Below are 72,089 nucleotides of genomic sequence, written 5' to 3'. Positions count from 1 at the left end.
AACCTGAAATCTCTGAACCTGTACTTGAAGAGGTTCAAGTTCAAAATGGAATCACTCAGGGCGGTCATCGCCAGCCTGGAGGGGGGGGATTGGATGGTGTCCTTGGACATAAAGGATGCTTACCTTCATGTTCCGATATGCCCCCCGCATCAGGCGTTCCTGAGATTTGCAGTGCAGGACTGTCACTACCAATTTCAGACGTTGCCGTTTGGGCTTTCCACGGCCCCGAGAATTTTCACCAAGGTAATGGCGGAAATGATGGTGCTCCTGCGCAGGCAGGGGGTCACAATTATCCCATACTTGGACGATCTCCTCATAAAGGCGTGATCTCGGGAGAGGTTGCTGGACAGCGTGGCTCTGTCCATGAAGACGTTGCAGATACACGGCTGGATTCTCAATATACCGAAGTCCCAGCTAGTCCCTACAACGCGTCTGACCTTTTTGGGGCTGATTCTAGACACAGACCAGAAAAAGGTTTTTCTTCCGATCGAAAAGGTTCAGGAACTCATAGCCATGGTCAGGAACCTATTAAAACCAAAAAAGGTTTCAGTGCATCATTGCACGCGGGTCCTGGGGAAGATGGTGGCTTCCTACGAGGCCATCCCTTTCGGCAGGTTCCATGCGAGGACTTTTCAATGGGACCTCTTGGACAAGTGGTCCGGGTCCCATTTACAAATGCATCAAAGGATCACCCTGTCTGCCAGGACCAGGGTATCTCTCCTGTGGTGGCTGCACTGTGCTCACCTACTAGAGGGTCGCAGGTTCGGCATTCAGGACTGGGTCCTGGTGACCACGGACGCAAGCCTCCGAGGCTGGGGAGCAGTGACACTGGGAAGAAATTTCCAAGGTCTCTGGTCAAGCCTAGAGTCTTGTCTCCACATCAACGTCCTGGAGTTGAGGGCCATATACAACGCCCTGCGTCAAGCGGAGGAATTGCTTCGGAGAAAACCGGTTCTGATTCAGTCAGACAATGTCATGGCAGTGGCTCATATAAACCGCCAAGGCGGAACAAGGAGCAGAATGGCCATGGCAGAAGCGACCAGGATTCTACGCTGGGCGGAAGGCCATGTAAGCGCGCTGTCAGCGGTGTTCATCCCGGGGTTGGACAACTGGGAGGCGGACTTCCTCAGCAGGCACGACCTGCATCCGGGAGAGTGGGGACTTCATCAAGAAGTCTTCGCACAGATCACGGATCGTTGGGGACTGCCTCAAATCGACATGATGGCATCCCGTCTCAACAAAAAGCTAAAGCGGTATTGCGCCAGGTCAAGGGACCCTCAGGCGGTAGCGGTAGACGCTCTGGTGACACCTTGGGTGTTCAGATCGGTCTATGTGTTTCCTCCTCTTCCTCTCATACCCAAGGTGTTGAGAATAATACGAAGAAGCAGGTTCAGAACAATACTCATTGTTCCGGATTGGCCACGGAGGACTTGGTATCCGGAGCTGCAAGAGTTGCTCGCAGGGGATCCGTGGCCTCTTCCTCTAAGGCAGGACCTGCTGCGGCAGGGGCCTGTCTGTTCCAAGACTTACCGCGGCTGCGTTTGACAGCATGGCGGTTGAACGCCGGATCCTAGCGGAAAAAGGGATTCCGGAGGAAGTCATTCCTACCCTGGTCAGGGCTAGGAAAGACGTGACGTTAAAACATTATCCCCGTATATGGCGGAAATATGTTTCTTGGTGTGAGGCCAGAGCTGCACCTACGGAGGAGTTCCATTTGGGCCGTCTGCTCCACTTCCTTCAAACAGGAGTGACTTTGGGCCTAAAATTAGGGTCCATAAAGGTCCAGATTTCGGCCTTATCCATTTTCTTTCAAAGAGAATTGGCCTCTATTCCTGAAGTACAGACCTTTGTGAAGGGAGTGCTGCATATTTAGCCTCCCTTTGTGCCTCCGGTGGCGCCTTGGGATCTTAACGTGGTGTTACGTTTCCTCAAGTCACCTTGGTTTGAACCACGCAAAACTGTGGAGTTGAAATAACTCACGTGGAAAGTGGTCATGTTGTTGGCGTTAGCTTCGGCAAGACGTGTTTCCGAATTGGCGGCTTTATCACATAAAAGCCCATACTTGGTTTTTCACGTGGATAGGGCAGAGTTGAGGACTCGCCCTCACTTTCTGCCAAAAGTGGTCTCATCTTTTCATGTGAACCAACCTTTTGTCGTGCCTGTGGCTACACAGGACTTGGAGGATTCCGAGTCCCTGGATGTAGTCAGGGCTTTGAAGATTTATGTGACCAGAACGGCTAGAATCAGGAAGACTGAAGCTTTGTTCGTTCTGTATACGGCCAACAAGGTTGGCGCTCCTGCTTCAAAGCAGACTATTGCTCGCTGGATCTGTAACATGATTCAGCAGGCGCATTCTACGGCAGGATTGCCGTTACCTAAATCGGTTAAGGCCCACTCCACTAGGAAAGTGGGCTCTTCTTGGGCGGCTGCCCGAGGGGTCTCGGCATTACAGTTGTGCCGAGCAGCTACTTGGTCGGGGACAAACACCTTTGCAAAGTTCTATAAGTTTGACACCCTGGTTGAGGAGGACCTCCTGTTTGCTCAATCGGTGCTGCAGAGTCATCCGCACTCTCCCGCCCGTTTGGGAGCTTTGGTATAATCCCCATGGTCCTTACGGAGTCCCAGCATCCTCAAGGACGTTAGAGAAAATAAGATTTTACTTACCGGTAAATCTATTTCTCGTAGTCCGTAGAGGATGCTGGGCGCCCGTCCCAAGTGCGGACTTCTTCTGCAAGACTTGTATATAGTTATTGCTTACATAAGGGTTATGTTATAGTTTTTCGGTGGAACCGTGGCTATGTTGTTGTTCATACTGTTAACTGGGTAAGTTTATCACAAGTTATACGGTGTGGCTTGTATGAATCTCGTCCTTAGATTTACAAAAATCCTTCCTCGTACTGTCCATCTCCTCTGGGCACAGTTTCCCTAACTGAGGTCTGGAGGAGGGGCATAGAGGGAGGAGCCAGTGCACACCCAGAGTCCAAAGCTTTCTTAAAGTGCCCTATCTCCTGCGGAGCCCGTCTATTCCCCATGGTCCTTACGGAGTCCCAGCATCCTCTACGGACTACGAGAAATAGATTTACTGGTAAGTAAAATCTTATTTTTTGTGTTTGTGGGAATTTTTTAAAAGGTATTAGAAGAGACCCACAAATATGGGAGCCAGTTGCACAAGTAAGAGACGTTTAGACAGGGTTCAGGCAGAATCGTGGCCAAAAGGCTCCGCAAGGTTAATCATGTGTGAAAAATATGGTTCACACACAGAAGGTTTATGCAATGAGTGGATATGTATGACTAACAATGATAGGGAACCATTCCCTAGGGTGGGCAGCTCTGAACCAGAGGTACTGCAGAATGTAAGCAGTAGAATATGTCTTCTTAAATCCAGAAAACAAAGGATTAGACATAATGATTGTTTAAAATTATGGCTACAGGAGGGGGATATGCAAAGAGAACAAATTCGCAAAACAGATTCAAGACCTAGCACACCAGTGTCGACACAGGTCGAAGGGGAAGAGATGGCTACAGTCAATGGTATATCCGTAAATGATAGTAGTATGCAAAAACAATGTATTAACCCTAATTTTTGCAAGATGTATCCTGTTTTGAAGTCTTTTCAAGGTTATAGGTCACAAGAAGATGAAGGATCCAGCCAAATTCCAGCTCTCCTCCAAGCAGTCATTTTGCAGGAAACTCAGGTGGGACCTGTCCAACCAGGTAGAGCAGTAACAGTATTCCCCAATGAAAGAACTGGTGAGGTCACAGCTACCGGTAAGTATGAGACAGTTCATTGCACAGAAACAACAACACCACACAGTAAACAGATTAGGAACGGAACGGTAGCATTACACCCTGTCTTGGAAATAGTAACTCCCAATGGGGGAACCGATAGTCAGGAAGTAGTCCTCACCAGGAATAATGCAATGTATTGCCCGTGGCCCAGAGATGAGCTGCGATCAATAATTTCAGAATTCCCCGACCCTCGGAAGCATTTAGCCAGATGTCAGAAATTTATCAGAGATCTGGGTAATGCGTATGAACCGACAAAAACACACTGGCGGATAGTTTTGAAAGCGTGCCTACCCCCTAATATTGACACCCAAAAATTTACCACTGATTGTAGGCTAGAGTCAGATAGTCCTATGACTGACAGAAACAATCAGGAAAATATAGAACGAATTAATAGGCAACTAGAATTGTGTTTCCCCACTGAGTGGAGAAGAATTTTCTCCATAAAACAGAGGGAAAATGAAATGACATCTGAATTTCTCTATCGTCCTAGTGGATGCTGGGGTTCCTGAAAGGACCATGGGGAATAGCGGCTCCGCAGGAGACAGGGCACAAAAGTTAAGCTTTAGGATCAGGTGGTGTGCACTGGCTCCTCCCCCATGACCCTCCTCCAAGCCTCAGTTAGGTTTTTGTGCCCGGCCGAGAAGGGTGCAATCTAGGTGGCTCTCCTAAAGAGCTGCTTAGAAAAGTTTAGTTTTAGGTTTTTTATTTTACAGTGAGTCCTGCTGGCAACAGGATCACTGCATCGAGGGACTTAGGGGAGAAGAAGTGAACTCACCTGCGTGCAGGATGGATTGGCTTCTTAGGCTACTGGACATTAGCTCCAGAGGGACGATCACAGGTACAGCCTGGATGGGTCACCGGAGCCGCGCCGCCGGCCCCCTTGCAGATGCCGAAAAGAGAAGAGGTCCAGAAATCGGCGGCAGAAGACTCTTCAGTCTTCTTAAGGTAGCGCACAGCACTGCAGCTGTGCGCCATTGCTCTCAGCACACTTCACACGGCAGTCACTGAGGGTGCAGGGCGCTGGGGGGGGCGCCCTGGGCAGCAATGGAAACCTGTTATTTGGCAAAAAATACCTCACATATAGCCTCCGGGGGCTATATGGAGATATTTAACCCCTGCCAGAATCCGTTGAAGAGCGGGAGACGAGCCCGCCGAAAAGGGGGCGGGGCCTATCTCCTCAGCACACAGCGCCATTTTCCCTCACAGAAAGGCTGGAGGGAAGGCTCCCAGGCTCTCCCCTGCACTGCACTACAGAAACAGGGTTAAAACAGAGAGGGGGGGCACTATTTTGGCGTTAGACATATATATAAAGATGCTATAAGGGAAAACACTTATATAAGGTTGTCCCTATATAATTATAGCGTTTTTGGTGTGTGCTGGCAAACTCTCCCTCTGTCTCTCCAAAGGGCTAGTGGGTCCTGTCCTCTATCAGAGCATTCCCTGTGTGTGTGCTGTGTGTCGGTACGTGTGTGTCGACATGTATGAGGACGATGTTGGTGAGGAGGCGGAGCAATTGCCTGTAATGGTGATGTCACTCTCTAGGGAGTCGACACCGGAATGGATGGCTTATTTAGGGAATTACGTGATAATGTCAACACGCTGCAAGGTCGGTTGACGACATGAGACGGCCGACAAACAATTAGTACCGGTCCAGACGTCTCAAAAACACCGTCAGGGGTTTAAAACGCCCGTTTACCTTAGTCGGTCGACACGGACACTGAATCCAGTGTCGACGGTGAATAAACAAACGTATTCCTCATTAGGGCCACACGTTAAGGGCAATGAAGGAGGTGTTACATATTTCTGATACTACAAGTACCACAAAGATGGGTATTATGTGGCAGTGAAAAAACTACCGTAGTTTTTCCTGAATCAGATAAAATAAAATGAAGTGTGTGATGAGGCGTGGGTTTACCCCGATAGCAAATATTGGCGTTATACCTTTTCCCGCCAGAAGTTAGGGCGCGTTGGGAAACACCCCTTAGGGTGGATAAGGCGCTCACACGCTTATCATACGGCCGCCCTCAAGGAGCCAGCTGATATGAAGCTGGAGTAATATCCTAAAAAGTATATACACACATACGGTGGTGATACTGCGACCAGCGATCGCCTCAGCCTGGAAATGCAGTGCTGGGTTGGCTTGGTCGGATTCCCTGACTGAAAATATTTTAGTGATATAGAGCATTTAATAGGATGCAGTCTATATATATATATATATATGCGAGATGCACAGAGGGATATTTGCACTCTGGCATCAAGATAAGTGCGTTGTCCATATCTGCCAGAAGATGTTATGGACACGACAGTGGTCAGGTGATACAGATCCCATACGGCACATGAAAGTATGGTCGTATAAAGGAAAGTAGGTACTTGGGGTCGGTCCATCGGACCTGGGGGCCACGGCAACAGCTGGGAAATCCAACCTTTTTACCCCAAGTCACATCTCAGCAGAAAAAGACACTGTCTTTTCAGCCTCAATCCTTCCGTTCCCATAAGGGCATGCGGGCAAAAGGCCAGTCATATCTGCCCAGACATAGAGGAAAGGGAAGTAGACTGCAGAAGGCAGCCCCTTTCCAGGAACAGAAGCCCTCCACCGAGTCTGCCAAGTCCTCAGCAGGACGCTGGGGCCGTGCAAGCTGACTCAGGTGAGGTGGGGGGTCATCTCAAGAGTCTCAGCGTGCAGTGGGATCACTCGCAAGTTGATCCCTAGATCGTACAAAGTATTATCCCAGGGGTACAGTTTGGAGATTCGAGACATCTTTTCCTCGCAGGTTCCTGAAGTCTGCTTTACCAAAGGCTCCCTCCGACAGGGAGGCAGTATTGGGGAAAAAATTCACAAGCTGTATTTCCAGCAGGTGATAATCAAAGTACCCCTCCTACAATCAAGGAAAAGGGTATTAGTCTTCCACACTATATTGTGGTACTGAAGCCAGACGGCTTGGTGAGACATATTCTAAATCTGAAATTTTTGAACACTTACATACAAAGGTTCAAATCAAGATGGAGTCACTCAGACAGTGATAGCGAACCGAAAAAAAAGGGGACTATATGGTGTCCTTGGACATCAAGGATTACCTCCATGTCCAAATTTGCCCTTCTCAACAAGGGTACCTATGGTTCGTGGTACAGAACTGTCAATATCAGTTTCTGACGCTGCCGTTGAATTATCCACGGCACCCCGGGCCTTTACCAAGGTAATGGCCGAAAAGATGATTCTCTTCAAAGAAAAGGGCATCTTAATTATCCCTTACTTGGACGATATCCTGAAAAGGGAAAGGTCCAGAGAACAGTTGGAGGTCGGAATAGCACTATCTAAAGTAGTTCTATGACAGCACGAGTGGATTCTAAATATTCCAAAAATCGCAGCGTTTTTCCGACGATACGTCTGCTGTTCCTAGGAATGATTCTGGGCATAGTCCAGAAAAAGGTGTTTCTCCTGGAGGAGAAAGCCAGGGAGCTATCCGAACTAGTCAGAAACCTCCTAAAACCAGGCCAAGTATCAGTGCATCAATGCACAGGAGTCCTGGGAAAAATGGTGGCTTCTTACGAAGCAATTCCATTCGGCAGATCTCACGCAAAAAATTTTCAGGGGGATTTGCTGGACGAATGGTCCGGATCGCATCTTCAGATGCATCAGCAGATAATCCTGTCTCCAAGGACAAGGGTGTCTCTTCTGTGGGGGCTGCAGAGTGCTCATCTTCTAGAGGACAGCACATTCAGCATTCAGGACTGTGTTCTGGTGACCACGGATGCCAGCCTGAGAGGCTGGGAAGCAGTCACACAGGGAAGAAATTTCCAAGGAATGTGCTCAAGTCTGGAGATTTTTCTCCACATGAATATACTGGAGCTAAGAGCAATTTCCAATGCTCTGAGCCTAGGAAGACCTCTGCTTCAAAGTCAGTCGGTGCTGATCTGGTCGGACATCATCATGGCAGTCGCCCACGTAAACAGACGGGGCGGCACAAGAAGCAGGAGGGCAATGACAGCAAGAACTTTTCGCTGAGCAAAAAATCATGTGATAACACTGTCAGCAGTGTTCATTCCGGGAGTGGAAAACTGAATTTCCTCAGCAGGAATGAATTCCACTCGGAAAAGTGGGAACTTCATCTGGAAGTTTCCACATGATTGTAAACCGTGGGAAAGACCAAAGGTGGTCATAAGATGGCGTCCCACCTGAAGCGCCAGGTCAAGAGACCCTCAGGCAATAGCTGGGTCGCTCTGGTAACACCGTGGGTGTACCAGTCGGGTATGTGTTCCCTCCTCTGCCTCTCATACCCAGGGTATTGAGAATTATAGGAAGGAGAGGAGTAAGAATTATACTCGTGGCTCCGGTTTGGCCAAGAAGGACTTGGTAACCGGAACTTCAAGAGATAAGAAGGGTCTTGATTCAGCAAGAATCATGTCTGTTCCAAGACTTACCGCAGCTGCGTTGACGCAGGGGCGGGTGAACGCCGGATCCTAAGGGAAAAAGGCATTCCGGAAGAGGTCATCCCTACCCTGGTCAGAGCCAGGAAGGAGGTGACCGCACAACATTATCACAGTTTAGGTGAAAATATGTTCCATGGTGTGAGGCCAGGAAGGCTCCACGGAAGAATTTCAACTAGGTTAATTCCTATATTTCCTGCAAACAGGAGTGTCTATGGGCCTCAAATTGGGGTCCATTAAGGTTCAAATTTCGGCCTGTCGATTTTCTTCCAGAAAGAATTGGCTTCAGTTCCTGAAGTCCAGAAGTTTGTCAAGGGAGTACTGCATGTACAACCCCTTTTGATGTCTCCAGTGGCACTGGGGGATCTCAACGTAGTTTTGGGGATTCCAAAAATCACATTGGTTTAAACCACTCAAATCTGTGGATTTGATATATCTCACATGGAAAGTGAACATGCGGTTGGTCCTGGCCTCGGCCAGGCGAGTGTCAAAATTGGCGGCTTTGTCTCACAAAGCCATATCTGATTGTCCATTCGGACAGAGCAAAGCTGCGGACTCGTCCCCAGTTTATCCCTAGGGTGGTGTCAGCGTTTTACCTGAACCAGCTTATTGTGGTACCTGCGGCTACTAGGGACTTGGAGGACTCCAGGTAGCTGGATGTTGTCAGGGCCCTGAAAATATAGTTTTCCAGGTCGGCTGGAGTCAGGAAATCTGACTTGCTGTTTTATCCTGTATGCACCCAACAAGCTGGGTGCCCCTGCTTCTAAGCAGACTATTGCTCGTTGGATTTGTAGTACAATTCAGCTTGCACATTCTGTGGCAGGCTTGCCACAGCCAAAAATATGTAAATGCCCATTCCACAAGGAAGGTGGGCTCATCTTGGGTGGCTGCCCGAGGGGTCTCGGCTTTACAACTTTGCCGAGCGGCTACGTGGTCGGGGGAGAACACGTTTGTAAAATCCTACAAATTTGATACCCTGGCTAAGGAGGACCTGGAGTTCTCTCATTCGGTGCTGCAGAGTCATCCGCACTCTCCCGCCCATTTGGGAGCTTTGGTATAATCCCCATGGTCCTTTCAGGAACCCCAGCATCCACTAGGACGATAGAGAAAATAAGAATTTACTTACCGATAATTCTATTTCTCGGAGTCCGTAGTGGATGCTGGGCGCCCATCCCAAGTGCGGATTATCTGCAATACTTGTACATAGTTATTGTTAACTAAATCGGGTTATTGTTGTAGTGAGCCATCTTTCAGAGGCTCCTCTGTTCTCATACTGTTAACTGGGTTCAGATCACAGGTTGTACAGTGTGATTGGTGTGGCTGGTATGAGTCTTACCCGGGATTCAAAATCCTTCCTTATTATGTACGCTCGTCCGGGCACAGTATCCTAACTGAGGCTTGGAGGAGGGTCATAGGGGGAGGAGCCAGTGCACACCACCTGATCCTAAAGCTTAACTTTTGTGCCCTGTCTCCTGCGGAGCCGCTATTCCCCATGGTCCTTTCAGGAACCCCAGCATCCACTACGGACTTCGAGAAATAGAATTATCGGTAAGTAAATTCTTATTATTTCCATCGGGCCCTGCAAATAATGGATAGATACATGGGGGTATCAGATACAGGGAACACTACAAATTACAGGAAGGTAGCTGTCTCTGTGCTAATGGACGGACTCAATAAGACAGTGAGGGACAGAGTACAAACATCTTTGCCTAGTTGGAAAAAGGTCACAGTAGCTTGTCTTAGAGAATGTGCGATTGAACACCATAAGAATATTGCTAGGCATAGAGAACTGCAGGAGGAGAGGCTGAGGATTGAAAGAATACAGGCCCTTACACCAAAGTTTCATCAACCTAAACCCCAAAACACGGATAGTAAGAAAGGACCTAGGATATGCTACACTTGTAGGAAGGAAGGGCATTTTGCCAGGGATTGTAGGAGTAGTAGAACACATAGCCAATATAGACCCCTAGACAGAAAAAAACAAGCCACGTTATTAAACACATAGACGGGATCAAGGGACATATAGTAAGGAATCAAGATACAGTATAGAAAAACACAGATTCGGTTAATGGGAAGAACAAAATAAATGCAACTTTACCCTTTAGACAGAACTTACTGGGGTTAGGAGGAGGCCTCTTAACTTCTGCTTCTCTCTCTAGCAGAAGTGACCTCTAAATAACTTAACAGGAGTTTTGTTAGAGATGGTAAACATATTGAGCGCTCCCAACCAGGAAGCACAAAATATGTTAGATACCCACGAAGACTAATGTTGCATTTTCACTGTTTTAGATGCATGTCCATCACAGGTAGAGGAAATTATCTCAAAGATACCGGGTTCCCTATGAACTTAGAATGGACAAGACACTGGATTGATGGCTGGGATAGTCCCAGTAGAGATATAACACACACAGATTTTTTTTTAAGGGGAACAGACCGATTAGGTAATCATTCCCCGTAGTGCCCAATCCAGATGTCAAACTTTGTAAAATCTTCTTTGCCTTTACAAACTTACCTGTTACTAAACCCTGTGATTTGTCTTCAAAGTTTCCGCTTCATTTCTTACGTTCACTGACAGGATTACAGTTCAAACGTCACATGCCTACTCGGTCTTTTCAGAGTTCTGCCCAAACCCAGTATATCTCACCAGCATAGGGACACCAGTATCAGTGTGCCTGGCCATGCACAAAGGGTGGAGAATGGGAATACTGGTGAAGGGAGACTGTGCATAGATACCGATATACCGATATAAATCTGACAAATTTTCTTTTTATTATTTCCCCTCTCTTTTCACTTTCCAAAGATGGTTCACTTCACACAACAGTTAAACACATTGAAATGCAAGATTTATGTTCCCTACAGAAAGGTCGCTGACCCGGAAAGAACCCGTGACAAAGAGCAGAGTGTAGAGAACATCGTATCACTGGAGTGTCTGTTCCGGGAAGGTTGAGAGGCAGTACTGTTGAGACGGCACCTGAGCACGGAGAACAACAAGACCAGAGGCGGTTGTCGCACCAGTTTTTTTTATTTTCTCCATCCCCCACTACCCTCCTTCTCTCCTTCTCTTTCTCCCTCTTCTTGTTTCCCTTCTCTTCCCTTAACAAGATGGACTTACCCCAAGAGACTGCGTTCCGGGTTTTCCTGTTAATCCTGATGTTGACCAGGACAGTCTGTTTCGTTGAGGGTCCCAGAGAGGTCGAGAAAGGATCTGGAATGGGTTCTGATGGCGGGGATGGATTTGTAGAATCTCAAGAGCAACACATCACTCGAGCAAAGGCGAGTATGAGAAAGCGATCTGGTAGTCAGGGAGCTCAGAGGCACTGTGAAGGGTTATTGTCTGAGGAAAATTGCATTTGTAGGAATTGTGAGAACATAGTCGAGGATGGGTGCATCCAAAGATGTCAGTCCAGCCTTAATATTGACATGGACCGTCATCCATTGAGTGATTACCACTCAATAGTGGGTAAGGTCTTAAACCAGACAGAATGCTGGGTGTGCTAACAAGTCAGAGCAAGTCAGGATTAGTACCGTACCCTTTAGCAATAGATGAGGTACTCGAATTACGGGGTGGGAGACCGGTGGACAAGAAATTCAATATTTCTAGGCCCCCTAGCTTGAAGCTCCACCAGTATCATGTAGATAGATCCTTATTATGTTTCAATATTTCCAATTACCGAAAACCGGGAAATTGGGAGGTGACATGGAATAACCAGACAATGGCCTTTTCGCACAGAGCTGATAGGATACCCATAGACTCTGAACTTGTACGCCAAATAGCCAACAGTGGAAGGTATTTTCGGTATAGGTATACTCGAGGAAGCAAGACCATGTGGGTTGGAGAAGTATCACCAGGGTACCGTGCTCATATCATCCAGCCTGATACTTGTACTGAGCAGATGGGAGAACTAGGGATGGGGTTTTTCACTTGGAAAGTTGGTAATATGGTAACGTCATATTCTGTCCCCTATGTTCTCCCCGATGATGCCTATTTCATATGTGGGAGGAAGGCGTATAAGTGGCTTGCCCCGAACTCAGAGGGATTGTGTTATGTTGGAAGAGTGTTGCCAGAGGTCATGACCATAACCCATGATAAGATGAAAGATGTTCACCGCAGTGCTCAGGCTCCTTATACTCATACTCACTATGAACACATCGTCAAGAGACACCTCATAGAGAGGACAGAGCACGTAGCCTCTGATTTGATCCACGAATCCACCGGGATTCAGTTCCTTCTCGCATTAGATATCACCCGTACTGCCAGAGGAATTATAAATTATAGGTATATCCATGCGCTAGCAAACTTGATAGATAATATCACTGAGATGTATGACGACACCTTCAGGTATACGGGAAGGGAGTTACAAGCTTACAAGACGGAACTGATCCAGCACAGGATGGTCCTTAATTATATCACAGCCGTGACGGGTGGGTACTGTGTCACTTTGGCAACTCAGTATGGTGTGAAGTGCTGTACGTATATTACAAACAGCACTGACGACCCCACAGAGATTATCGATCAAAAGATGGATGATATATTGCAGTTGAAGTGGGAGTTCCGGAGGAGACACAACCTTACACTGACCGCTGTGGGTAATGAGCTGACCGGCTGGGTCTCATGGTTGAACCCACGAAATTGGTTCTCAGGATTAGGAGAGTGGGCTCAAAATGTTATTATGAGTGTAGGAAAGTTTCTCCTTTGTATCCTGGGAGTCAGGGGCGGATCCAGAAAAAAAATGACATGGGGGGCATTTGATAGGGGAAGGGGGGAATGTCTGTGGTACCAGTTGTATTTGCACGCACCTTCGGCACGCGTGCTCACAGAAAAGGGGGGTGGTATCACTACAAGGGGCATGGCCTCACAAGATATGCCATCCCCATGAACCACACCCCTCATAATAGTCACACTGGGAGGTACACACAAAAGACAAGGCCATTCCACTTACCTGTTTGCTATGCTGTGGGTCTTTTGTCTCCTAGTCGATGACCGATCCTTCTGGATGACTGTTCCAAGTGATGGCGGCCTGGCTCCTCTCCACAGCCTGTGCATTATAGTCAGTTGTAAAAATAAAACGGAGATGTCCAGCTCACAGCACTCCCCCTTCAATAATCACAACACCCCCTCCCCCTACCAGTCCCTTCAATGTCCTCACCACAGCACTCTCATGGCCCCGGCAATGTCTTCAGTACAATACTCCCCCAACCACGGCGCATTCAGTGTCCACTCCACAGCACAGCACTCTCCCAAACCGCGGCACCTTCCAAGGTCAAACACAGGTTTTTTAAGGGTTTTATATATATATATTACAGTTTGAGCGGCCCAGCAACACTTAATTAACTTGTATACTTAGATACTTGCCGCGGTGCCTTCCCTGAGTGAACACACTCCAAACAAGATTGCCTGGAAGGGCATCACTCACCAGACTCTCATACCCTCATAACATAGTTCTTATCCAGATTAAATGACTTTTCCAAATACAGTATATATTTCTACTGTCAAAAACAATGCAAAAACTGCTGGCTCTCTCCAATAATCCATTCTGCTTCGGTACTCGAACACAGTAGCGTAACTAGGCATTTTAGCGCTGTGTGCAAGACACAGCATCGGCGCCCCCCCCCCCCCCCCCCCTTACATATATAAAACAGGGCCAGTGCGCCAAAAATATAGGGGCATGGCTTCATGGGGAAGGGGCATGGCCACAAAATAGTCTCCATTCAAATTACGCCGCACAGTAGCACCACTTACACACATTACGCCAGGTAGAGACCCTTTTACACAGTACAGCAGGTAGAGTCCCTATCACACATTATGGCATGCAATGGTCCCCTTTTTACACATTACGGCAGGCAGAGTCCCCCTTTTTTACACATTACAGCAGGAAAGTCCCACTTTTTTACACATTACAGCAGAAGAGTCCCCTTTTTTACACATTAAGCAGGAGAGTCCCGCTTTTTTACACATTACAGCTGGAGAGTCCCCGTTTTTTTACACATAACGGCAGGCACAGTCCCCCTTTCTTACACATTACAGCAGGAGAGTCCCCCTTTTTTACACATTACAGCAGGAGAGTCCCCCTTTTTTACACATTACAGCAGGAGAGTCCCCCTTTCTACACATTAGGCAGCAGAGACCCTTTTTTATGCAGTGACCCCACTGACTGGAATGCAGCAGCTGCAGTTGTCCTTTACACGGAGGGGCTAGGCTGCTCTCCACTGACTGCACTGGGTTAGTGTCCCACATGCGGGGAGGGGGGAGGGGGGGGTATTTTGCAGATCATGCAGAGTGCATATTTAATAACATGCTGGCCAGGTCACCACTCGCTGTCTTTCCCAGGCAGCCTAGTTACGGCCCTGGGGAAAACAGCGAGTGGTGACCTGGCCAGCATGTTATTAAATATGCACTCTGCATGATCTGCAAACCCCCCCCCCCCCCTGCATGTGGGACACTAACCCAGTGCAGTCAGTGGAGAGCAGCCTAGCCCCTCCGTGTAAAAAAAAAAAAAAAACCTGTCATCTGTGCCAGCAGGGGGGTTTTACGTGCATGCACGTATGTAGCCAGCCCGCTCCTCACTTGCCGGCTCCTGTCTTTGCTCCTCCGCTCATGTACTCCCAATCCCCGCTGGTCTCCTCACCTGTCCCCACTCCTGGCCACCGTCCACCGAATCCTCCTGTCCGCTACTCCGTCTTCAGGTTCCTCCGCTGCCCGCATGAGAGAGGCCTGTGCGAGTCAGCTGGGGCTGGCCGAGTCCCTGGAGTCACTGTATAGGGGGCGGAGCATCTGATCCGGGGACTGGGAGAAGATAAAGCTGCCAGCGGCGACCTAGCTGCGGTATATGTATAGTGGGTGCGCTCATCAGCTGGAGCTGAGCGCACACTACATACAGGGCAGCGATGCAGTGGTGGTCTCCGGGGACAGCTCGTGAGTGGCTAGAGAGAGAGCGGCCGTTCGGGTGCTGGGTGGTGCTGCCTGATGGTGCGCTCACAGTGCAGTTGCGCTGTGGGCAATGCACCACAGGCACACAGGTAGTTACAGCCCTGCTCGAACATATAACATGTATATCCAAGAACGACGCTCGGAGACAAATATTAGTCAAATATACTTTGTCTCCAAGTGCCATTCCTGGATGGGATATATATATATATATATATATATATATATAAATATATATACAGACCACCCATATGTATCTTACACATGTATACATTTTTATAATGTGTTGAATAAGTAGAGGTGTATTCCCAACGTGGCAACCCCCCACCCCCAAACACACACACACACAAACAGCAAACTACCCCCTCCCATGCACTCTGTAGGACTGCCCTTTCCTCCACACACACTCAGTCTGAAAACTGACTCCCCCACAACTCAGACACACACTAACTCAAGCCTGTCACTTTAACCACACAGACACACAATAACTGCAGTCTGTCACTTCCCCCACACAGACACACAGTAACTGCAGACTGTCACTTCCCCCACAGACACACAATAACTGCAGACTGTCACTTCCCCCACAGACACACAATAACTGCAGACTGTCACTTCCCCCACAGAACACAGTAACTGCAGACTGTCACTTCCCCCACAGACACACAATAACTGCAGACTGTCACTTCCCCCACAGAACACAATAACTGCAGACTGTCACTTCCCCCACACAGACACACAATGACTACAGACTGTCACATTTTTCACTCAGACACACACTTCCTGCCCAACCACAGGGTTCACACTCACTCTCTCACTAGACTGACCTTTAATTAGAGCTGATGACTCACTGCTCGACACAGCACCGACTGTGGCATTGAGAGACTCCTCCAGACTGCCACTGTAGTGTACATACAGTACAAGTAGAAGTAGGGGCAGAGGAGACAGGACGCTCCGCTTTACAGTAGCAGGAGAGGAGCTGGCTGCTGCAGTAGGATGTGCGCAACAGCTCCCCCTCAGTCACCTTCTGTCATTACACTGCATAGAGAGCTCTTAATCAGAGCTCTCTGAAGTTCTGCTGTTTAGTGCCGCCCGCCGGCTCTAATATTCCTGACGGAGACAGCAGCGGAGTGCTGCTGCTGCTCATGTTTGGAGAAAAAAAAGTGCTAGAAATGACAGGGGGGACACAGGCCTGTGTGCCCCTCCCCTGGATCCGCCACTGCTGGGAGTCGTCATAATTATTGGTTTGATATTTAGGTGTGTTAGAATTCTGACGCGGCGCAAGCACGGCACAAATTTGATGAGTTTAAGGAGCGAGGGCATTGTTATAGCAGCAGATTTAATTTACGACCCATCCATAGAGACAGTGTTATGATAAGGATTGCAAATGAATTCCATGGCCTGTTTCTTTCACCCGTTTTTCCTTTGTCTCCCCCTCTGCCCAGATACACCCATCCAGAAAAGACATCAGCCCCACCCAAGAATGTTTATGAAAATGTTATGTGAACGTATTTTAGATATGTGTCTTATCTTCATCTCTACAACCTTCAGTTAATGACACACATAGTCGACAGGTGATATCCACATATACTAGCACTCACATATGTTCCCCCTCCATGTATCATCAACTAAATGTGCACCCCATTTGTTGGAACAAGAAGCCGAAAGGAGCTCGGTAGTGTTTGTCGGCCCACTTACAGACCCTTAATACGGAATAAGAAGGATTTCATGTATACTTCGCAATACCTCGAAGCTTATCTAAAACATATACGGCACCAGAGCCGGCCCTAACCAATATGATGCCCTAGGCAAGATTTTGGCTGGTTCCCCATAGCACCACCGCTGACCCCGCTTCTCTTTCCCAGCACCATCACCCCTCATCCATAGCAGTCCTTATTTTGGGGTTTGTACCCCCTATATTTTAAATAGGAACAGTTCGCACATTTGGCGCACAGCCCAAAAAGGGGTGTGTTTTTGCTGGCAAGGGGCATGGCCACACAATAGTAACCCCAATTTCAATTATGCCACACAGTAGTGTAACTTTATTCACATTTGATCATGCGCTAGTGTCCATAATTCATATTACATCCCACAGTAGTATTACTTTACCTTATAAACATTACTACTCACAGTAGAGCCCCTTACTCACATTACATCACACTGAATTGCTCCTTATTCACATTAGACCACACCCTATTGCCCTTTATTCACATTAGATGACACAGTGGTGCCCTTTCTATACGCAATGCCACATAGTAGAGCACCTTATACACATAATGCCAAACAGTAATGCCCCTTACACATATGAGACACATTATTAATGTCCTTATAAGCATAATGCGCCTAACACATTATGTCAACCTTTATTAATACCCTTTTACACGTAATGTCCCTTACACATATGGCGCACATTATTAATGCCCTTATACACATAATGACACACATAGTGCCCCCTACACATTTGCTGCACATTATTAGTGCCCCTATACACATAATGACACACATACAGTAGTACCCTGTTACACATATGCTGCACATTATTAATGCCCTTATACACATAATGACACACATAGTGCCCCTTACACATATGGTGCACATTATAAATGCATTTTTACATGACACACATAATGCTCCTTACACATATTCCGAACACTACTGCACAACTAACCTACTCACATGCACACAACACTCACACTACCACTAACACTGTGACCTCTGCCTCTGCTTGAATACAGCTGTGTCCTCATAAATCTTGCCTCAATTCTATTGTCGGGCACATTTTTTTAAATAAAAATGCATCTTATTTGCATCGCTATGTGGCTAGGATGCACAATCAGCTTCTGCTGATTAAATTGATATGCAGCATGCCTATATACTGTGTGAGACTGTGGCTGTATCTGCATATGAAATGCTACACACAGTATATAGGCATGCCACATATCATTTTAATCAGCAGAAGCTGCTGATGCCCCAAGGCATATCAAATGCCCTACGCAATTGCCTAGTTTGCCTATGCCTATGGCCGGCTCTGTACGGCACGATGATACATGCCCCTCAGACATAGATTCATACATACACGCTTTTTTACTATCCCACTAGGTCATACATTTCCCACCTACAACTCTCCTCCGACCATCCAATCGTCTGTAGATATTGTATTGATATTTTTCTGTTTAGTGATTAGATAGTGGCAGTTATTGGTGACTGCCAAAGGGTGGACTGTCAAAGTCGAAAAATATTTAAGAACACACAGCACGTATAAACTGCACACACATGCCCACTGCGCGTGCACTTGTTCTGCAGTGCGTACACATGTACGCACTTTGCGTATGGTCGCTCCCGCGGTCCTGCGCATTGGCGCGTGGTATGGGTATTTACGACAGAGTTTGTGTACGCATGGAGGGCCATCAGAACACATTACATATTTAATCCAAATAGTGCACAATGTACACATAGTCTCCTTGCACCACATCAGAAAGTTATAGCTGTTTAAATGGTTGCAGAACAAAGGGATTCACCTTTACAGGATAAGAGGGGACAGACTAAGGTTATAAGGTGGTATTTGGTATCCAACTGTAGGGTATTTTAAGGGAAACATTCCGGTGTTGGTCTGCGGAAGATCGCATGTTCCTGCGGATAGTTATGTACAGAAGCAGAATATAGATATAAACTGTATATACTGTATATTATGTATGCGGCGGGAATCCAGAGGAGACCACCCACAAGAGCAGTTGAGAAAGACATCGCCTACCTTTTCAAATCAACCTATGACCTCTCCTGTACTGTAAAGGTGCATCCCTGTGTCCAATGGACAAAGGGATTACAGTATCCATTGTATTGCTTTTGGAAGACTTGTATAAATAAAGCCTGCTGCAGAGCGGCCAGTCACAAGACTCACAACGTTATCTATTTGATTACGGAGGACTGGACCAGGAAGCGCACGCGAATATTCTCACGTATGTACATTGACTGTAGCCATTATTCTGTTGTATATATTGTCTGTATTGTAGTGTATAATTTGTATTGTAAACCCCCTTTCAGAAATAATCCACTGTGGTGTCGGAACCCAGCGGTTAATCACAATTGGTGTCGTGTGCTCATTGCCCTGCTAAGGTTTAAAGTGTATTATTATTGTTATTATTGCATTGCATTGCTGTAGAAGGTTTTAAGTGTATCTCTGGGTGTGTACGCGCTGAGAGTACTTTGTACCATCAGCGCAGCGTGTGTACGCAAAGTCCGTACACTGTATGGGACTCGGTCCGCAAATAGCGTAAAAGGTGCGTAGAGTGTGAACTAAGTATAGCGGCCGCAGCGGCTAAAGGTTTAAAGTGTTTTGATGGTGTGTTTAAGGTATAGCTTTTATTCCTGTAAAGATAATCGACATTATCAATTTATTAACCCATGGAGGTCTGGATTTGGAGTCCCACTCAAAATTAAAGTGGAAAAACACTCTACAGGCTCATCCAACTTTGATATAATGTCCTTAAAACAAGTCAAAATGAGGCTCAGTAGTATGTGTGGCCTCCACGTGCCTGTATGACCTCCCTACAATGCCTGGGCATGCTCCTGATGAGGTGGCAGATGGTCTCCTGAGGGATCTCCTCCCAGACCTGGACTAAAGCATCCGCCAACTCCTGGACAGTCTGTGGTGCAACGTGGCATTGGTGGATGGAGCGAGATATGATGTCCCAGATGTGCTCAACTGGATTCAGGTCTGGGGAACGGGCGGGCCAGTCCATAGCATCAATGCCTTTGTCTTGCAGGAACTGCTGACACACTCCAGCCACATGAGGTCTAGCATTGTCTTGCATTAGGAGGAACCCAGGGCCAACCGCACCAGCATATGGTCTCACAAGGGGTCTGAGGATCTCATCTCGGTACCTAATGGCAGTCAGGCTACCTCTGGCGAGCACATGGAGGGCTGTGCGGCCCCCCAAAGAAATGCCACCCCACACCATTACTGACCCACTGCCAAACCGGTTATGCTGGAGGATGTTGCAGGCAGCAGAACGTTCTCCTTGGCGTCTCCAGACTCTGTCACGTCTGTCACATGTGCTCAGTGAGAACCTGCTTTCATCTGTGAAGAGCACAGGGCGTCAGTGGCGAATTTGCCAATCTTGGTGTTCTCTGGCAAATGCCAAACGTCCTGCACGGTGTTGGGCTGTAAGCACAACCCCCACCTGTGGACATCGGGCCCTCATACCACCCTCATGGAGTCTGTTTCTGATCGTTTGAGTAGACACATGCACATTTGTGGCTTGCTGGAGGCCATTTTGCAGGGCTCTGGCAGTGCTCCTCCTGTTCCTCCTTGCACAAAGACGGAGGTAGCGGCTCTGCTGCTTGGTTGTTGCCCTCCTATGGCCTCCTCCACGTCTCCTGATGTACTGACCTGTCTCCTGGTAGCGCCTCCATGCTCTGGACACTACGCTGACAGACACAGCAAACCTTCTTGCCACAGCTCGCATTGATGTGCCATCCTGGATGAGCTGCACTACCTGAGCCACTTGTGTGGGTTGTAGGGAGGTCATACAGGCACGTGGAGGCCACACACACTACTGAGCCTCATTTTGACTTGTTTTAAGGACATTACATCAAAGTTGGATCAGCCTGCAGTGTGTTTTTCCACTTTAATTTTGAGTGGGACTCCAAATCCAGACCTCCATGGGTTAATAAATTTGATTTCCATTGATCATTTTTGTGTTATTTTGTTGTCAGCACATTCAACTATGTAAAGAACAAAGTATTTAATAAGAATATTTCATTCATTCAGATCTAGGATGTGTTATTTTAGTGTTCCCTTTATTTTTTTGAGCAGTGTACATATAATGAGCATGTGGTTAATGAGTTGTTAAAAGTTTCTGTGTTTCCCTGTCAGATCTACCCATTATAGCGATTTAGTACACGTGTGTCGACATGTGTGAGTGCTCTGCCACAAACAGCTATGGGAATCCCTCTGTCGGCATTGCCGACTCCTGATGGTACTTGATTCAGTAGATGAAGTGTCAACATGTCGGTAGTTGTAAGCTTTTCCAAAGTAAACACTGTATGGGAGACACAGTAGTATGTGGGTGACCCTGTCGGCACCAACTGTTATGACTGGGTGTAAATTACCATGATGTAAAAAACCTATACCTGTATATATATTTATATATATATATATATATGTATGTATGGTACGGTTCCATTGGGCTGTAGCTCGAGCACAGACGTGGTAGTATTTGTGGGGGAGTGATATTTAAATTATGTATATATTTCCCTCAGACCCCGCGGGGTCGCAAGAATGTTATTTTGCACGGTTATCACTCCCTGTTGTCGACGAATACTATGTCTTATGTCGACCATAATGTTTCCTGGTTAGATCCACAACTTTGGCATTCAGTACATGTTCATACACATTCAGAACACATAAATGTCACTAGGGACCCTGCTGTTCCTGACAAATTACATATATGTATGATGTATATATATATATATATATATATAGAATATGTGTGTATATGTGTATTTAAATATGTATATTCATCTTACGATTTCTAATGAATGCTGAAGTAAAGTTATTCTTTCTCATGTGCGGGTCGCTCTGTTGATAAAGCTCTAGGTCAGCCGTGACGAGATGGTCTCAAATCCTCACGAGGAGTCCGAGTGTTTATTATTTTCCCGCCGTGGATAGAATAAAGTGAATGTCAACCCCTGGTCTGCACGGGGCCCTGTCACAAAGGATCGTATACAGGAAGCTAAGTGATTTTTTAATTATATGCTTTGATGATATTTGCATTACATACGCATGGGGGAGTGCTTGCATTCAGAAATGGTCGGTTACCTTGGCATCAGATAGAATTACCCTAGAGAGAGAGGGGATATTCCTTAAGTTGGGTCTTCTCTAGAACATTGCAGCATGCTGCCGTGCGACTACAAGAGGTATGGGACTCTTGGGTTCGTGGGCCACTTCCATGGCCCTCTCGACTAGGAGGGCGTTGTGGATTCACCAAGGGAATGCTGAGGCTGACTCCGAGAAATACTGGAGTATCTTCCCTATGAAGGTGTAACCTGTGTTTGGGGATGGCTTTGTTAAGTTGATCTCGGCAGATACCACTGGTAGTCTACCTTCTTGAGCTATGTTCCCTCACAACGGTTGGTGACACATTTTTTGTGGGATGCAGTCATTTTGACCGGTTGGATACCGTTTTTTTCCCCTTCTTTGCAGGTGGAGGAAGGTGAAAAGGTAAGAGGTCTGCAGCCTTTTCAAGTTCGCAGAAGCAGATATCGTCCTTTGTTTCTACCACATCCACCGCATGTCGCTGGGTCTATCTTGCTGGAGCCCACACCGGTGGGAACTCGTCTAATACTCTTCAGTCAGTCCTGGAATGGACTTGGACCAGTGAGTTAAGAATAGAGTCCAAAGGGGGACATACTGGAGTTTCCAGATGATTCCCCTCACTGATTTTTCAAATAGATCTTACCGATTCTCCTCTGGACGGGGAGGTAGTATGCAACGCCATACAAGAGTTGGGTCAGGATCAGGACATTGTCCTGCTGTCCCTGTCACACGGAAAAAAAAAGAAAAAAAGCTGTTATTCAAGCTTTTTCGTGCTTCTGAGCCCGAACAGCTCGGCCAGAACAATCCCAAAAAGATTTCTACTTAAGAAGTTGAACTACAAGATGGAATCTCTCAGGGCAGGGATCTCCAACCTGTAAAAGAAGAAAGAGGGTTTAAATGCGGTTTCATCTGCATTAAGCTTACCTGGGTTTGCTATTCAGGATTGTCATTGCCATTTCACCGGAGTGATGGCAGTATGATGGTTTTCCTTCAATAGTAAGAGCCATTATTATTCTGTACTGGGACGCTCTCCTGACTACGGCGAGGTCAAGAAACAAGTGGTACAACTTTTTGTTTCTCTCTGACAGTTCTTCAACACAGAGAATCGTGTTGATCCCAACGAAGCAGATGTCGGAGGTGGGAATAAGATTAGATACTGAACTGTTGAGAGTTGTTTTTTCCTGTGGAAAGAGATCTGAGGATCCAGAGTCGGATCAGATTTGCAACAGTGTAAACCCATCAATACGTTCCGTTGATGAAGAAGATGGTTGCGGCCTACGAGGCCATTCGGTGAGCAGGTGAAATGCCAGAGTGATTTTTGCGGGACCAGTTGGACATGTGGTCCGGGTCTCACCTGCACATGCACCGGAAAATAATCCTATTGTCCAGGACCAGGATATCTCTCTTGTGGTGGCTGCACAGTTCTCACCTGCTAGAGGGACGAAGTTTCGGGATCCAGGATTAGATCCTGGTGTCCATGGATGCAGGTCTCCGAGGCTGGGGAGCAGTCTTTCCAGGAGAAGAATTTCCAGGGGAAAAGGTCAAGCCGGGAAGCTTGTCTGCAATAAGCATTCTTGGATCAAGAGCTATTTACAACGAACATCTTCTTCGCGATCTGCCCGTCTTAAGTCTGTCGGACGACTTAACAGCAGTGGCGTAAGTAAGCCGCTAGGGCGGAACGAGGAGCAAAGCGGCAATGGCAGAAGCCGCAAAAGTTTTCCGCTGGGCGGAAAGGCATGTAAACGCTCTATTAGCGGTCTTCGTTCCGGGTGTAGACAATGGAGAAAGAGACTTCCTCAGCAGACACGATCTCCATCCAGGAGAGTGGGGTCTTCATCAAGAAGTTTTCACAGAAGTGACAAGTCTTTGGGGAATTCCTCAATTAGACATGATGGCATCTCGCCTCAACAAGAAACTTCAGGGATATTGTTCCAGGTCAAGGGACACTCAAGCTATAGCAGTGGACGCCCTCGTGACACCTTGGGTGTTTCAGTCGGTCTATGTGTTCCCTCCACTTTCACTCTTTCCGAAGGTGATAAACATAAGAAGAACAAAGGTTCAGGCGATCCTCATTGTTCTGGTCTAGCCAGGGAGGGCTTGGTATCCAGATCTTCAAAACTTACTCATAGAAGATCCCTGGCCTCTTCCTCTATGAGAGGACCTGTTACAGCAAGGACAGGGCGTGTATCAAGACATACCGCGGCTGCGTTGGACGGCATGGCGGTTGAACGCCATATCCTAGCCCGAAAGGGTATTTCCGGTGAAGTCATTCCCACATTGCTTCAGGCTTGGAAAGGAGTAACGGCGAAGCTTTACCACCGTATTTGGAGGAAGTATGTGTCTTGGTGTGAATCCAAGAAGGCTCCTACGGAAGAATTTCAGCTGGGTCGTTTTCTTCATTTTTTGCAAGCAGGTGTGGATGCAGGCCTAAAGTTAGGCTCCATTAAAGTGCAGATTTCGGCCTTATCAATTTTCTTTCAAAAAGAATTGGCCACCTTTCCAGAAGTTCAGACTTTCGTGAAAGGAGTGCTGCACATCCAACCTCCATTTGTGCCCCCAGTGGCACCATGGGACCTTAACGTGGTGTTGCAGTTTCTTATGTCACACTGGTTGGAACCTTTACGAAAGGTTGTGTTAAAATTTCTCACTTGGGAAGTGGTCATGCTATTGGCCTTGGCGTCCGCAAGGCGGGTGTCGGAATTAGCGGCTTTGTCTCACAAGAGCCCCTATTTGATGTTCCTTGTGGATAGAGCGGAATTGAGAACTCGGCAACAATTTCTGCCAAAAGTGGTTTCTGCGTTTCACAGGAACCAGCCTATTGTGGTGCCTGTGGCTACTTAAGCCTTGGCTGATTCGAAGTCTCTCGATGTAGTCAGAGCTTTGAATGTTTATGTTGCCAGAACGGCTCAGATTGGGGAAACAGAGGCTCTGTTTATCCTGTATGCTCCCAACAAAATTGGGGCCCCTGCTTCTGAGCAGACTGTTACACGCTGGATCTGTGATACGATTCGGCATGCTCATTCTACGGCTGGATTACCGTTACCGAAGTCGGTAAAGGCCCATTCTACCAGGAAGGTGGGCTCTTCTGGGGCGGATGCCCGAGGAGTCTCGGCGGTTCAACTTTTCCGAGCAGCTACTTGGTCGGGTTCAAACACTTTTGCTAAGTTCTACAAGTTTGATACCCTGGCTGATGAGGACCTCATGTTTGCTCAATCGGTGCTGCAGAGTCGTCCACACTGTCCCGCCCGGTCTGGAGCTTTGGTATAAACTCCATGGTCCTTTTGGAGTCCCCAGCATCCTCTAGGACGTATGAGAAAATAGGATTTTAATACCTACCGGTAAATCCTTTTCTCTTAGTCCGTAGAGGATGCTGGGCGCCCGTCCCAGTGCGTACTGTGTCTGCAGTTATTGGTTATGGTTACACTCATGTGGTGTTTCTTTTCAGTCTGTTGCTGACGTTATTCATGCCATGGCATGCTGTATGCTATTATTGGTTGTGTTTACACACAGGTTGTGTTACATATTCTGTCAGCATATTGCTGTATATTTTTCATGCTGGTGTTCTATTGAATGCCACGTTCTGCGGCATGTTCGAGGTGTGAGCTGGTATGACACTTACCGTGTTTAAACAATTAATTATTTCCTCGAAATGTCCGTCACCCTGGGCACAGTTCCTATAACTGGAGTCTGGAGGAGGAGCATAGAGGGGGGAGCCAGTTCACACCCATCGTGTGCACACGGATCCTGTTCTGCATGATGCCGCAGAACAGGATCCGGTCAGTGACACACGGAATTTCAGTGCAACACAGTTGCAGCTGCACTGTCTGAACACACATTGAAATGTATGTGTTCACAACGAAACCCCGTTGTCCTTCCGTCCGTCCCATGCTGCGGTTGGATCCGGGGGCGGCCGGACTGCCGCACATGTGTGGGCGTCTGCATAGGTGCCCATGTGCACTCTCCTTGCGGCCAAGTGGGTCCCAATGAACGGGACCCACTTGGACCCACTTGGCCGCTATGTGTGGCCCTACACTAATCAGGCACAGATATTTCCACTTTTGTGCCCATCACTGCCCAAACCACTACCTTGACACGTCTGCCTCCTTCCAACCTGACTCCTTTTATAGCGACATACAGTAGTAACACTCTCCTTTATTCTTCACCCTTATTTTACAGCTACAATCTGCATGGCTGATTTATTTTTCTAGGGAGGTAAAGACATTGGTTAACATTAGTTAAAAATTTCAACCAAGGTTATTGAAGCTGGATAATTAGTGTGTTAAGAAGATACAGCTGCATATTTATAACATCCCGCATTTTTTATGTGGTTCTGATGAATGTATTTGCTCATAATTACCACAATTCTCTTGCCAGGACGGCTCCTGATAACAGTCCCTCTCATGCTGCTTTCACAACGCAAAACCTGCTTTTGAAACGGTTCTTTAAACAGTTCTTAAAACGGGTCTGAGCAGTTAAACCCCCTTCACATCGCATGTTGTAACCAGTATATTACCATTACATTACCGTTTTGGTACCTTTCACACTGAACCCGTTTCACCCATAGAAAACAGTGGTTGTCATTATAAATGGACTTTTCTGGCCCACACATTATTAATAATTATCAATTAATTAATTATTAATAATTTGGATAGTCGTACGATGGCACCCAGCAGCTTGAAGCATTTTAACCATGTTTTTATATATGAGTGCATCCTTGACTGTCCCAGTTATTTGTCTGCATATTTCCTCATCCCCTCTGATTCTTAGCAGCTCCCTAACCTCTTCATCACTCCAAGTTGCCATTGTATAATATAATTGCAGTAAGAAAACGCTTCTAAACCCACTCTCATGTGTCTGATGTGTTTTCCTCCAGCTTCCTGCTTCTGCCTGGTGACATCACACATGGAGACAGCCTATCACCTCCTGTGGTTTGGAAATACTGTTTCAGAGCCTTTCACACTGCACAGTGAAACGGTTCTGAACCGGGTAGGACCCTGCTTTTTAACTGTTTCAAAATACCAGTATTTTGAAAACGGTAAATTCAAGGTGGCCCTTTCACATCGCAGCTAGAACTGTTTAGGAAGGCTGAAAAATCGGCAATTTACCGGGTTAAAGCTGCGGTGTGAAAGGGGTATCAGTGAAGATTCGGAAGCAAAGTGATTGCTACGTCTTTGCTTCCAGGTGTGTGCTAGGTGAGCCTATTGCCTGTGTGCAGCTGTCAGGCTGTACATGTATCAGTGTTGATCGGTATGAAATTCCTACAATCAAAATCCTGACGGTCGAAATCCCGACAGCAATTGACCAACAATGTTAAAATACCGACATGGACAAAATAGCGACATTAAAAAAAACGGCAAGGTCAGAATACCGACATGTAAAATGTCGACAGGTCAAATGCTGACATGCGGTTTTCGTTGTTTTTGTGTGTGTATGTCGACATCGGTCGACATGGACACCATATAAGTGTACCGCGTCCCCCTCGCGTGGCTCGCTGCGCTCGCTATGCTTCGGGCACGGTGCCTCACTGCACTCGGCACACTATTATATTCCACCTCCAGGTCCACTGGGATGGTAAAGTATGAAAAAGTCGGTTTCAATGAAAAAATTATGAAAAACTCGTGTCGGCATTTTGACCTGTCAACATTTTACATGTCGGTATTTTGACCTTGTCTGTATTTTAAATGTCGGGATTTTGACCTTGTCTGGGTTTTGACCGTTGGTCAGTTGCTGTCGGGATTTCGTCCGTCGGGATTTTGACCGTCGGTAAATTGACTGCATCCCTATCAGTACGGGCTGTGTAAAAACACATGGGCCCTCATTCCGAGTTGTTCGCTCGGTAAAAATCTTCGCATCGCAGCGATTTTCCGCTTAATGCGCATGCGCAATGTCCGCACTGCGACTGCGCCAAGTAAATTTGCTATGTAGTTAGGATTTTTACTCACGGCTTTTTCCTCGTTCTGGCGATCGTAATGTGATTGACAGGAAATGGGTGTTACTGGGCGGAAACAGGCCGTTTTATGGGCTTGTGGGAAAAAATGCTACCGTTTCCGTAACAAACGCAGGAGTGGCCTGAGAAACGGAGGAGTGTCTGGGCGAACGCTGGGTGTGTTTGTGACGTCAAACCAGGAACGACAAGCACTGAACTGATCGCAGATGCCGAGTAAGTCTGAAGCTACTCAGAAACTGCTACGAGGTGTGTAATCGCAATATTGCGAATACATCGTTCGCAATTTTAAGATGCTAAGATTCACTCCCAGTAGGCGGCGGCTTAGCATGAGCAAATCTGCTAAAATTCACTTGCGAGCGAACAACTCGGAATGAGGGCCATGATGCAGTAGATCATAGGCTGCCTTGGGCTAATGCCATCTGAAGACATGTTATCTATCTGGGCTAAGCTCCAGCATGATGTGCATTCCACAGCTTGGTAAATTTGACAGTTTAGCATGGAAACCTATGCTTCATGTTCCTGGGTATTATCTCACTACGGGGTATATTTATTAAAGTAGTTTAGTCAATTGATTGGGAAGCTCCTGAAGAGTTTTCTGCATTTATTTTCTATTTTATTGTTTTCAGGCAGGTCTGGCTTGCACCAGCCTGCCTGTTTCGTGGGACTTAGGGGGGGAACGGCCCAACCTCCCTAGGGTTAATGGTCCCGTTCCTCGCTAACATGACACTGAGCTCCTGAGGGTCCTATTCGCAAGCCCCACCATGGCGAGCGTAGAGATCCGCAGCACGCCGCCACCCCTAACAGAGCCAGAAGACTGAAGAGTGGTGAGTAGGTGGCCGGTGTCCCGGTTAGCGGGTCTCCGGCTGCAATTGCGGCATAAGGGTAGGAACGCAGCGCTGCATGTATGCTGCGCTCCAGGCTTCAGATGCACTGTGTGACCGCTGTGAGGGGTGGCTGGAGCCACTGCTATTACCCACAACTGGCATACCTTACAAGGGTTTTAACCCACTGTAACCCTTATTATGCATCTCAGCCTGTATAAAAAGCGGGAAGATCGTGCGCCATTACGGGGGCGGGGCCTTCACTATGAGCGGATCCAGCAGCTCACCAGCGCCATTTCCCTTCCGCAGCTTACACAGGCAGCCTGACAGGAAAGCGCAGCTCCTCCACACGGACTCCAGATCACCTCAGCGGTACCAGGGGTTCATAGCAAAGGGGGGCAGCACTAATTTGGTGTACTAAGCCCTATAAGGGGGATGATTGCAAATATTTCAAACAAATTGTCCCAAAATGAAGAGGAGACGCAATATTTAAGGCAATCTGTAGATGACCTGATGAATAGAGACTCAGTGGTCATCCCAGCGTCTCAGACCCCTGCTATTTGTTCGCAGAAGCGTACACTAGCCCAAATCATGCAGGCTGATACCGATGATGATGTATCAGACCCAGAGGAGGGGTAGGTGGACTTAGTGGGGGGGGGGGGAATGCAGCTTTAGCACAGGGAATACAGGCCCGGATTGAAGCTGTAAGAGAGGTCTTGCACATTCCTGACAAAGTGTCAGAGGACGAGGAGGAATCCTTTTTTAATGTGAAAAAGAAATCCTCTGCTACTTTCCCTGCTTCTAAGGAATTAAGTTCCCTCTTTGAAGCAACTTGGGTTAACCCTGACCGCAAGTTTCAGATTCCAAAACGGTTAATTACATCCTTCCCATTTCTTCAAGACGATAGAAAAAAAATGGGAAAACCCACTGATAGTTGACGCATCGGTTTCCAGGCTGTCAAGTAAGATAGTTTTACCTGTTCCTGGGGCAGCTTCATTGAAGGATGCTGCAGACCGCAAGATTAAGACCACTCTCAAATCTCTGTACACAGCGGCGGGGGTGGCCCAAAGACCCACTATAGCTTGTGCATGGATCACTCGGGCCATTGCAAAATGGTCTGGTAATCTAATTGACGGGTTAGATTCATTGTCCAGGGGGGAGATTATTTTACTCCTACAGCATATACAGGATTCTGCTAACTATGGTGGAGGCCATAAAGGAGATTGGACTGCTCAACGCACGCACCACTGCCATTGCAGTGTCAGAACGCAGGGGCTTGTGGCTACGCCAGTAGACTGTGGATTACAGGAAAGGTGTGTAAAGCCTACCTTTCACAGGTGAAGCCCTGTTTGGAGATGAACTGGACACATGGATATCCAAGGCTACGGCGGGTAAGTCTACATACCTTCCTTCCGCAGCACCCCCGGCTAGAAAATCCTATTCTGTACCAACTTTGCAGTTCTTTCGGACAGCGAAGTCTAAAGGTAAGTCCAAAGATTCTTCTGCTGCCTTCAATGGCAATAGAGGTAAGCCCAGAAAACTTGCAAATACAGGCTCACAGGATCAGACCGTCGGTTCTGCTTCTGCAAAACCTTTAGCATGACATGGTGGACCGCACTGCCTGGTCAAGAGGCAGGTGGGAGCCAGGTTATGATATTTCTGTCACGTATGGACCACATCATGCTTGGATCCATGGGTAAAAGATCTTATCGTCCAGGGCTACAGACTGGAGTTTCAGGAACTCCCACCTCACAGTTTCTTCAAATCAGGCTTACCAGCTTCACCAGAAGCAAGTATAACCTTACAAACAGCAGTTCAAAAACTGGTACAGACTCAGGTCATTGTTCCAGTTCCAATTCAACTACAAAACAAAGGTTTCTATTCCAACCTGTTTGTGGTACCGAAACCGGACGGTTCGGTGCGGCCTATTTAAACCTCAAGTCACTGAACCCGTATTTACGGGTGTTCAAATTCAAGATGGAGTCGCTGAGAGCGGTGATCACAGGTCTGGAGGAGGGAGAATTCCTAGTGTCTCTGGATATCAATGATGCATACCTTCATATTCCGATTTGGCCGCCTCATCAGGCTTATCTAAGGTTTGCGTTGCAGCACTGTCACTACCAGTTCTTTTTGGGCTCTCCATGGCACCAAGGGTGTTTACCAAAGTAATGGCGGAGATGATGTTTCTCCTTCGCAAGCAAGGAGTGAACATAGGGGGTCATTCCGACCCATTCGCTAGCTGTGTTTTCACACAGCAGAGTGAACGGGTCCCTGCTGCGCATGCGCCGGCGCCTTTGTGCACCTGCGCATGCGTCACGCCTGACGTCAGTGGCAGGACAGCGATCGCCTCTGCCTGATTGACAGGCAGAGGCGATCGATGGGCGGGAGGGGGCGAAACGGCGGCGTTTGGCCGCCGTTTCGTAGGCGCGGTCTGGCCAACACAGGCATGGCCGGACCGAACAGGGGCGGGCCGCAGCGGCTGCGTGACATCATACGCATCCGCTGCGGGCCAGGGAGCGAGGAGTATCTCCCGGACAGCTCGCTAAAGCTGCGCTGGCCGGGAGTTACTCCTGAAGTGCAAAGGCATCGCCGCTCTGCGATGCCTTTGCACTTCTGCGAGGGGGGGCCGGACTGACATGCGGGGCGGACTAGCCCTGTGCTGGGCATCCCCCCGCATGTCAGGAAAGTTGATTGTAGCTGTGCAAAATTTTGCACAGCTACGATCAACTCGGAATTATCCCCATAATACCGTACCTGGACGATCTACTGATAAAAGCACCATCCAGGGAGAGGTTGTTATACAACATTGCCCTCTCCACACGTCTACTCCAGGATCACGGGTGGATTGTGAACCTGCCAAAATCTCACCCGGAAACAACACGGAGGCTTCCGTTCCTGGGGATGATCCTGGATACAGAGGTACAGAAGGTATTCCTTCCTATAGAAAAAGGCATTGGTGATTCAGTCAATGGTAAGGGACGTCCTAAGGCCAACCCGGATTTCGGTGCATCTGTGTATTCACCTCCTGGGAAAGAGGGTAGCCTCTTACAAGGCACTGCAGTACGGAAGGTTTCACGCAAGGCCCTTCCAGCTGGCTCTGCTAAACAAATGGTCCGGATCGCATTTACACATGCACCAGAGGATACGTCTGTCGCCAAAAGCCAGGATTTCTCTTCTGTGGTGGCTACAGACTTCTCACCTGACGGAGGGCCGACGGTTCGGGATTCAAAATTGGATTCTGCTAACCACGGATGCAAGCCTCAGAGGGTGGGGAGCAATCACCCTAGGGGAACACTTCCAAGGAAAGTGGTCAAGTCAGGAAACCGTTCTTCCGATCAACGTTCTGGAACTAAGGGCCATATACAACGCCCTTCTGCAGGCATCTCCTCTTCTGCACAATCGAGCCATCCAGGTTCAGTCGGACAATGTGATGGCGGTGACGTACATAAACCAACAGGGCGGAAAGAGGAGCAGAGCAGCAATGTCAGAGGTGACAAGGATTCTCCTCTGGGCAGAGAGACACGCGGTGGCGCTGTCCGCGATCTTCATTCCGGGCGTGGACAACTGGGAAGCAGACTTCCTCAGCAGACATGACCTCCACCCAGGCCTTCACCCGGAGGTGTTCAGGTGCTTAACTCATCGGTGGGGGACTCCACAGATCGACATGATGGCCTCTCGTCTCAACAAGAAGCTCCAGCGGTATTGCTCCAGGTCAAGAGAACCACAGGCAGTGGCGGTGGACGCTCTGGTGACTCCTTTTGTCTATCAGATGGTGTATGTCTTTCCTTCACTTCCACTGATCCCAAGAATTCTCAAAAGAATAAAAAGGGAAAAGGGTTCAAGCAATTCTCATTGCTCCGGATTGGCCAAGGAGGGCTTGGTACGCAGATCTACTAGAACTGCTTCTGGAGGATCCGTGGCCTCTACCTCTTCAGGAGGATCTTCTGCAACAGGGCCCATTCGTATATCAAGACTTACCGCGGCTATGTTTGACGGCATGGCGGTTGAGTGTCAAATTCTAGCCCGGAAAGGGATTCTGGACAGGGCAATTCCTACCTTGATCCAAGCCAGAAAAGGGGTAACGTCTAAACATTACCAGAGAAAATACGTCTCTTGATGTAAATTTCCTGCGGTAGAATTTCAGCTGGGTCGTTTTCTGCTTTTTCGCCAGTCTGGGGTGGATGTGGGCCTACGCCTTGGATCAGTAAAAGTCCAGATTTCGGCCTTATCCATTTTCTTCCAGAAACACTTGGCTTCCCTTCCTGAGGTTCAAACGTTCTTGAAAGGGGTTCTGCACATCCAACCACCCTTTGTGCCTTCCACGGCACCTTGGGATCTTAACGTGGTGTTGCAGTTTCTGCAATCAGATTGGTTTGAGCCTTTACAGGAGGTAGATGTAAAGTTTCTTACATGGAAGACCGTCACACTATTGGCCTTGGCTTCGGCGAGGCGTGTTTCGGAATTGGAGTGCCGCCTGGTGTGCCGCCAGCGGTTGTCATATGTGCCACGCCGCCGCCAGAGATGCCTGCTGCCTGGACCCGTCTGCTGCCGTCTGCACTGTATACACTGACGTGCCCGCTGAAGAGCTGCCTGAGCTGCCAAATAGTGATACTATACAATTACAGTATCACTATCGGGCAGTGCAAGCAGCTCTTCTGCAGCCCGGCCAGTGACCTCTACGATGTGGTGTGACTCATAGGTCACATACACCACGTCGCCATACCGCCCGTGCTACTCCGCTCCTCCCTGTCCCACCGCTCTCACCACTGAGGGGGAAAAAAGAACATTAAAAGGTTTGGACCTATGCTTTTTTTTTTTACTATGGAGCCAGTGCTTTTTCACTATGGCAGACAGTGTGTGTGTGGTGGCATTACTACACGGGGACAGTGCGTGTGTGTACAGGGGGACAGTGTCTGTGGTGGCATTACTACAGGGGGACAGTGTGCGTGTGGTGGCATTACTATACAGGGACAGTGTGTGTGTGTGTGTGGTGGCATTACTACAGGGGGACAGTGTGTGTGGTGGCATTACTACAGGGGGACTGTGTGTGTGTGTGTGTGTGTGTGTGTGTGTGTGTGTGTGGTAGCATTACTACAGGGGGACAGTGTGTGTGTGTGTCGTGGCATTACTACAGGGGGACAGTGTGTGTGTGTGTGTGTGGTGGCATTTCTACATGGGGACAGTGTGTGAGTGTGGTGGCATTACTACACGGGGACAGTATGTGTGTGTGTGGTGGCATTACTACATGGGGACAGTGTGTGGTGGCATTACTACAAGGGGACAGTGTGTGTGTGTGTGTGTGTGTGTGTGTGTGTGTGTGTGTGTGTGTGGTGGCATTACTACAGGGAGTGTCTGTGGTGGCATTACTACGTGGTGACAGTGGGTGTGTGTGTGTGTGTGGGCATTACTACAGGGGGACAGTATGTGTGGTGGTATTACTGCATGGGGACAAGTGTATGTGTGTGTGTGTGTGTGTGTGTGTGTGTGGTGGCATTACTACAATGGGACAGTGTCTGTGGTGGCATTACTACGTGGGGACAGTGTGTGTGTGGTGGCATTACTATAAGGGGACAGTATGTGTGGTGGCATTACTACATGGGGACAAGTGTGTGTGTGTGTGTGTGTGTGTGTGTGTGTGTGTGTGTGTGTGTGTGTGTGTGATGGCATTACTACAATGGGACAGTGTCTGTGGTGGCATTACTACAGGGGGACAGTGTGTGTGTGGTGGCATTACTACGGGGGGACAGTGTGCGTGTGTGTGTGTGTGTGTGTGTGTGTGTGTGTGTGGTGGCATTACTACAGGGGGACTGTGTGGTGGCATTGCAACAGGGGAATAGTGTGTGTGTGGTGGCATTACTACAGGGGGACAGTGTGTGTGTGTGTGTGGTGACATTACTACAGGGGGACAGTGTGTGTGTGTGTGTGTGTGTGTGTGTGTGTGTGTGTGTGTGTGGTAGCATTACTACAGGAGGACAGTGTGTGTGGTGGCATTACTACAGGAGGACAGTGTGTGTGGTGGCATTACTATAGGGGGACAGTGTGTGGTGGTGGCATTACTACAGGGGGACAGCGTGTGTGGTGGCATTACTACAGGTGTGCCGCAAAATGAAAAAGGTTGGAAATCACTGCTCTAGGACGTAAGAGAAAATAGGATTTTAATTACCTACCGGTAAATCCTTTTCTCGTAGTCCATAGAGGATACTGGGCACCCGCCCAGTGCTTCGTGTTTTCTGCATGGTTACTTGGTTAAGTATTGTTGTTGGTTTAGCTGTTGCTGTTCCTGTTCATGGGGGTCATTCCGAGTTGATCGCTTGCTAGCAACTTTTTGCTGGCTTGCGATCAAATAGTCGCCACCTATGGGGGAGTGTATTTTCGCTTTGCAAGTGTGCGAACGCGTGTACTGCCGAGCAAGCTGAAATTTTTTTGTGCAGTTTCTAATTAGCTCTAGACTTACTCAGCCCTTGCGATCATTTCAGCGTGTCTGGTCCGGATTTGACATTAGACACCCGCCCTGCAAACGCCTGGACATGTCTGTGTTTTTCCAACCACTCCCTGAAAATGGTCAGTTGACACCCATAAACGCCCTCTCCCTGTCAATCTCCTTGCGTGCGGCTGTGCGAATGGATTCTTCGTTAAATCCATCGCTCAGCAACAAACCGCTTTGTACTCGTACAACGTGCCTGCGCATTGTGGTGCATACGCATGCGCAGTTTAGCTGCGGTTGAGATGATCGCTGCACTGCAAAAAGTTGCTAGCGAGAGATCAACTCGGAATGACCCCCAATGTTAGGTTAACATAGTTTTCTTCGTGTGTGTGTGTGTGTGTGTGTGTGTGTGTGTGTGTGCTGGTTCGAAACTCACCACTATCCTTTCTGAATCCTTCTCTCAAGATTTGTCCGTCTCCTCGGGCACAGTTTCTAGACTGAGGGGTACATGTACTAAGCAGTGATAAAAGTGGAGAAATGAGCCAGTAGAGAAGTTGCCCATGGCAACCAATCAGCATTGACGTAACATTTATAATTTGCATTCTATAAAAGTATCCAGAGCAGCTGATTGTTTGCCATGGGCAACTTCTCCACTGGCTCACTTCTATACTTTTATCACTGCTTAGTACATGTCCCCCTGAGTCTGGTAGGAGGGGCATAGAGGGAGGAGCCAGCCCACACTATTGATTTCTTAAAGTGCCCAAGGCTCCTAGTGGACCCGTCTACACCCATGGTACTATTGTGGACCCCAGTATACTCTACGGACTACGAGAAAAGGATTTACCGGTAGGTAATTAAAATCCTATTTTTACATGGTGGAGCTCAGGGCACCCAGCTGTACAAAACTACAGTCAAGCAAGCAGTGCAGATTCCTCTCCTAACTCACATGCCTTGCGTTGACTGCGTCTCTGCCTATCCCCCACCTCCTGCGTCTTGCCCTATCCTCCTCCCCTCACACCTACCATGTCTCTGTCTATCACCCTCCTCCCGCGTCTCTGATATCCCCCCCACCGCTGGACTGCTTACCAGGAGTCTTGGCGGGGAGCCTGCCAGAGCCACTGCACATCGCAGGGTGCCTGGCTGGAGAGACAACAGGGACTCCCTATGCCTCCCCACTCTTCATGCCCTCTCTCACCCCATACCCCCCTCTCTCTCTCTCTCCATGCCTCTCCCCATGTCTCCCCTCTCTTTCTCCATATACCCCATCTCTCCCCCCATGCCCTCCTCTCTGTACCTCTCCATGGCCCTCATTCCGAGTTGATCACTAGCTGCTTTCGTTCGCAGTGCAGCGATCAGGCAAAAAAAACGGCAATTCTGCGCATGCGTATGGTGCGCACTGCGCACGCGCGTCGTACTTTCACAGAACCCGATGCAGTTTCACACAAGGTCTAGCAACGCTTTTCAGTCGCACTGCTGACCGCAGAGTGATTGACAGGAAGTGGGTATTTCTGGGTGGTAACTGACCGTTTTCGGGGAGTGTGCTAAAAAAACGCAGGCGTGCCAGATAAAAACGTAGGAGTGGCTGGCCGAACGCAGGGCGTTTGTGACGTCAAAACAGGAACTAAACAGTCTGAAGTGATCACTACCTAGGAGTAAGTCTCGAGCTACTCTGAAACTGCACAATATTTTTTTGTAGCAGTGCTGCGATCCTTTCGGCCCTCATTCCGAGTTGTTCGCTCGTTAGCTGCCTTTAGCAGCAGTGCAAACGCTAAGCCGCCGCCCTCAGGGAGTGTATCTTAGCTTAGCAGAAGTGCGAACGAAAGGATCGCAGCGCTGCTACAAAAAAAGATTGTGCGGTTTCAGAGTAGCTCGAGACTTACTCCTAGCTAGCGATCACTTCAGTCAGTTTAGTTCCTGTTTTGACGTCACAAACACGCCCTGCGTTCGGCCAGCCACTCCTGCGTTTTTATCCGGCACGCCTGCGTTTTTACACACACTCCCCGAAAACGGTCAGTTACCACCCAGAAACACCCACTTCCTGTCAATCACTCTGCGGCCAGCAGTGCAACTGAAAAACGTTGCTAGAGCTTGTGTGAAACTGCATCGGCTTTTGTGAAAGTAGGTCGCACGTGCGCAGTGCGCACCATACGCATGCGCAGAAGTGCCGATTTTTAGCATGATCGCTGCGCTGCGAACAACGGCAGCTAGTGATCAACTCGGAATGAGGGCCTTCGTTCGCAATTCTGCTAAGCAAAGATACACTCCCAGAGGGTGGCGGCTTAGCGTTTGCACTGCTGCTAAAAGCAGCTAGCGAGCGATCAACTCGGAATGAGGGCCCATGTCTTTTTTGGCTCTGTATGTGTGCGCACACATGGGGGTTTACACACACACACATATATATAATATCTGGAAACCGCCCTCTAAAAATCCTGCGTTTGCCCCTGTGCTAGATATCACTTTGTTTCCAACACTTTCCTGGGACAGGCTTTTATTGGAGCCAGTGTCCTAGCAAGAGAAATTTGGTAAATTAAAGCAAAAATCTTAATATTCCGCTTTGCATTTTCAGTCATTAGTATCACATCAGAACGGCATTAAAAATGTAGGCTGTGATGAATATGCTGCTATGATAAAGAAGCAGGATGTCACTGATAAAGCTAAATATTTATCCTTTAACACAAGCTATTTACTAATACCGTGAAGCCGTAATGGCCGCTAAACCTCGTGCACGTGCTACGCACTTTGTACGCTATTTGCGTACAAAGACCTCGCACGTGGTACGCAAGTTACGTACACACGCTACGCTGGGTGTACGGAATACACACAGCGAGCGTACACACAGACAGTATCCTTTTTAAACCTTAAACACAGAGTGTGCTTACACTATAAACCTTAGCATTGAGGTACTGTAATGATATAACACTGATTAACCTTAGTATTTAAGCCAGCTGTTTGAGCGATTGAGATGCTCAGAAACCCTTAGTAATAAATGGTGAAACACACAAACACTTGTTAAGGTTCCAACACCTTACTGGATGATTTTAGTATGTAAAAGGGACAAGAAAACAGTTTACAGCTTATACACTACAGACCTAACATTAATAACTAAACAGAATAACTAAACAGTAAGATACACAATAGCGAACGAACGCAAACACAAATACATAGAATAAGAATGGATGGCTTACTTTAAACGGGTAACAAAGTGGCCACAGAGAAACATGCCATACGGGGGAACACTCGCTAGCGCAATCGGATCCAGTCCTCCAATTATCCGACAGATAAATGTTGATGAGAGAGAGTACTGGCCGGTCAGGGGACAGTGGCCTTTATATACACAACATACAGTACACTACAATGGGCCCTACAATCTCATTGTTCATTGAACACAGGAATGTCTCTCTGCATTATAACAAAAGGTCATAGGTGGATTTGAACAGGTGGGCTGTGACTATTTCAAACTGCTCAGGTGGGAGGTATCCACGGGATTCCTGCCGCATGGATAATGAACTGCAAATACAGTAAATGTCCATAAACTTCTTATAGACATAACTATACGCAGGAGCGATTAATCTCTTCCTAACCAACACCGGAATATTTCTAATAAAATACTCTTCCGTTAGATACTAGACACCACCGTTCAGCCTTTGCCTGACCCTTCATATCATGCAAAGAGGAATTCCCAAGTCCCCGAACCATTTACACTAAACATACTTGCAGATATTATTAAGGGGAATACTATCTACAAAACACGCTATATGGGTTAACTATGCTATAAACGAGTCGCCAGCTACAGGCTCACAAACTCCGCCATAAATACCCACATTATGCGCAATATCGCTGGAGCGATATTACGCAACTTGCGGATGTGTGCACGTACGGCGGACTGAGTGCACGCGCAGCGGGCATGTGCATGGGGTTAGTATATGGCAATGTGAAGCATGATATTTTTTCGACTTTGACAGTCCACCCTTTGGCAGTCACCAATAACTGCCACTTTCTAAACAATTCAAACAGAAAAATATGTGTCATCATGGAATACCTTTTTATGATTGGGTAGAGGGAGGAGAGGAGAAGGTGGGAAAGATATGACCTAATGAGATAGTGAAAGTATGTGTGTATGAAATCCATGTCTGAGGGGTCATGTATTATCGTGCCGTACGTGTTCTAAATCAAGCTTCGAGGTATTGCGAAGTATACATTGAATCCTTCTTATCCCGTATCAAGGGTCTGTGGATGGGCTGTCAAACTTTACCGAGCTCTTTCCGGCTTTTGGTTACAACAAATGGGGTGCACATTAGTTGATGATACATGAAGGGGGAGAATATGTGAGTGCTAATATATGAAAATCACCTGTCGACTATGTGGGGTACTACCTGGAGGTTGTAGAGATGAAGATAAGAAACATGCGTTATAAATGCATTCGTATAATGTTATGTGAGATTTAGTATGCAGTCACCGATTGGGGTCTTGTTGATGTCTTGTCTGATGTCTTGTCCGGATTGTCGTATCTTTACTGTAGCTCTGCGGTTTGTCAGCAAACAAAGCTTCTTCAAGTGTCCATAAAAAGAATTACAGTCTCTAAAAGTGTCTGTGACACAGTTCATCATTGGTCTGTATAGGGGGTCATCAAATTCTTCTTCCAGGCGGATCTCTTGGTACCTCGGAGAAAATCAAAGGAGAAACGGGTGAAAGAAACGGACCGTGGGATCACATTTTATCACAACATTGTCTCGATTGACGGGTCATAAATTAAATTAGTTGTTGTTACAATGCCCTCACTCCTCAGACTCATCACCTTGGTACTACGCTTGCAATTCATTAGACTCCGAACACATCTGAATACCAGACCAATCAATATGATAACTCCCAGGATACACAAGAGGAATTTCCCTACGTCCATGATGACGCTCTGAGCCCATTCTCCTAAACCTGAAAACCAATTTTGTGGGTTCAACCATGACACCCAGCCAGTCAATTCATTACCCACAGCAGCGAGTGTAAGATTGTGCCTCCTTCGAAACTCCCACTTTAATTGCAATATATCATCCATTTTTCGATCTATAATCTCGGTTGGGTCCTCAGTGCTGTTAGTGATATATGTACAACATTTCACGCCATACTGAGTTGCTAGGGTGACACAATACCCGCCTGTTACCGCTGTGAGGTAATTGAGAACCATTCCATGCTGGACCAGCTCTGTTTTGTAGGCTTGCAGCTCTCTCCCAGTATACCTGAAGGTGTCATCATACATCTGCCAATGATCACCAAGGAACAAATGAGACTGGAACAACGTCAGGATCCCACTATATCAGTGATAATCAAGTATCTGCACACAGGTCATTTAAACACCAGTTTCAGTTCTCTGTCCAATTCACTAAAGACATTGATACAACAAAGAAAGAAATTAGTATTTCAACAAGGAATATTGTATCGCAAGACTTTAAGAGCTAATGGAGAAGTAAAATTTCAATTGGTCCTTCCTGCCGTATTTGTTCCTTTAATTTTATCCTCCTTACATGATCACCATGGTCATGTAGGCTATGATAAAACACAAGCACTTATAGCACGGGTGATATCTAACGCGAGTAGGAATTGAATCCCGGTGGATTCATGAATCAAATCAGAGGCCACATGCTCTGTCCTATCTACAAGGTGTCTTTTAACGATGTGTTCGTAATGAGTGTGAGTGTAAGGAGCTTGGGCACTGCGGTGAATGTCTTTCATTTTGTTATGGGCAATGGTCATTACTTCAGGCAGTACTTTTCCAACGTAACACAATCCCTCTGAGTTTGGGGCAAGCCACTTATACGCCTTCCTCCCACATATGAAATATGCATCAGCGGGGAGAACATATGGGATGGAAAATGACATAACCATATTACAAACCTTCCATGAAAACAGTCCTATCCCTAACTCTTTCATTTGTCTAGTACACGTATCAGGCTGTATGACATGTGCACAGTATCCTGGTGATACTTCTCCAACTCGCATGATCCTACTTCCTAGAGTGTACCTATACCGGAAATATTTTCCACTGTCGGCTATTTGGCGTATAAGTTCTGAGTCTAGGGGCATTTTGTCGGCTCTGTGTGAGAATGTCATGGTTTGGTTGTTCCATGACACTTCCCAATTTCCCGGCTTTCGGGGATTGGAAATGTTAAAACATATTAGGGACCTATCTACATGGTATTGGTGGGAGGACTAGAAATATTAAATCTCTTGTCCACCGGTCTCCCACCCTTTAATTCAAGTACCTCATCTACCGTTAAAGTATATGGCACTAGTCCTGACTTTCTATGGCTTTGAGGTACTTGTGAGCATACCCAACAGTCTGTCTGATTTAACACTTTACCTACCAATGAGTGATAGTCACTCAATGGATGCCGGTCCATGTTGATATTAAAACTGGACTGACATTCCTTGATGCAATCGTCCTCAACTATATTTTTACAATTTCTACAGATGCAGTTCTCTTCAGCTAACAATCCTTCACAATGTCTATTAATGTCATGGCTACCAGATCGTTTTCTGATACTCGCCTTTGCTCGGTGATTGTGTTGCTTTGGAAATTCTACGCCTCCATCCTGATCATCAGATCCCATTCCAGAGCCTTTTTTGGCCTCTCTGGTACTCTCACCGAAACAGACTGCTCTGGTCAACAACAGGGTCAACAGGAAAATCCGGAACACAGTCTCTTGGGGTAAGTCCATCTTAGAGGAGGAAAAGGAGAAGAGTAAGAAGGGGGAAGAAGAATAGGAGGGAGATGGGAACTGGAAAAAATAACAAAAGGGAAAAAGAAATCTGGCTCAACAACTGCCTCCGATCTTATTGTTTTCAGCACTCAGGTGCCGTCTCAACCTTCCTGGAACAGACACTCTAACGACACAATTTCCTCTACCGTCTGTTCTTTGTCACGGGACCTCTCTGGGTCAGTGACCTTCTTACAGTGAGACGAATGGACCCAAGTATCTCTCTCGGCAACCTTTAACGCTGTCGTGCTGGTCAATAAAACTTGATATGGTCCTTCCCATCTGTCAATAAGGCAACCTGAGCGTAGAAAATTGCGAATCATTACATAATCCCCAGGTTCAATGTCATGAGAATTACTGTCTGGCAGATCAGGAATCACTAGCTTTAGGTTGTCATTTTGATTCTTTAACTGCTTACTCATCTTAACCAGATACTTTACAGTTACTTCATTGTTACATTTCAAATCATCCTGGGGGTCAATCATTACATGAGGTTGTCGACCAAACAGAATCTCAAAGGGAGACAGATTAAGAGGGGACCTGGGAGTGGTTCTGATGCTGTACAATACAATTGGCAAAGCTTCCGGCCACAACAATCCTGTTTCAGCCATCACTTTGCTCAACTTGTTCTTAATAGTGCTGCTTACTCTTTCCACTTTCGCACTCGCCTGGGGGCGGTACGGAGTATGCAGCTTACTATTTATTCCCATCAATTTACACATTACTTGAAAGACTTCACCTGTAAAATGGGTACCCCTATCGCTTTCAATTATCCTAGGGATACCATACCTGCACACAAATTCCTGCACAATTTTATTTGCGGTAAATGTAGCGGTATTTGTGGCAGCAGGGAATGCTTCTACCCAATTTGAAAATACATCAATACAAACCAATACATACTTAAGATTTCTACAAGGTGGTAATTGTATGAAATCAATTTGTATTGCCTGGAAAGGACCATCTGTAGGAGGGATATGGGATGGTTCTGTTGGTATTGTCTTTCCGATATTCTTCCTCAAGCAGGTGAGACATGTCATCGCTCTTTTACCCGCATGGGAAGAAAATCAATAAGCTCTTACCAACTTACACATTCCTTCTTTGCCTAGATGAGTCAGCCCATGTGCCGCTTCTGCTAGACTTGGAAGATATGCTCTGGGTGCCACTGGCTTACCCTGTCCATCTGTCCAGAGTCCTGAGGACTCCTGGCATATCCTTTTGACCTCCAAACTGCCTTTTCTTGTGGTGAACACAAATTTTGCATTTCACACAATCTCTGTGTGCTTACAGTATTAAATACCATCAGTTGAGTGGTGTCTGTCTGTATGGGGGTACTGGCTGCTGATTTAGCAGCTTCGTCTGCTCGGCTGTTACCAAGTGACACTGGGTCTTGGCTGTACGTGTGGGCTTTACACGTGATAACAGCCACTCTGTCAGGTTTCTGTATTGCTGCTAAAAGTCTTTTGATGTGGGTTGCATGTGCCACGGGTGTGCCAGCTGCCGTCATGAAATTTCTAAGGCGCCATAGGGCCCCGAAATCATGAACTACTCCAAAGGCGTACCTAGAATCTGTGTAGATATTGGCTGATTTACCTTTAGCCAATTCACACGCTCTGGTTAGGGCGACCAGCTCAGCAACTTGTGCTGAGTGAGGTGGGCCCAGGGGTTCCGCTTCTATGGTACCTTTGTCATCTACGACTGCGTATCCAGTACACAAGTCTCCCGAGTCCGTCTGTCTGTGACAACTACCGTCAGTGTAGAAAGTAAAATCTACACCTTCCAGTGGGTTGTCACTGATGTCAGGCCTTGCCGTGAAATTTTGGGTCAAATATTCCATACAATCATGTGAGTCAATGTCTGTACTAAATCCTCCTTCACCATCATTCTCATCCCCCACCCTTTGTGCCTGTCCAGGCACACCTGGGAGATACGTTGCCGGATTTAGTGCACTGCATCTCTTCATAGTGATGTTTACAGGGGCCATTAGTGCTAATTCCCACCTTGTAAAACGTGCGGATGAGACGTGTCTGGTTTGGGCAGAATTTAATAAGGCTGACACTGCATGAGGTGTATGGATTGTGAGGTTGTGTCCTAGCACTACATCTTCGCTTTTACTCACTAGCAATGCTATTGCTGCAACACTTCGCAAGCATGTGGGGAGGGATCGCGCTACCGTGTCTAGCTGAGCGCTGTAGTAGGCTACCGGCCTGCTGGCATCACCGTGCTTCTGGGTTAAGACACCTGCCACACATCCAGCGTTTTCCGTACTGTACAGTTCAAAGGGTTTCCCATAATCTGGCATACCTAATGCTGGTGCCTGCGTTAGGCACTGCTTGAGTCTCTCAAACGCCAGCTCAGACTCATCTGTGTGCGAGATCCGATCGGGTTTGTTTGATGAGACCATCTCCTGCAAAGGTAGGGCCAGTATGGAAAATCCTGGGATCCAGTTACCACAGTACCCACACATTCCTAGGAACGTGCGAATCTGTTGCTGAGTCTGTGGCAGGGTCATGTCATGAATTGCCTGTACTCTATCAGTGGTGAGGTGTCTCAGTCCTTGTGTCAAACAATGCCCCAAATATTTTACCTTGGTCTGGCATAATTGCAACTTGTCCTTTGAAACCTTGTGTCCTGTATCAGAAAGATGAAACAGAAGCTGTTTCGTATCTCTCAAGGACGATTCGAGTGAATCAGAACACAGCAGTAAGTCGTCTACATACTGTATTAATATTGATCCACTCTCAGGTTGAAAGGATTGTAAACAATCATGCAAAGCCTGCGAGAAAATACTTGGGCTGTCGATGAAACCTTGTGGTAAATGAGTCCAGGTGTACTGTAGTCCTCTATATGTAAATGCAAACAAATATTGGCTGTCAGGGTGTAGAGGTACCGAGAAGAAAGCGGAGCAGAGGTCAATTACAGTGAAAAATTTCGCAGTGGGAGGGATTTGCATAAGGATGACAGCTGGATTTGGTACTACGGGGAATTGGCTCTCAACTATTTTGTTGATCCCCCTTAGATCCTGCACTAGCCTGTAACCCCTCCCCCCACTCTTTTTAACAGGGAAGATGGGACTATTGGCAGTGCTGGACGTTCTAACCAGGATGCCCTGTTGTAGCAAACGCTCTATTACTGGGTAAACTCCTAACTCCACCTCTGGCTTCAGAGGATACTGTGAGATTTTTGGAGCTATCCTACCATCTTTTACTTGAACTACTACAGGAGCTACATTTGCCATCAATCCAGTGTCTCGTCCATCCTTGGTCCAAAGTGATTCCGGTATCTGAGAAATCATTTCCTCTACCTTGGACGGACATCTATGTGTAACAGCAGTATGCGTCATTAACTTTTGTGGGGTGTCTAACATATCCTGCACTTCCTGAGCGTGATTCTCAGGTATATCTAAGAATACACCTTCAGGAGTACAATATATGACACACCCCATCTTGCACAGTAAATCTCTACCAAGTAGATTAGTCGGAGCCGATGCAGCCAGCAGAAAGGAATGCTTAGTCTGTAAAGGCCCTATCGTAATCTCTGCTGGTTTGCTTAACTGGTAGTATTGTACTACTCCTGTTACTCCCATGGCTGGAATTGTCTTACCAGTGGTCTTCATACCCACTGTTGAATTTAACACTGACTTGGCCGCCCCCGTATCTACAAGGAAAGGTAGAGATCTACCAGCTACATCAATTGTGAACCCGGGTTCACTTCCAAGGCTCGCAATTAATTTCACTGACTGCAAACTACAGGTGTGGCCCCACCCCTATTGTAAATTGTGACCTTCCCGCAGCGCATTGGTTGCTACAATATGTGAGGGAGGTAACTGGGAATTTTCAGAGATCTGCCAGTCTCTTTTTGGTGGGTACCTCCTAGTTTCCCCTACGTGTGGCTCATCACTCCTCCTCTGCGGTCCCTGCTCCCATCTACGTGCGCCATACTGTGTGTCATGCTCTGGTCTAGGGGGTCGATATACATTATGTGAGTTTCTATTGGTGCAGTTACGTGCAAAATGTCCTTTCCTATTACAATTGTAACATTTTACCATATACGCAGGGCCGTCGCTTCCATTAGGCAGCTTTAGGCAGCTGCCTATGGGCGCTAGGACCTGAGGGGGCGGTATGCTGAGGCTGTCAGGAGCCCTGGTCGTTTTGACAGTTAACCGCCAACCCGCTCTCCCCCCCCCCCCCCCCTTCGCCCTGTACTAGCCCCCATGCAATAGCAGCAGCAAGGCACCCAGCGGCATGGAGACACATAGCAGCGCTGCGGGTAGTCCTGCAACGATACTTACTAAGCTGACTGACAGGCAGCTAGACAATATGCACCACCCGGAGTTCTTTAATTCACTGCCGCACCGCTATGCAGTGGGAGCAGAGAGTTGGTTTCCCCCTCGGCCATCCCTGTGTCCCCCATCTGCCAGGCAGGCTCCATAGCCTGCTGCTTGATGGGGCTTCCCCCCCCTTTCATAAAAGGGGCGTGGTCACACCTCCGTGATTAGGCCACGCCCCCCGAGTATGCTAGGTCCTCGGCGCCGGGTCTGTCTATGGCTCTGCTGCCTGCTCTTTCAGACTTGCACCTGTGACATAAGCTGGAGGTAACTACTGTGGTAGTGTGTGTGTGTGTGTGTGTGTGTGTGTGTGTGTCACAGTATCAGTGTGTGCCTCAGTATGAGTGTGTGTGTGTGTGTCTCAGTATTAGTGTGTGTGTCTCAGTATCAGTGTGTCTCAGTATGAGTGTGTGTGTGTCTCAGTATCAGTGTGTGTCTCAGTATCAGTGTGTGTCTCAGTATGAGTGTTTGTCTCAGTATCAGTGTGTGTCTCAGTATGAGTGTGTGTGTGTGTGTGTGTGTCTCAGTATCAGTGTGTGTCTCAGTATGAGTGTGTGTGTGTGTGTGTCTCAGTATCAGTGTGTGTGTCTCAGTATCAGTGTGTGTCTCAGTATCAGTGTGTGTGTGTGTCTCAGTATCAGTGTGTGTCTCAGTATTAGTGTGTGTCTCAGTATGAGTGTGTGTGTGTCTCAGTATCAGTGTGTGTCTCAGTATCAGTGTGTGTCTCAGTATCAGTGTGTGTCTCAGTATGAGTGTGTGTGTGTCTCAGTATCAGTGTGTCTCAGTATCAGTGTGTGTCTCAGTATGAGTGTGTGTGTGTGTGTGTGTGTGTGTGTGTGTGTGTGTGTGTATGTGTCTCAGTATGAGTGTGTGTCTCAGTATCAGTGTGTGTGTATCTGAGTGTGTGTGTGCCTCTGACTCAGTATCAGTGTCATCATACGTGGATTCAGGGGGGGGGGGCACCAAGGCACGTGCCCCCCATGTCATTTAGGAGGTGTTTTTTTTAAATGCTGCACTGCACAATGAGGCCGTCTCTTCCTGTAGCAGCTTACCTAGGAACAAACAGCCCAGCTCCGCCTCCTGCATTCTGATTCGCGGGCTGGGCTTAATCCGGACTTTAGTGTCACCCTCTCCCTGGCTGCACTAGTACACGGGGGAGGAGGGGCTCCGCGGAACGCTGATTGCGGGGGAGTGAGAGCCGTCAATGCCGCCGTCTGTTAGATGGAGCAAGCTGCCGCCTGATGGAGCCAGCCGCACCCGCCACAGGAGACAGATCCCTGCACCTGAGTTGGCAGTTCAGGGGTGATGGAGCTGAGCTGGGGACCGTGGAAGCAGGGACACTGGGGAAGGGCTACTGAGTGAGTGTGCGGTGCTGCACTCGCATGTCCAGACAGAAACAGCAGCAGCAGACCAGTGCTCTCTCAGTGTCTGCCCCCTTCTCCAGCCTGGTGCCCCCACTTTTACTGCCCCCAGCCCCAGTATCTCCCATCCTGCCAGCCCAATGTTTCCCCTTCCCTCCCCAACCAGCCCACTGTTCCCATCTCACTGCTCTCCCATCTAGAACCCCCCAGTGAGTCTAGACATACTGATCCCTCCTCACCAGCCCAGTGTTACCCCTTTCACTGCCCCCTTCCTATCCTGCCAAGTGCCTCCCCATTCATAGTGCCCTGGGCCCCCCAATCCAGCCCAGTGTCCCCCACCATCTCACTAACTCCCTTATCCCATTATCTACCACCCTGCCTGCCCAGTGTCTCCCCTCTCCCAGCCCCCTGCCCCCATCTCACTGCCTCTCAGCAAGAACATCCCCTCATTCAGCCCAGTGTACCCCCTTCTACAGCCTAGTGCTTCCCCCTCCCCCCACCATCTCTCTGCCCCATTCCCATCTAGACCGGTGTCCCATATATAGATCCCACTGCCTGTCACCTACTGCCTTTCTATCTCCAACTATCTCTCGCCATCACTTTTCTCTCCTGTCACCCATTGCCTTTTACTCTCTACCTGACATCACCCACTGCCTCTCCCCGTCACATTCTCCCTGTCACCCACTGCCTTTCTGTCTCCCACTATTTCTCCCCATCACTTCTCCCTCCTGTCTGCCTCTCCCTGTCACCCACTATCTCTCCCCGTCATCCACTATGTCACAAACAACCTCCCCATGTCACAAACAACCTCCCCATGTCACATTCTGTGGCGTCACCCACTGCCTCATGGATATGGCATTCTCTCTGAAGCCACACCTATTGTTCAAGGCCAAACCCACTTTTCTGGAGCACGTGCGTCTTATGTGCGCTCTAAAGTACCTCCCCCTCATTTCCTCTGTCATGGTGCCCCCCCTGTCATTTTGTTCTGGATCCGCCCCTGAGTGTCATTGTGTTTCTCAGTATGAGTGTACATGTGCCTCTACCTCAGTATGAGTGTCAGTGTGTGTGTGTCTCAGTATGAGTGTACATGTGCCTCTACCTCAGTATGAGTGTCAGTGTGTGTGTGTGTGTGTGTGTGTGTGTGTGTGTGTGTGTCTCAGTATGAGTGTGTGTACCTCTGCCTCAGTATGAGTGTCAGTGTGTGTGTGTGTGTGTGTGTGTGTCTCAGTGTGAGTGTCACTGTGTGTCTCAGTATGAGTGCCACTGTGTGTCCGTCCCAGTATGAGTGTCAGTGTGTGTGTGTCTCAGTATGAGTGTCACTGTGTGTGTGTGTGTGTGTGTGTGTGTGTGTGTGTGTGTGTCAGTATGAGTGTGTGTGGACCTCAGTGTGAGTAGTTGTGTATGTGTTACAGGGCTCACTGGGAAACATGCAGTACCTGTAATGCTATACCTCACACCCTGTTAAAGGTGTGGCATTTGATATGCCAGCTGTCGGGATCCCAGCGCTCAGCATACCGACGCCGGAATCTCGACAGCCGGCATACCGACAACTATTTTCCCTCTTGGGTTGTCCACAATCCCCCTGGAGGGAGAATAACGAGCGCCACCGTGCCCGCAAGGGGCTCTTTTGTGCTCACCCTGCTGCCGGTATACCAGCGGTCAGGATCCCAGCGCCGGTATGCTGGGTGCTGGGATCCAGAGCACTGCCATACCGTAGTACACCCAGTTAAAGAAGTTCCCTGCACACATACTGTATCACAAAAGGCCTGCAGTTGCTGAGAGTATAGGCAGATTCAGTGGCAGCACCGAGCCCCCCCCCCCCCCCCCCCTCCCCCCTCGAGCAACAGGCGGGCTGCACTGGGGGGGCAGAATGTCACATATGCCCCAGGCCGATCCGTCATTTATGTCCTGGTCCGCCTCATCTACAGAAAGTGGACCAGTGGTTTATGCATCTGCAGCCTGATCCAACTGTCATTGTGGGACCAACACCAGCATGTGATACTACTACAGACTTTTTTTTACTTTGTCCTACAGAGCTACGGAACACCTGTAGGTCCATAGGCTGTTATGGATGCCGACTGATTGCTTCTCTGTCTGATGGTTACTCCTCCTTGCAAGTAGGTAGTGGAGTTTTTTTTCCATGTGTCAGCTGTAGCTGGTGTGAAACTACATTGTCCAGTATGCCCTGCTTCTTTTTTTTGGCAGGATATGCTGGGACTTGCAGTTCCACATTGGCTGGGGGTGCCACATTTGCCCTATATTTGCAACATAAAAACTGTTTGTCAATAAACCAACATAGTATATCACAAGATATATAGTGTATGGCTGAACAAGACATCCATACCTGCTGCTCAGAAAACGTATTTGTCAGTTTGTCGTGTTCTATTTTTTTTTGCCATTTATTAGTACTGAAATCTAACTGCAAACACTAAAAATAAGCTGCCCGACAACGCTCAGAATCCTGATGCCGGAATCCCAAGAGTCAGCATACTGAATGTAAGTATGCCGGGGAGGGTTATAGTTAGGCTGTGGGGGGAGGGGGTTAGGGTTAGGCACCAGGGTAGGGTTAGGTTGCAGGGGGGGAATTAGAGTTAGACTGCAGGAAGGGAGGGTTAGACTGCAGGAAGGGGAGGGGAGAGGGTTAGCATACTTTCCAACGAGGGGTTGGGATTATGGAGGTCATTCCGAGTTGATCGCTAGATTAAAATGTTCGCTGCGCTGCGATTGAGTGAAAAAACTGCACTTCTGCGCATGCGTATGCGCAAAGTACTTTCACAACGGCCGATGTAGTTTCACACAAGGTCTAGCGTTGCTTTTCAGTCGCAATGGCGGCCTCAGAGTGATTGACATGAAGTGGGCGTTTCTGGGTGTCAACTGACCGTTTCCAGGGTGTGTTCGAAAAAACGCCGGCGTGCCAGGAAAAACGCAGGCGTGGCTGGGAGAACGCAGGGCGTGTTTGTGACGTCAAATCCGGAACTGAATGGTCTGAAATGATCGCGAACGCTGAGTAGGTCTGAAGCTACGCTGTAACTGCACAATTTGTTTTTGCTGCCGCTCTGCGATCCTTTCGTTCGCACTTCTGCTAAGCTAAAATACACTCCCAGTGGGAGGCGGCATAGCGTTTGCATGGCTGCTAAAAACTGCTAGCGAGCGATCAACTCGGAATGACCCCCTATAAGCAGCAGGATGCTGCTGTCATTCTTCTGACTACCGGCATCCTAAGCGTCAGGATCCCTTTCCCAAACTGCTGTAGGGTGTATTCTCCATACAGCCTGCAACATTTTTGATACGTTATAATCCAATTGGCGGAACAGTAGCATAGGGTAAGCATTACTGCCTCACAGCACTCAGGTCATGAGTTCAATTCCTGGTCATGGACTGTCTGTGTAGAGTTTGCATGTTCTTTTTATGTTTCTATGGGTTTCCTCTGGGTATTCCTGTTTCCTCCCACACTCCAAAAACATATGGTCAGGTTATGTGGATTTGTCTGTGTGTGTTTGCATTTTAGAGAGTATCACTCCCATTCCAGTGGAACAGGGAGAAATATGAATTCTGATGTTCTGTGTACAAATTAGTTGCACTATATAAGTAAATAATAATAATAATTTTGATACTAAGATAGGGCCTTGCGCATATGTTGGAGAAGCCATCACATTTTCCCTTTGTACTTAGCAGGAGCACATTAATTTGCTGTTCTGACAATAATAAAGGGCTAAATGCAAGTTATGTACTGGGGAACATTGTGTTTTGGTTTTTCCTGTCAGGGCAAATGTGTGTTTCTTTTACCCTGTGGAAGCCAATGTGTTTTTTTCTTTTTTTCCTGAAAGGGGTCAATGTGTTTGTTATTATTTTTTGCTGTGGATGCCAATGTGTTTTATTTTTTTCCTGTGGTGGCTGATAGCTGTGATGGTGGGGGGGTGGGGGGAAGCTGAAGTCTTGCCTAGGGTGCCGAGAAACCTTGCACCGGACCTGCATATACGGCTTACCACCAGGGGTCTGAGATTTAAACTGAGGCGGCCTTGTTGTAAGGGCTTGGATACTTATGGCCATCAGCTTATCACCCTGTGACTCCCTGCGTCTTGTGATGTTCCTGTCGTGCCCGACAGCAGTCTCTCTTAAGGCGGCCACCGACATACCTCTCCAGTTAGGTTGAGTGGTTTGTACCCTATTTCTTAATACTTCCTTTAAACCGTCCATCAATACGGACACCGCTACCTCTCTATGATGTACATTTGCCTCAATGTCCATGATCCCAGTATATCTAGCCATTTCCTCCAGTGCCCGGTGGAAATAATCAGAAGCAGTTTCTCCTTCCAGTTGTTTAATGGAGAAAATTTTGTTCCATTTTACAACGGCTGGGAAATATACTCCTAACTGCAGATTGATCTGTTTAACATTTTCCTGATTGTACTCGTCAGTGAGGGCTACCTCAGCATCCAATTTACAATCGGTAATGAATTTAACAGGGTCAATACTAGAGGGCAGACATGCCCGCAGTAGTGTCCGCCAATCTTTGTTGTTAGGTTCAGTGGAGTTACCTAGGTCCTTAATGAACCTTTGACATGCGGCTAGATCTTTTCTGGGATCGGGAAATTCAGACAAAATTGTTCTTAATTCTGCCTGGGACCAGGGACAATGCATGGCAATATTCCTGATGGGTGTGACTCCATTTGCGTCGGTCTTCGCATTGGGGACCGCTATCACTCTAACAGGATTAAGATCAATTACCTCACTCTGGGTTGATTCTACAGTGTGTGGTGTAACAGTTTCAGCATATTGTACAGTACCGTACTTACCTGTAGACACAACCTCACCTGTCCCTGCACTATGGGCCTTCGATACCGCTCTTACTGGTTGGGCCGTGCCCACTGGAGTATCGTTTATGGTGGCCGCTAGAGAGAGAGCTGAAATCGTAGTGGGCTCATCTTCCTGGTCGCATTCCTGAGGGAAGTTTAAAATGGGATACAACTTGCACGGGTTAGCATTAGCATCAACATTTGCATTAACATTCATTTTACTCTTATCACTACTATATTTGTTAAGTGCACTCTTTTCGTACACCCGTATGCCATTCTCTGCAGCCACTTTTTCCCCTACTATATACGGTGGTGGTGCCGTTGCTATCAGACTTCTACCAGTATTTGAATTTGCTTTTTGAGCTAATTCCTGTTGTATTTCACTCTCCTGTTGCCATAACTGTAAACAATCATAATGTCTAATCCTCTGTTTTGCAGATTTTATTAAACATATCCTCTTTCTTAGATTTTGCAATACCTCAGGATTCAAACTGCCCACCCTGGGGAACTGTTCTCCATCATCCTCAGTCATTTGTTCCCATTCTTTGCATAATACCTGTGTGTGTGATCCGTATTTCTCACACATTATATACCGTGCTGACCCTTTGGGCCAACAAACACCAACGTGAACCCTTGTTGGTCGTCCCTTACTTAAGCAACTGGCCCCCATTGTTTGCAGATATTGCTGTCTCAGTTAATTCTTACAAAACAAACCAAGTTCCCAGAGATAAGGCGACGGTGAAAGTTCAACGAGTGCCTTCACTCACTCACGCCCCTATTGGCCAATACGAATTCCAGCAATGTGCCCACCACTGGTCGTACCCAATCTCGGGATCTTTTTGTAACCTCTATTTACTGGGGCGTGTGGGTGTATGCTACCCTTCCCAGTAAATATTAGTTGTTGGAGATTTCCTGAGTGAACAGCGAAACTCCCTTAAAATAACAAAAACCTACACAAATCACGTTAAAATGTACAAATAGCGTCTATGATCCCACAGCAAATTTTAGTGGGTATCAAGGTGACCTAACTAATGTACACAGTAGCGTGCGGTCCAGTCGCACTGAGTATAAGTACCTATTACTTATTCGCCGTGCGACCAATGGAATCGGTTGTTTAGGCTGCGAAACCTTCAGCCGGAGCATTATACTGAACGGGCCTATATGGGTACTACGCCAACCCCCGGGGCTGCGCTTTCTTAACCTTCGCAGTCCTCTTGTCTGCAGATACTAATTGCTCCTTTACCTTATACAATGTTAACGTGAGCAAGCCAATTCCACGCCACCAAGTGTCCACTCACCTGGTGTGGTCTCCGACGGGATCCCGATTTCTGGGTTCACAAAAAGAATACCTTTATTTGCACACTCACTCCTGTTCACTCATATGCACTCTGATTTTTCTGTACAGAAATTACTTTCATTCAGGCAAACAGTTCAATCCCCGGGTTTTGCAATAGAAAAAGGTTCTCTTTAAACTAAAACTTTTGGAAACTGAACAAACTTGTGCTATTATCGCATGGCTACTATACCTCCCACACTAAAACAATGTTACCGTGTGATTTGAGTCTAGTGGGCGTATCCGTACGCACGTTGCGTAATATACGCTACGTGTGTACGCCTTTGCGTCGCGTACGTAATCTCGCACGTTGCCCGAGACACGTATGCACAAAGTCCAGATACGTTCACAGTAACACAAATAACACGCTTCTATAAATGTAAACGATGTTCAACTGTAATCGCTTACCGAACACCACACAGTATCTGTTATGCTGTGTGCGTGCTTTTTATAATTACTCCCTTAAAATATTATTCCTTATAATATTAACTGAATAGCACCAAATTTCCTCAGCACGTGTCTATCAATCAATTCTTATGGCAACAAGAGAGTGACTATGCGAAAATACACAAAATAAAAATACAGGTGTGTGTGCGCAATTGGCGCCAAACAGAGAGAGGGAGAGAGAAAAAAAAACAGATTTAAAACAATAGCTGTATGTTCTTACCTTCCTCGGATCTCACCAGCATCCCTACAAACCAAGCAAAGCAGACGCAGACGCTTATCCGATCAGCACTACTGTATCCCCAACCACAAACACGGATACAGGGGATACTACCTTTCCGCCCTTTGCTGATCGATAAAGTCTGCGCGTTTTCGCCTGACTGCGGATATGAGGTGGACCGGACGAGTCCCCAATTGATAAAGCTAAATATTTATCCTTTAACAAAAGCTATTTACTAATACCGTGAAGCCGTAATGGCCGCTAAACCTCGTGCACGTGCTACGCACTTTGTACGCTATTTGCGTACAAAGACCTCGCACGTGGTACGCAAGTTACGTACACACGCTACGCTGGGTGTACGGAATACACACAGCGAGCGTACACACAGACAGTATCCTTTTTAACCCTAAACACAGAGTATGCTTACACTATAAACCTTAACATTGAGGTACTGTAATGATATAACACTGATTAACCTTAGTATTTAAGCCAGCTGTTTGAGCGATTGAGATGCTCAGAAACCCTTAGTAATAAATGGTGAAACACACAAACACTTGTTAAGGTTCCAACACCTTACTGGATGATTTTAGTATGTAAAAGGGACAAGAAAACAGTTTACAGCTTATACACTACAGACCTAACATTAATAACTAAACAGAATAACTAAACAGTAAGATACACAATAGCGAACGAACGCAAACACAAATACATAGAATAAGAATGGATGGCTTACATTAAACGGGTAACAAAGTGGCCACAGAGAAACATACCATACGGGGGAACACTCGCTAGCGCAACCGGATCCAGTCCTCCAATTATCCGACAGATAAATGTTGATGAGAGAGAGTACTGGCCGGTCAGGGGACAGTGGCCTTTATATACACAACATACAGTACACTACAATGGGCCCTACAATCTCATTGTTCATTGGACACAGGAATGTCTCTCTGCATTATAACAAAAGGTCATAGGTGGATTTGAACAGGTGGGCTGTGACTATTTCAAACTGCTCAGGTGGGAGGTATCCACAGGATTCCCGCCGCATGGATAATGAACTGCAAATACAGTAAATGTCCATAAACTTCTTATAGACATAACTATACGCAGGAGCGATTAATCTCTTCCTAACCAACACCGGAATGTTTCTAATAAAATACTCTTCCGTTAGATACTAGACACCACCGTTCAGCCTTTGCCTGACCCTTCATATCATGCAAAGAGGAATTCCCAAGTCCCCGAACCATTTACACTAAACATACTTGCAGATATTATTAAGGGGAATACTATCTACAAAACACGCTATATGGGTTAACTATGCTATAAACGAGTCGCCAGCTACAGGCTCACAAACTCCGCCGTAAATACCCACATTATGCGCAATATCGCTGGAGCGATATTACGCAACTTGCGGATGTGTGCACGTACGGCGGACTGAGTGCACGCGCAGCGGGCATGTGCATGGGGTTAGTATATGGCAATGTGAAGCATGATATTTCTCTATCGTCCTAGTGGATGCTGGGGTTCCTGAAAGGACCATGGGGAATAGCGGCTCCGCAGGAGACAGGGCACAAAAGTTAAGCTTTAGGATCAGGTGGTGTGCACTGGCTCCTCCCCCTATGACCCTCCTCCAAGCCTCAGTTAGGTTTTTGTGCCCGGCCGAGAAGGGTGCAATCTAGGTGGCTCTCCTAAAGAGCTGCTTAGAAAAGTTTAGTTTTAGGTTTTTTATTTTACAGTGAGTCCTGCTGGCAACAGGATCACTGCATCGAGGGACTTAGGGGAGAAGAAGTGAACTCACCTGCGTGCAGGATGGATTGGCTTCTTAGGCTACTGGACATTAGCTCCAGAGGGACGATCACAGGTACAGCCTGGATGGGTCACCGGAGCCGCGCCGCCGGCCCCCTTGCAGATGCCGAAAAGAGAAGAGGTCCAGAAATCGGCGGCAGAAGACTCTTCAGTCTTCTTAAGGTAGCGCACAGCACTGCAGCTGTGCGCCATTGCTCTCAGCACACTTCACACGGCAGTCACTGAGGGTGCAGGGCGCTGGGGGGGGGGCGCCCTGGGCAGCAATGGAAACCTGTTATTTGGCAAAAAAATACCTCACATATAGCCTCCGGGGGCTATATGGAGATATTTAACCCCTGCCAGAATCCGTTAAAGAGCGGGAGACGAGCCCGCCGAAAAGGGGGCGGGGCCTATCTCCTCAGCACACAGCGCCATTTTCCCTCACAGAAAGGCTGGAGGGAAGGCTCCCAGGCTCTCCCCTGCACTGCACTACAGAAACAGGGTTAAAACAGAGAGGGGGGGCACTAATTTAGCGTTAGACATATATATAAAGATGCTATAAGGGAAAACACTTATATAAGGTTGTCCCTATATAATTATAGCGTTTTTGGTGTGTGCTGGCAAACTCTCCCTCTGTCTCTCCAAAGGGCTAGTGGGTCCTGTCCTCTATCAGAGCATTCCCTGTGTGTGTGCTGTGTGTCGGTACGTGTGTGTTGACATGTATGAGGACGATGTTGGTGAGGAGGCGGAGCAATTGCCTGTAATGGTGATGTCACTCTCTAGGGAGTCGACACCGGAATGGATGGCTTATTTAGGGAATTACGTGATAATGTCAACACGCTGCAAGGTCGGTTGACGACATGAGACGGCCGACAAACAATTAGTACCGGTCCAGACGTCTCAAAAACACCGTCAGGGGTTTAAAACGCCCGTTTACCTTAGTCGGTCGACACAGACACGGACACTGAATCCAGTGTCGACGGTGAATAAACAAACGTATTCCTCATTAGGGCCACACGTTAAGGGCAATGAAGGAGGTGTTACATATTTCTGATACTACAAGTACCACAAAGATGGGTATTATGTGGCAGTGAAAAAACTACCGTAGTTTTTCCTGAATCAGATAAAATAAAATGAAGTGTGTGATGAGGCGTGGGTTTACCCCGATAGCAAATATTGGCGTTATACCTTTTCCCGCCAGAAGTTAGGGCGCGTTGGGAAACACCCCTTAGGGTGGATAAGGCGCTCACACGCTTATCATGTGGCGTTACCGTCTCCAGATACGGCCGCCCTCAAGGAGCCAGCTGATATGAAGCTGGAGTAATATCCTAAAAAGTATATACACACATACGGTGGTTATACTGCGACCAGCGATCGCCTCAGCCTGGAAATGCAGTGCTGGGTTGGCTTGGTCGGATTCCCTGACTGAAAATATTTTAGTGATATAGAGCATTTAATAGGATGCAGTCTATATATATATATATATGCGAAGATAAGTGCGTTGTCCATATCTGCCAGAAGATGTTATGGACACGACAGTGGTCAGGTGATGCAGATCCCGTACGGCACATGAAAGTATGGTCGTATAAAGGAGAGTAGGTACTTGGGGTCGGTCCATCGGACCTGGGGGCCACGGCAACAGCTGGGAAATCCAACCTTTTTACCCCAAGTCACATATCAGCAGAAAAAGACACTGTCTTTTCAGCCTCAATCCTTCCGTTCCCATAAGGGCATGCGGGCAAAAGGCCAGTCATATCTGCCCAGACATAGAGGAAAGGGAAGTAGACTGCAGAAGGCAGCCCCTTTCCAGGAACAGAAGCCCTCCACCGAGTCTGCCAAGTCCTCAGCAGGACGCTGGGGCCGTGCAAGCTGACTCAGGTGAGGTGGGGGGTCGTCTCAAGAGTCTCAGCGTGCAGTGGGATCACTCGCAAGTTGACCCCTAGATCGTACAAAGTATTATCCCAGGGGTACAGTTTGGAGATTCGAGACATCTTTTCCTCGCAGGTTCCTGAAGTCTGCTTTACCAAAGGCTCCCTCCGACAGGGAGGCAGTATTGGGAAAAAAATTCACAAGCTGTATTTCCAGCAGGTGATAATCAAAGTACCCCTCCTACAATCAAGGAAAAGGGTATTAGTCTTCCACACTATATTGTGGTACTGAAGCCAGACGGCTTGGTGAGACATATTCTAAATCTGAAATTTTTGAACACTTACATACAAAGGTTCAAATCAAGATGGAGTCTCACGCAAAAAAATTTCAGGGGGATTTGCTGGACGAATGGTCCGGATCGCATCTTCAGATGCATCAGCAGATAATCCTGTCTCCAAGGACAAGGGTGTCTCTTCTGTGGGGGCTGCAGAGTGCTCATCTTCTAGAGGACAGCACATTCAGCATTCAGGACTGTGTTCTGGTGACCACGGATGCCAGCCTGAGAGGCTGGGAAGCAGTCACACAGGGAAGAAATTTCCAAGGAATGTGGTCAAGTCTGGAGACTTTTCTCCACATGAATATACTGGAGCTAAGAGCAATTTCCAATGCTCTGAGCCTAGGAAGACCTCTGCTTCAAAGTCAGTCGGTGCTGATCTGGTCGGACATCATCATGGCAGTCGCCCACGTAAACAGACGGGGCGGCACAAGAAGCAGGAGGGCAATGACAGCAAGAACTTTTCGCTGAGCAAAAAAAATCATGTGATAACACTGTCAGCAGTGTTCATTCCGGGAGTGGAAAACTGAATTTCCTCAGCAGGAATGAATTCCACTCGGAAAAGTGGGAACTTCATCTGGAAGTTTCCACATGATTGTAAACCGTGGGAAAGACCAAAGGTGGTCATAAGATGGCGTCCCACCTGAAGCGCCAGGTCAAGAGACCCTCAGGCAATAGCTGGGTCGCTCTGGTAACACCGTGGGTGTACCAGTCGGGTATGTGTTCCCTCCTCTGCCTCTCATACCCAGGGTATTGAGAATTATAGGAAGGAGAGGAGTAAGAATTATACTCGTGGCTCCGGTTTGGCCAAGAAGGACTTGGTAACCGGAACTTCAAGAGATAAGAAGGGTCTTGATTCAGCAAGAATCATGTCTGTTCCAAGACTTACCACAGCTGCGTTGACGCAGGGGCGGGTGAACGCCGGATCCTAAGGGAAAAAGGCATTCCGGAAGAGGTCATCCCTACCCTGGTCAGAGCCAGGAAGGAGGTGACCGCACAACATTATCACAGTTTAGGTGAAAATATGTTCCATGGTGGGAGGCCAGGAAGGCTCCACGGAAGAATTTCAACTAGGTTAATTCCTATATTTCCTGCAAACAGGAGTGTCTATGGGCCTCAAATTGGGGTCCATTAAGGTTCAAATTTCGGCCTGTCGATTTTCTTCCAGAGAGAATTGGCTTCAGTTCCTGAAGTCCAGAAGTTTGTCAAGGGAGTACTGCATATACAACCCCTTTTGATGTCTCCAGTGGCACTGGGGGATCTCAACGTAGTTTTGGGGATTCCAAAAATCACATTGGTTTAAACCACTCAAATCTGTGGATTTGATATATCTCACATGGAAAGTGAACATGCGGTTGGTCCTGGCCTCGGCCAGGCGAGTGTCAAAATTGGCGGCCTTGTCTCACAAAGCCATATCTGATTGTCCATTCGGACAGAGCAAAGCTGCGGACTCGTCCCCAGTTTATCCCTAAGGTGGTGTCAGCGTTTTACCTGAACCAGCTTATTGTGGTACCTGCGGCTACTAGGGACTTGGAGGACTCCAAGTTGCTGGATGTTGTCAGGGCCCTGAAAATATAGTTTTCCAGGTCGGCTGGAGTCAGGAAATCTGACTTGCTGTTTTATCCTGTATGCACCCAACAAGCTGGGTGCCCCTGCTTCTAAGCAGACTATTGCTCGTTGGATTTGTAGTACAATTCAGCTTGCACATTCTGTGGCAGGCTTGCCACAGCCAAAAATATGTAAATGCCCATTCCACGAGGAAGGTGGGCTCATCTTGGGCGGCTTCCCGAGGGGTCTCGGCTTTACAACTTTGCCGAGCGGCTACGTGGTCGGGGGAGAACACGTTTGTAAAATCCTACAAATTTGATACCCTGGCTAAGGAGGACCTGGAGTTCTCTCATTCGGTGCTGCAGAGTCATCCGCACTCTCCCGCCCGTTTGGGAGCTTTGGTATAATCCCCATGGTCCTTTCAGGAACCCCAGCATCCACTAGGACGATAGAGAAAATAAGAATTTACTTACCGATAATTCTATTTCTCGGAGTCCGTAGTGGATGCTGGGCGCCCATCCCAAGTGCGGATTATCTGCAATACTTGTACATAGTTATTGTTAACTAAATCGGGTTATTGTTGTAGTGAGCCATCTTTCAGAGGCTCCTCTGTTCTCATACTGTTAACTGGGTTCAGATCACAGGTTGTACAGTGTGATTGGTGTGGCTGGTATGAGTCTTACCCGGGATTCAAAATCCTTCCTTATTATGTACGCTCGTCCGGGCACAGTATCCTAACTGAGGCTTGGAGGAGGGTCATAGGGGGAGGAGCCAGTGCACACCACCTGATCCTAAAGCTTAACTTTTGTGCCCTGTCTCCTGTGGAGCCGCTATTCCCCATGGTCCTTTCAGGAACCCCAGCATCCACTACGGACTCCGAGAAATAGAATTATCGGTAAGTAAATTCTTATTTTTTTCGACTTTGACATCACTAATACTCCAGTATAAAAATTGTATTATACCAAAATATGGGGTCTATCTACTAAGCCTTGGTGAGAGATAAAGTGGATGGAGATTAAAAAGTACCATCTAATCAGATTCTAACTGCCATGTTACAGGCTCTGTTTGAAAAATGACAGTTGGGAGCTGGTTGGTTGGTACTTTGTGTCCGTCCACTTTATCTCTTTCCAATGCTTAGTAAATAGAGCCCAAAGTACCAACCAACCAGCTCCTGCCTTTTTCAAACACAGCCTGTAACATAACAGCAGCTGATTGGCTTGTACTTTATCTCCGTCCACTTTATCTCTCTCCAAAGCTTAGTTATCTTAATATTTCAAAGTAAAATAATAGTGACATTTTAGGCCACACCCCCAACCTATACTTACCTACTTTTTATGGTCTCAACTCCAGGCGAAGCGAGGAAAGGAGACACTGCAGGACACTTCGGGGGAAGGGGATGGTCTGTCTCGTCACTAAACCCTGCCCCTGTCACTGCAAAATGGCACAATTCACTGGTCCTCAGAGAGGGTGCCAGGCTAAATGACGTGAACATGAATAATTTCCCCTCCATACGGAGCCAGAATCCCAGGATGATCCACGGGCTTTGGAAAGCTACAGTTGTGACTGGGGTTTGTGACACTACAGAGGTAACAAGTTTTACTAGAGGAAGAGGTGGGAATTCTACCGCCTGCAGCTATAAGTTCTGCTACCAGTAATTGAAACTTTGCCTCAATGTTAAAGAGCTCCTTTAAGAGGACTGAACACTCCTGCCCATCTTGCTCCTGCCTGAAGACAACTCTCCGAGGAAGGCGTGGATAATTCCCCTGCTAACCCTGTGTCAGTTTTTCTTGTACTAATCACCCCTTCTTCCCTATCTGGGGTTTATTTCTGCCCTTTCCCGATTCCCTCTCCCTCTCTTTCCCTATACCGCTCTCCTATACCTTAACTTACACTAAATGCTCTCTGCCAGTATTCCTCGTATACCCTGATCCCAGAAGGTGTGCGTGCTACTGGAAGTGACTGTTCTTTTAATAACACTAACTGTTTAGAGCTCTGACTATACTTGGTTTCCAGTCCCTCATTTGGGGTCATTTCGACCTGATCGTTCGCTAGCTACTTTTTGCAGTGCTGCGATCAAATAGTCGCCGCCTTTGGGGGAGTGTATTTTCGCTTTGCAAGTGTGCGAACGCTTGTGCAGCCGAGCGGTACAAAAATAGTTTGTGCAGTTTCTGAGTAGGTCTGAACTTACTCAACCGATGCGATCACTTCAGCCTGTCCGGTCCCGGAATTGACGTCAGACACCCGCCTGCAAACGCTTGGACATGCCTGCGTATTTCCAGCCACTCCCTGAAAACGGTCAGTTGACACCCATAAACGCCTTTTTCCTGTCAATCTTCTTGCGATCGGCTGTGCGAATGGATTCTTCGTTAAATCCATCGCCCAGTGCCGATCTGCTTTGTACCCGTACGACATGCCTGTGCATTGCGGAGCATATGCATGCGCAGTTTTGCCGAGTTTTGACCTGATCGCAGCGCTGTAAAAAATAGCTAGTGTGCGATCAGGTCGGAATGACCCCCATTGACATTATCACACAGGGTAATGCTTTAATCTACTTCTGCCTGTAACCACGGTATTGGAAACCATTTTCTATATTATATTGTATACATATCTTATGCTTTCATAAGTGTCTTTGTATTTTCAATTGTGTGTGGTTCTTATACTGTTCCAATAACTTGAAATTTACTGTGCACCATAGCATTCTATTAATAAGTATTACACAGGCACCTTACTTGTAACAGCTAAGTCATTGCTGCCACCTAGTGGTGCTTTTGTATATTTTTACTGGTATATATCTTTTATATAGAGATATTTCAACAGAACTGGTGATTAGTATACCTTCCATGCCAACTGGTTGGTAATGCAACTAATTTCACTAAGATAATATTGTTCTCTAGTGGTGCGATCTCACATATTTTGATATTTCCTGTGCACCACAACATTCCTTTAATAAGTGTTACTCAGGCACCTTACTTGTAATACCTAAGTCAGAGGTTCCCAAACTGTGTGCTGTGGCTTCCTGGGGTGCCTCGGGACACTTGCAGGGGTGCCCTGGGTTGGTGGTCCAGGACCAATTGAAATTATTAATGGTCAATATAATAGGCAAAACCAGTGCTGGTGGCTGCCAGTCATAAAATTACATGGCCAAACAGAAGCAAATCTTGTCCCTCACCACACAACTGACCCTAAGGATGACATATAAACGCGATCTACTTAATGTAATATTTCTTTCTAAATTTCTCAATAAGAAATTATTGGCCTAAGGGTGCCGTTAAAAAATTCTGATATTCTAGGGCGCCGTGATTCAAAAAAGTTTGGAAACCACTGACCTAAGTCATTACTGCCACCTAGTGGTGCTTCTGTTTATTGTTACTGTTATATATCCTTTATATCAGCGGTCGCCAACCCGTCGCTTGCAAGTGATGGGTAGCTCACCGCCACAATCCGGGTAGCTCGACCCCCGGCGTCCTGCTGTCCACCTCAGGAGGAGTCCTCGTTTGACTCCCCTGAGCCCGTCCGTCCATACGCCCGTGGAGCTCCTCCGCTAGAAAATGCTAGAGGTCATACTTGCATCTGACTTGGATTATAGCGCTACCCGGAAGTGCCGGGAGCGCTTAGCATGGGGAGAAGATGCAGCTTCTGCATAGCTGCATCTTCTGCCCTGACACCCCCTCTGACAACGAGCATTGCACCCACTGCCTGAAACCCCACTATCAACGGGCATTATACCTAGAAACTGAAACCCATGGCAACAAGCATTACACCCAGAGCCTGACACCTCAGTCAGTGAGCATTACACCCAGATACTGACTCCCGTGGCAACAAGCATTACACCCAGAGCCTGACACCCCTGTCAACGAGCTTAACACACAAAGCCTGAAACCCGTGGCAATGAGCATTACACCCAAAGCCTGAACCCCGTAGTAACGAGCATTACACCCAGAGACTGACACCCCAGTCAACAAGCACTACACCCAGATCCTGACACCCGTGGCAACGGTCATTGCACCCAAAGCCTGACACCCCTGTCAATGAGCATTACACCCAAAGCCAGGAACCCGTGGCAACGAGCACTGCACCCAAAGCCTGAAACCCATGGCAATGAGCATTACACCTAGAGCCTGATACCGTAGCAACAAGCATGACACCGAGAGCATGAAACCCCTGGCATTGAGAGCATGATACCCCTAACAAAGAGCATGACACCCAGAGCATTAAACCCCTGGCAACAAGCATGACACCCAAAGCATGAAACCCCTGGCAAAAAGCATGACACCCAGAACATGAAACCTCTGGCAACAAGCATGACACCCAGAGCATGAAACCCCTGGCAACGAGCATAGAAACCATAGCATGAAACCCCTGACAACAAGCATGAGACCCCTGACAATGAACGGGTAATTTAAAAGCAATTAGAAGCCTTACTGTGGGGCATAATGTATAATGGGCATTACGGTGTGTAGCATAATGTATCACTGGCATTGCGAGCGGTGTCATAATGTGTCACAGGCATTACAGTGTGTGGCATAATGTATCACGGCATTGCAGTTTGTGGTATAATGTGCAGGGTATTGCAGTGTGTGGTATAATGTGTCGGGCATTGTGGTGTGTGGTATAATGTATCACGGGCATTACGGTGTGTGGCATAATGTACTGTATCATGAGCATAGCAACAATATCACTGTATTAATTAAATCCATTGTTGTTTTTCTGTCTAACATTTATTTAATTTTTATTAAATGACCTTCAATTTTTTGGTTATTAGCCTGATTTTTTTTTTGCCAAAAACTTTAGTGCTCTTTAGGAGGTTTATTTTTTCTCGAGTAACTCACACCCCACTTAAGGTTGGAGACCACTGCTTTATATAGAGATATTTTTATAGGACTGGTTGTTAGTATACCTTTCATGCCCACTAGTTGTAAAGCCACTAACTTCACTAAGATAATATTGTTCTCTAGTGGTGCATTTTAAAACTGTTGATTACATATGTTCTTGATATAGAGGTACCTCTGTTGGTATATATTCTTTCGTATTTTAAGGAAAGTCTCTATCCTCATTTACTGCATTATTTTACTTGTGTTCTAATATTTATCTGAACACGTATTGCAAGTGATACTTTATTAGTTATGTAATCATCCTACAGGCTCTTGTCCATAGGTGGTGTAGAGTATCTGGCCTTATTTCTTTGTCCCATAGTTTGGACAGGTTTCTGGATAAATATTTAACTGATACCATGGTCAGGAACAAACATTCTCAGCCCAAGACCCCCTCAGCGAGAGAGGCGAAAAATACTTCTAAAGGGGGGTACACACGGAGAGATCCGTGCTTAAAATCTAAGCAATCTTGCTAGATTGCTTAGATTTTAAGCACGGATCTGCCGTGTGTATGCCCTCCAGCGATGGCCGCGCATCGCTATCACCGATGCTAGATTGAGCCTGCATGCAGGCTCAATCTAGCGTGTCGCTCACTTCACCATTGTGTGAAGTGAGCGCCCCTCCGTCTGCTTTCCCTCTCGCTCAGCACATCACGCTGTGCTGAGCGGGGTGAGAGATGTGTGCTGAGCGGTCTGTGTTAAGATCGCTCAGCACACATCTCTCCCGTGAGTACCCCCCTTAAACCTAATCGCTCACCTCCTTCAGTATCTCAAGATCTCTCTTCCTCACCCATTATACCTTCCTCTTCTGCAGAGGAAGCATTACCTTTAAACCCGAATCTTGAGAAAAAACTAGATGCAATCCAATCGACTTTGAACACAGTCCTATCCCACTTAGAATCACACACTAAATGATTAGTGGAGGTAGAACAACGTGTTAGTACAGCTGAAAATTCTATTGTGTCCCTACAAAATTCTGATTATTCACCTTACCAACAAATAGCATTTCTTACTTCAAAGATTGATGATCTTGAAAATTCTTAGATTCATAGGTATCCCTGAATCAATAGCGGGGAGACTTTTACCCCAATCTGCAAATATCGCTTTACCAATAATATTAAATTCGCTCTCTGATATCCAGCCAAATTGCGGGTTTTCCTTAATGGGAAATCTCTTATGTTAGACAGTCCTGACCAGGCTAGGGCTCAATTAAACATTTCAGTGTAAGGTTCCTCTACAAATCCACCTCCAAACGGATGAGTTGCTGATTTATCCTTTTGTGTAAATTTTACATACTCCAGGTTCACTGATTCCTCCCCATCCTGTTGATTGCAAGGGGTTGGATTTTCAGTGATAAGTTTATGTTATATGGAATTGTTTGAATGTGTCAGGGCTATGACACAAAATACTTTGGTTTCACTTTATATATGGTGTTTTGTCTGTCTCTATTCTCTTTTCTTTCTATTTCGTACTCTTCTTTGGATCACCTGTGGATTTCTGTTTTTCTCGCTATGGCAAAAATTTTCTTTTGATATGAAATATTCCTGTCTCACTTGCTGGGAAGTGATGGGCAATATAAATATAGATATGTTGCTTTCATTTCGATTTACTAAGTATGGAATTAAATGACTACCCAAAATAATTCCACTAATTTAACTCCCCAATTGACTACTAATTATATACGATTCTTATCGTGGAATGTGGCCGGATTAAAAACAGCAAGTAAAAGACGGCGGGTCTTATCTCATAATAAATGGTCAGCCACTGATATTATTCTATTGCAAGAGACGCATTGGCTACATGGTCCACAAGCTACTCTTAAAGCAGCATGGATTGGGGAGTGTGTCTCTGCTTCCTTTGATTAAAAAAAGCGTGGAGTGGCAATTTTGTTTAATAAACATCTTCAATATACTAATGATAATGTGGTGGTGGATAAAGAGGGTCGGTTCTTGTTGGTTCATCTTTCAGTTCATGGTGAGAGATTCACTAATTAAACATTTATGCTCCGTCCAATCTGGCCTTTTACAAAGAGATATCTAATCTTCTTATGAAACATGATAATCCTGATTTAATAATCGGAGGCGATTTTAATTGTTTACATAATCCTCAACTAGACCATTCCGCTTCTCATTCAACGTCTTCTTCAAGCGGTGTGAATGGTATAGATTTTTTATGTTCTAATCATGATATAGTTGATCAATGGAGGATGCTTAATCAATCTTGTAGAGCAGGGGTGGGGAACCTCCGGCCCGCGGGCCGTATAAGGCCCGCGAAGCCGTTTGGTCCGGCCCACCAGCTTGTGTCAGTGAGACACGCTGCCGCTCAGTCCGGCGGCAGCGTGTCTCAGCTGTCAGAACAGGGAGGAGAGCGTGGCTGTCGGGTGGGAGCGGCGGCGTGTATGACTTGAAACCAGCCGCCTGTTCGTGAGCCAATCAGAGCTCGTGGACCGGCAGCCAATCTGAAGCCGCGGCTACCGGTCCGCGAGCTCTGATTGGCTCTCGAACCGGCGGCTGGTTTCAAGTCCTACATGCCGCCACCGCCCAACATAGCCGCGCTCTCCCCCGTGTCCCGCTGAAAGCGGGACGGTAAGCAGCACGGAGGGGAGGGGGGGCAGGGCATCTGTATACCTGGCACTGTGGGGGGCATCTGTATACCTGGCACTGTGGGGGGCATCTGTATACCTGGCACTGTGGGGACATCTGTATACCTGGCACTATGAGGGGCATCTGTATACCTCGCACTGTGGGGGCATCTGTATACCTGGCACTGTGAGGGGCATTTGTATACCTGGCACTGTGGGGGCATCTGTATACCTGGCACTGTGGGGACATCTGTATACCTGGCACTGTGGGGACATCTGTATACCTGGCACTGTGAGGGGCATTTGTATACCTGGCACTGTGGGGGCATCTGTATACCTGGCACTGTGAGGGGCATTTGTATACCTGGCACTGTGGGGACATCTGTATACCTGGCACTGTGAGGGGCATTTGTATACCTGGCACTGTGGGGGCATCTGTATACCTGGCACTGTGAGGGGCATTTGTATACCTGGCACTGTGGGGACATCTGTATACCTGGCACTGTGAGGGGCATTTGTATACCTGGCACTGTGGGGGCATCTGTATACCTGGCACTGTGGGGACATCTGTATACCTGGCACTGTGGGGACATCTGTATACCTGGCACTGTGGGGGCATCTGTATACCTGGCACTGTGGGGACATCTGTATACCTGGCACTGTGAGGGGCATTTGTATACCTGGCACTGTGGGGGCATCTGTATACCTGGCACTGTGAGGGGCATTTGTATACCTGGCACTGTGGGGACATCTGTATACCTGGCACTGTGAGGGGCATTTGTATACCTGGCACTGTGGGGGCATCTGTATACCTGGCACTGTGAGGGGCATTTGTATACCTGGCACTGTGGGGACATCTGTATACCTGGCACTGTGGGGGCATCTGTATACCTGGCACTGTGAGGGGCATTTGTATACCTGGCACTGTGGGGACATCTGTATACCTGGCACTGTGGGGACATCTGTATACCTGGCACTGTGAGGGGCATTTGTATACCTGGCACTGTGGGGACATCTGTATACCTGGCACTGTGGGGACATCTGTATACCTGGCACTGTGAGGGGCATTTGTATACCTGGCACTGTGGGGGCATCTGTATACCTGGCACTGTGGGGGCAACTGTGGATCTGGCACTGCACTATTGGGGGCATATTTTATTTATTATTTATTTATTAGCAGTTTCTTATATAGCGCAGCATATTCCGTTGCGCTTTACATTTAGAACAACAGTTATAGAACAAAACAGGGCAAAGACAGACATAGCGGTAGGAAGGCCCTGCTCGCAAGCTTACAATCTATAGGGAAATAGGTATTGATACACAAGGATAGATGCAACCTGTTACATAATGGTTCCCCAGATTGCTAGGTTCTTAGTGGGTTGTATGATATGATCACCCAGCAATGTTGGAAGACAAAATGTGAGGTTATGGGGACTGTGCAGAGGGAATGTAACTGGATAGGGAAGCATTGAAGGTTATGTGTGTGGGTCAGGAATTTGGTAGGCTTGTCTGAAGAGATGAGTTTTCAGGGAACGTTTAAAGGTTTGGAGACTAGTGGAGAGTCTTATTGTGCGTGGGAGGGCATTCCACAGAGTGGGTGAAGCCCGTGTAAAGTCCTGTAATTTTGAGTGGGAACAGGTAATTCATCTGGATGAGAGACGCAGATCTTGTGCAGAGCGGAGGGGTCTGGTAGGGAGATATTTTGAGATGAGTGAGGAGATGTATGATGGTGCAGGTTGGGTAATAGCCTTGTATGTAAGTAAAAGTATTTTATATTTGACACGGTAGAATACCGGTAACCAATGGAGGGACTGACAGAGCGGATCAGCAGACGAAGAACGTCTGGCGAGGAAGATTAGCCTCGCAGCTGCATTTAAAATGGATTGAAGTGGTGAGAGCCTATGTTTGGGAAGACCAGTAAGGAGACTATTACAATAATCAATGCGGGAGATGATGAGTGCATGGATCAGAGTTTTTGCAGTGTCTTGTGTAAGATAAGGGCGTATTTTGGATATGTTTTTAAGGTGCATGTAACATGATTTAGAGACAGATTGAATGTGTGGAACAAACGACAGTTCAGAGTCAAGGATGACACCTAGGCAGCGAGCTTGTGGGGTATGGTGGATAGTTGCATTGTCAACATTTATGGCAATATCAGGTTGGTAACTACCCTTAGCTGGTGGGAAAACAATTAATTCTGTTTTGGAAATGTTGAGTTTGAGATGGCGAGATGACATCCAAGATGAAATGGCAGACAGGCATCCAGTGACACGAGCCAATACAGATGGTGATAAATCTGGGGAGGATAGGTAGATTTGAGTATCATCAGCGTACAAATGATACTGAAATCCGAAGGAGCTGATTAGTTTACCAAGAGAGGAGGTATAGATTGAGAAAAGCAGAGGACCTAAGACTGAGCCTTGCGGTACTCCAACTGATAGAGGTAGAGAAGAGGAGGTAGAATCAGAAGTGAACACTGAAAGATCGATTAGATAGGTAGGATGAGAACTAAGTAAGGGCTGTGTCCTGAAGACCTAGGGACTCTAGTGTTTGTATGAGAAGAGAGTGGTCAACAGTGTCAAAAGCAGCAGAGAGATCTAGAAGAATAAGTAGTTGTAATGGCCTTTTGATCTAGCAGTGACCAGATCATTCACTACTTTGGTCAGTGCCGTCTCCGTGGAGTGTTGGGCACGAAAGCCTGACTGAGGTGGGTCCAGTAAGTTGTGGGAGTTAAGAAAGTGTGTAAGGCGAGTGTAGGCAAGTCTCTCAAGTAGCTTGGAGGGACTGGGTAGCTGAGAAATGGGACGGTAGTTAGAGAGTGTGTTTGGGTCAGAGTTGTGTTTTTTCAGAATGAGAGTAATCACTGCATGTTTAAACAGAGATGGAAAGATGCCAGTAGAGAGAGAGAGATTACAGATTTTAGTTAAGGTTGGGATAAGCACAGGAGACAAACTTTTGCTGACCTGTGAGGGTATAGGATCAAGAGGAGAGGTAGTGGAGTAGGAGGATGAAAAGAGTGTTGATACTTCATCTTCACTTGTGGGATCAAATGAAGAGAAAGTGCCAGAGGGTTCAGATAGGGATTTGAGCAGGTCACTGGCTGAGTTAGAGCATACCATTTCATCTCGGATTTTAGAAGCAAGTTCTGCACTGATAGTAGCTAGTGGGGGAGGTGAGGGAGGGTAAAGAAGTGATTTAAATGTATTAAAAAGTCGTTTGGGGTTGGTGGCATGATAAGAGATGAGAGATTGGAAATATGTTTGTTTGGCAGTGTCCAGGGCCTGACGATAGGAGTGGTAGGTATTCTTATATGTGAGAAAGTCACTTGGATTCTGAGATTTCCGCCACTGACGTTCTACCTTACGTGACAGTTTTTGTAGGTGACTTGTTGATTTAGAGTGCCATGGTTGGCATCTAAGCCTACGTGGAGTGTGATGGGTAGCTGGAGCAACTTCATCAAGGGCACTCTCTAGGGTCTGGTGCAGGTGGGATACAGCAGTGTCAGGTGTGGTGAATGTAGAGATTGGTGAGAGACGTTGTTGCAGAGAAGTGGAAAGTTGTTGAAAATTTATATTGTTAGTATTTCTGCGTGTTAGAGGAGGCTTGCTTGGTTTTAGTGTCCTAGAATTGAAAGTAATAGAAGAGATTGTGAAGGTGATCAGGTTGTGATCAGAGAGAGGTATCACGTGCCATTTTAACTGGCTACACCCATTTTTTGGCGCGCGCGCCTCCGGCGCGCACACACAGTACCTCTAAGGGGCAGACCTACTGGGGGGCAGGGTCATTTTATAAGTTGAGAATTTTTGTATGGTGCCCGAAGGATTTTATAAATATCCAAATGGCCCTCGGTAGAAAAAAGGTTCCCCACCCCTGTTGTAGAGATTTTACATTACACTCCCGGGTCCACGATGTGTTCACTAAAATAGATTACGTTTTGGTAGCTGATACTCCCATACTACCATACATACTACCATAATAAAATCTATTGTAATTTTTCGATCACGCCCCTATACTTTTTGATTTGTCCCGAACTGATCCTTGACACTCATCACACCTTTGGTGCTTCCCTTCCTATCTCAAAATTATGATTTTCAAATATAGTTGAAAAATAAATGGAGAGAATATGTAGATGATAATTTAAAACACTGGTATGATCCAGTTCTATTTTGGGAGGCCTCGATGGCGGTGATGAGGGGGCATGTCATCTCTTATATAGCTAAATGTAATCGCACTCATAAAGATAACTTACACTCTTTAAAAAGTAGACTGAAAGAAGCCTACCGTCATTATCTACGATTTTCAACACTTGATAACAAAAATATTTATCTTCATCATAAACAAGTTTTGGAAACCTTTCTTTTAAAAGAGGCTCAGATTAGATTATACTACAAATAACTATTATCGCCGGGGTGGTAAATCAGGTAAAGTCCTGGCCTATATGGCAAACCGACAACAGAAAAATCTATTTATTATGAAATTGTTGGATCCAGATTCCAATGTGGTGCACACCAAACTTGCTAACATTAATAATATTTCTGCTGCGGGGTACACTGGGCTCCACAAGGATGGACAATGGGGTGTAGAGTAGGATCTTGATCCGAGGCACCAACAGGCTCAAAGCTTTGACTGTTCCCAGAATGCACAGCGCCGCCTCCTCTATAACCCCGCCTCCCTGCACAGGAGCTCAGTTTTATAGTTGGTGCTGCAGTAAGCAGGCACTCAACAGAGAGGCT

The sequence above is a fragment of the Pseudophryne corroboree genome, chromosome 6 (assembly GCF_028390025.1).
Source record: "Pseudophryne corroboree isolate aPseCor3 chromosome 6, aPseCor3.hap2, whole genome shotgun sequence".
Classification (NCBI taxonomy): domain Eukaryota; kingdom Metazoa; phylum Chordata; class Amphibia; order Anura; family Myobatrachidae; genus Pseudophryne; species Pseudophryne corroboree.
This window is presented reverse-complemented; position numbering follows the sequence as displayed.